This window comes from Rosa chinensis, chromosome 7 (assembly GCF_002994745.2).
Source record: "Rosa chinensis cultivar Old Blush chromosome 7, RchiOBHm-V2, whole genome shotgun sequence".
Lineage (NCBI taxonomy): Eukaryota > Viridiplantae > Streptophyta > Magnoliopsida > Rosales > Rosaceae > Rosa > Rosa chinensis.
Genome location: NC_037094.1, coordinates 36,888,670 through 36,960,758, shown reverse-complemented (window position 1 = coordinate 36,960,758; position 72,089 = coordinate 36,888,670). Strand labels below are relative to the sequence as shown.

General features: G+C 39.1%; 2 protein-coding genes, 2 long non-coding RNA genes and 1 pseudogene across 5 annotated transcripts in view; 3 read left to right on the top strand and 2 right to left on the bottom strand.

Annotated features, from left to right (window-relative positions):
* LOC112177863 overlaps positions 1-3,508 on the top strand; it is a 3,550-nt gene extending 42 nt beyond the window's left edge. Inside the window, exons 1-3 of one of the 2 annotated variants that reach the window (XR_005802570.1) lie at positions 1-436; positions 3,110-3,288; positions 3,410-3,508. The exon at positions 1-436 is cut by the window's left edge and continues 42 nt beyond it. This is a non-coding gene — a long non-coding RNA (uncharacterized LOC112177863). Of the gene's footprint in view, positions 437-2,754; positions 2,795-3,109; positions 3,289-3,409 lie in introns of those variants that run through there. The other variant, XR_005802569.1, reaches the window with a different exon arrangement.
* Positions 3,509-16,182: 12,674 nt separating this feature from the next.
* On the top strand, positions 16,183-19,304 carry LOC112177862 (ABC transporter I family member 10). Its single transcript, XM_024316105.1, has 5 exons — positions 16,183-16,327; positions 17,160-17,248; positions 17,700-17,837; positions 17,937-18,053; positions 19,053-19,304. The coding sequence occupies exons 1-5, from the start codon at positions 16,183-16,185 to the stop codon at positions 19,302-19,304; spliced, it is 741 nt and encodes a 246-aa protein (XP_024171873.1).
* Positions 19,305-31,813: 12,509 nt separating this feature from the next.
* Positions 31,814-58,734, top strand: LOC112177861 (annotated as a pseudogene).
* A 964-nt stretch (positions 58,735-59,698) lies between these two features.
* On the bottom strand, positions 59,699-64,950 carry LOC112179267 (tryptophan N-monooxygenase CYP79A68). The gene is made up of 3 exons (XM_024317633.2): positions 64,524-64,950; positions 63,827-64,419; positions 59,699-60,564 (listed from the first exon to the last, which is right to left on the bottom strand). Exons 1-3 carry the CDS (start codon positions 64,885-64,887, stop codon positions 59,935-59,937), a joined length of 1,587 nt encoding a protein of 528 aa, XP_024173401.2. The 5' UTR covers positions 64,888-64,950; the 3' UTR covers positions 59,699-59,934.
* A 4,076-nt stretch (positions 64,951-69,026) lies between these two features.
* On the bottom strand, positions 69,027-69,780 carry LOC112175239. The gene is made up of 2 exons (XR_005802648.1): positions 69,599-69,780; positions 69,027-69,437 (listed from the first exon to the last, which is right to left on the bottom strand). It is a non-coding gene; the product is annotated as an uncharacterized LOC112175239 (long non-coding RNA).
* Between the last annotated feature and the right edge of the window lie 2,309 nt (positions 69,781-72,089).

The following is a 72,089-nucleotide window of genomic DNA, read 5'->3' as shown; positions in this document are numbered from 1 at the left end:
CTTACCCGACCTCGTTCTCCCCAACCTGGTTCTACGACCGGAGCTCGTTCTCCTACCCGACCTCGTCCTCCCCGACGTCGTTCTACGACCTGAGCTCGTTCTCCGACCCGATCTCGTCCTTCAACGACCCGAGCCACCTTCAGCTCCTTCACCGACCCAGAACTGCCTCGATCGACCACGACCACGATCTCCTTCAGCGAGCTCCTCCGACCTCTTTGTACGACCTGAGCTCGTTCTCCGACCCGACCTCGTCCTTCAACGATCCGAGCCACCTTCAGCTCCTTCATCGACCCAGAACAGCCTCGATCGACCACGACCACGAACTCCTTCAGCGAGCTCATTCAATGACCTGACCACGAACTCATTCTCCCACCTGAGCTCGTCATTGTCCGACTTGAGCCGGCTTGAGGTAGTTCTCCGATCGCCACCATCGTAGGTCCGCTCTCTCTCTTCTCTTCACCACTAGTGCTGGTTTTCTGGCCGGTTTTGATCTAAAGTTTGGGTCTTTTTTGTTTAATTCTTATGCATTTCAGTTGGGTTTGTTTTTGAATGGCTTAAAGCTCTAAATGCTTTGAATGTTTTTGTTTTTGATCTTTTGAGTTGTTCATGTCGATTATATTTTATTTTTGAAACTTTTAGTTCTTAGTTTGGTCTCATGAATTTGGGTTTTGCTGTTGAAACTATGGTGCTTAGATTGCTTGGTTTGGTCTCATGAATTTGGCTTATCTGTTGAAACTATGGTGCTTAGATTGCTTGGTTTGGTCTCATGAATTTGGGTTTTCTGTTGAAACTATGGTGCTTAGATTCATTAATTTGGTCTCATGAATTTGGGTTCTGTTGGAACTATGGTTCTTAGATTAATCTCAGTTAATCAGTTTAATAGAGGAAGAGATTCAAGGATATAAGTTTAGCACCAAATCAAATATGCACAGACCCTTCTTAAGAATCTATGCTCAATTATCTCAGTTAAATTGTTATATGTATATATGCAGTACGTAGATCAAACTTTGAGAAACTTTTAAGAGAGATACATGTAAATGTGTCTGTGTGCCCATGGTTATATCATTATAGTTCGATGTTGTAATTCTGGTGGCGAAATCTTTTCTTTATCAACTATGTGATTATCTGTGTAATTCAGTACTTACTGTGCAATTGCATCGGTATTCTTTTATGAATGTCGTGTCTCAATAATTCAAACTTCACTACCTGAGTCTTGGGATTTTGCAGGAAGTGTAAATACAGTACTGCGTTTCTTTATATCATGTATATAGTTATTATTTTCTCTTTATGTTTTAAATATGTTAGTCTGAGAGTTCATCATGTATTATCAAGAGTTGCTTTTACAGTAGAAATAGACAGAGATGAATCCGCATGCATTGTCTATTTGTATTTCTAAAATTATTCTATATCACATCTATAGATGCCAGTCGGGAATGCATGATGTTGGTCCTTAATATTATCCTTCTCAGGGCAGAAGCTTTAATGATTCTGAACCTTATATTAACAACAAGCAAAGAAGAAAGGGCTCGGTTACCAGAAAACAACCTCGTGATGAAAATTTTTGCAGCAGACAAAGAGAAAGCCAGTTTGTGGTATGTTCTATCTATTCCTTAATAAACTCTTAGGCTCCTATCCTCCCATCCCAATGATACTTATGATTTTGGTATTCACCTGAAACAATTTGCAATGCCCATGAGACTACCAGGCAATTTCTGGTTCAAGTTATGAAGGGGCTTGATTTGGTTAAAGAGAAAATGGTTGCACTTCCGTATCTGCCAAGCCTTTCAGAATCTGTTTTCGTTTTTTAATCAGACTTGTAATGGTGTGAATGCAGGTGCGCAAGAGACCACGTAACAAAAAGGAATTGGCAAAGAATGAGGAAGACATAATAGACAAACTTTCCAACTCTGTAACAGTTCATGAGACTAAGCTCAAGGTAACTGCCACTTGATGGTAAACAACTTACTAGAGAAAAGATGTTTACTCTTTGCCAACGACTTGATGAAATAAATAGACAAGTATATTTGTTGCAACTAGAGCCGGCTGAATACAGATGATGCCTCCTTCTTTTACTTCTTCCTGCCATTGGGATGTAAAAAGTAAATAACAGTTTGTATATGCAAAATCAGAGGTATATTAAAAAACTTTCATACAACCTAGGTCCACTAGACATAAGACTGGTAAAATAAATATCATTACATACCCGTACTTGCTGATAGTCTGATAATGATGGTTGTGTAAATATTTGGTATCCTTAATTCATTTCTCTTTTTATTTTTATTTTTTATTTTTTGCAACCCTAGATCATTTTTGTTTCCCTTTCCCCTCTTTTCTCCTGTTTAGTCTGATGCTTAGCTCATGATTATGGAAAGAGGATTTTTGGTTAAGAGGATTTTTGTACTCATAATTCATATTTGGTTAAGATGATTTTTGTGTTTCTGAATTCATTCTCTATGTTCTGCAGGTTGACAACATATGTGGAGAAACATGAGTTTGTTTTTGATGCAGTGCTGAATGAGGAAGTGTCTAATGATGAGGTTTATACATATATATTTGCATACATATTGCAATTAAACTTGGAGTAGAAACAAGAATTTGAAATCATGTATAAACATTAGTGGTATTCAGAATATTGGTCTTTAATATGTTTAAGGTTACTTATCAATTGTTGTCATTCTGTACTAATATGTAGGCTTTGTGCTCAACTTGGATTCAATCTTACTAAGCTATCAGTCGGTTTGAATGAAAACTCGGATGCTTTCGCTTCTCTGCTGACGGAGAGTTCGCGTCTTGGGTCAGTTCTCAACCTCTATTTGCACGAGTTAGTATGGGAATTTGAGTTAGTTTGGATGTTGATTTTGAATTTTTGACAGAATATTATATGCAATTTTCATTTGGGATTTCTGTGTTTGTATAAAGATAGTGTCTTTGTACTTTTATTGGGTGATTAAAGTTCATATGATAAAGTGCATATATGTAAAAAAGTCTGTAAATTTACTTGTATGAAGCTCTGAATTATGATTATATGGTTGTTTGATGTATAAAAATTCAGTTGCTTGTGAAATATGGAATGAGAAATGATGGTGTTGTGCTCATTTGTTGTACATAGGTGGGTTTGCTTTGAAGAGAAAAATTGCAGGACAGTGATTGGAAGAAGAATTCAGTGTTCAGCACAAGCACCACCTCCAGCTTGGCTAGGAAGTGCTTTTCCGGAGCCAGGCCAGAGGACTTGAGATGGTCCAAAAGCCTAGTTCTGTTGTTGGATCTACTGGTTCCATTGGAACCCAGGTATGGCAGAGATCCCTTTCTTTCATTTAATATTTGTTTTGGGATTAAAGATAAAAATGTAAGTGGACAGATTATGGAAATTGCATTAGTTGGTTAAAATCACAATTTCCTGTTTCTACAGACATTGGACATTGTTGCAGAGAACCCGAAAAAATTCAGAGTTGTGGCCCTAGTAGCTGGCTCAAATGTGTATCTTCTTGTTGATCAGGTAATCCATCAGAAGGGCCAACCGGTGACCGTACTCATGTATCGACAGCAGTAATTATTTTACTACTAGCCCAAGTTCTTTAAGGACTCGATGTCAACTTCATCTGGAGGTTGGCAGCATCTTGTTTGAATTGCAATATTGAGAGGACAATTGGTATTAGTTGTTATTTGCCTTTCTAGTTCTTTGCTTCTATTTCACAATTTCCCTGGTTCATGTTGTATTTGCTTTTGTTATTAGGTGGTAGAAAAAGAGGGAGTGAAAAGAGTGACAAAACACTCGATCACTCATTAGAAAGGGTAGTTGATTTTATATGGCTTTGATGATTTCACCACCTTAGTGTCAAATGATCTCTTGGAGCTACAATGTGCACTTTCTTGTTTACTGGTGTGTGATGTATGAAACCTTGAAGAAACTACTGTACAATATACATCCGTTTTTGGTTGCTTGTCTTAGAAATTAAGCAAAATTGTTATATTATGTCACATTCATCAGATATTTGATCTCTTCAAATATTAGTGAAGTTGCATGTATATATCTTTTTGGCTGCTATACTTGGTCTATCATTGTCCCCTGTGAGTTTATCTATTTTATAGATTTTGATGTTTCATTTTCTTACTCATTTTACTGCCTTATGTTTTTCTTCTTAGTTGGAAGTTTTAAGTAAAGGTTAACATCAATTTGTTCTGTTTATGTGGGAGTTAAGATGTTCTTCTCTGTTGTCAATCAGGTGGTCTGCAGGAGTTTGATGCATCTAGGAATACTTTTGCTGTTATTCTGGTGGTTCAGTTCGATGCTGCATAACCGGTTGATAGAAACATTTCAAATTATTTGATAGAAACATTTCAAATTATTTGGTACTAGACATAAAGGTATTGCATTATTAATGTTGTTATCCTATTTTCTTTCTAGTATCAGTCACTTTTTAATTCCTTAGTTTCATGTTTGAATATGATTCTTATGAAGAAGTTAATTTTATAACCTTTGATGAATCAGGCATATCTCAATGCAATTCTTCTCATATACCTGTGTACTCACGAGGTCATGAAGCAAGCAGAAAATACTACAATGATTGCTCCGAGTAGGTAAAAAGCTCTGATAAGATTGTGAAACTGGTACAGCAGTACAGCTAGCTAGTTCATTTATTAACTTGTGTCTAGTGGAAATTCTTCCTTCATTAAGCATTTGGACTTGTCTGCAGATCCAGATTAGTAGATATGGGTCATTTTGAACTGATGTTCATGATTAGGTTTGTGTACATGAGACAATGGTGGATTAATTGCAATGAATGATTTTGGATGTGGATTTTATGGTTTCATACTTTTATGAATGGGCAATTTTAATTTTTAGAATGCATGCATACCAATTGTAACAGGGGACTACTAATATGTGTTATCTCAAATTGCAAGCTACAACAAAAGCACACCAAAATGTGTGGTTGCAGCTAAACAAAAACAACACAAAAATCAAATGGAAGTCTATTGTCTTTTTGGCATTGGGACGATAGAAAATTGTAGTCTAAAGGGCAAAACAACAACATAAGTTAGATGAAAGTATTGGCTAAAACGTATAATAACAACAAATAAGTGTGGTTGGAATCAATCACAGAAAATATAAAAGACCTTTCACACTACACTTAAGTGTCGTATGTATGTACCCTAGAACGACACTTAATTGTCCTCTGATGCTCTTTACGACCACATATAATTGTCGTTTAAAGTAAATTAGCACAACCTTTAAATGTTGTTGTATGAGAGAAGACACTACATACGAGTCTTCATATTTCTTATTTAAGGCCATTCAGACCACACAAATAAGTCTTGCAAATATGTTTCACACAATAGTATTTAAAAAATATTGTCGTTGTTTTGTTTATCAGACAATACAAAACTGTTGTTTGAATGCTTTTAAAGATACAGATCACAATGTTCCCAAAATGCAAAACTCATCAGACGACACAAGACTTTTATTTTTTTATGTCGTCTGAAAAATCAGACGATAGAACACTTCTGTCGTCTGATGCCCCCAAGAGACGACACCGTACTAGACGACACATTTTTGTTCGTTCAGACGACAGAACAGTTGTGTCGTCTGAAGGCTTTTTTGGCATAGTGACCCTATACTAGTCTTAAACCTTATGCCTTGTTAGGGCCATAAGTGCTCAAAACTAGATGCTTTATGTTTCGACAATCGATTGTAACACACTCTAACAACCATCACCACAAATAATAAGGTTGAAGAGAGGAATTGAAGATTGTTACTGAAAAAATGTTTTTTTTGCCCTCTTTTTTTCCCTGCTCAATTCAGGTCAGTTCCTTTGAAGCTTGAAGTGATCTCATGATTCAAGTGAAGGGAAGCAGATATTTGCTTCACAAGGTACACTCTCAGGGACTTAGTTGATCCACGATTTACGTTTCGTCTTTCGTTTGTTTCGAGAAATATATCGATCAATTTCGATTCTTTCTTTTCTATTGATTCTTTAAAGTCCTCATAGATTCCAATTGTCACACAGTTTCCACTTCTGTCAAAGTGTTTAAGGCTGCAGACTCTTTGCTTTGAATATGTAGAAACTTATAATCTAATTGCATGATTTTTTTATTGGAGTTGAGGCATTCAAGCACGACACAGAATTCTGCTATGGAATCAAAATCACCCTCAATGCCTTGCTGATCAATGCACAAATTAGCTTCGGGTCGGTTGTATGAAATGTGTTCAAAAAAATCTTTATGAAACTGAGAACTTCATTTGATTACTGTTAGTTATTAGTTCACTTAGAAAGAGAGCAATTGGTTATTGTTATATGACCATAATGTAGTTATACCAACTTGTTTCATTTAAATAAGTCTTTGTTATCTATGCTAATCATACTAATCAATCACTTCAAAACATACAAAATTTAGCAAGCATAAAGTAGAAATTCTAACCCGCGGCGCGCGGGTTCTCATTCCTAGTGTATATCCATATATGTTAACCCAGTTAAATATTAGCTTCCGTAAAATGTTTTTGATTGAGGTTTTTGGGACCCCTGTTTCCTAGCTTCTATTTGTGTAAGGATATTGGGCTATTATCCTTCAACACATAACTTTCCCAAGGTTGCTAGGAGAACATAAGTTGCATAAGACTAGGAAAGGGCTTCTCCAAGTTTCTCGGTGGCTCAAGGAATCAAAGAGGCGTGCAAGACTTGAAGAGAAAATCCGGGAGAATCATTCTCACTGATCTTGAGTTTAAGGTGGTATTCGTTCCATATCACTTTGCATTTAGAATTGATATGCATATTGGTTAAGTTGATTTGATATATACTTATCTGCAATAAAAGGTTTTTGAGATGCATATCAAATATAGATTGGATTTGCAAACAGTTAGGAAGTATTGATTGTTTATCAAAATCAGTTTTAAAAGCTTTCCTTACTTATCTTATTTGATACGAAAAAGTGATTTGATAGATTTGATTGAGGGGGAGTCTCTCTCCCCTATAAAAGGTTTTGAAACTGATTTCATTAGTAGAGTTTTTGAGCATCTAAAAGTTGTCTTGTGTTGTGCTGCATGTTCTCACAAATCATTTTCTGAAAACTCTCTCTGCTTGTTGGTTGTTTTCCCTTGCATACTATGTTCATTTGCATATGTTATTCTCAAGGTCAGTGAGACGTTGAGATCAAGGGAGATTGGAAGATTGGCTCACTGCTTAGATTGTGTGGAAATTGAGTTAGAAGTTAGATCTGTTGTAAATCAAGTTAGCTGTGTTGTTAAGCGAAAGTGATAGTTATGAACATCACTACTTGTATATTGTAAACTCATTTGATTTATAGTGGATTGATTTTCTCGTGTTGGCTACATTACAAGCCACGCAGTGAAGTTTCCTCAGTGGAGAGGTTTACACTGCGTTAGCAATATTTGTGTTGAATTGAAAGTGCATACTAAGTTTTTACAAAGCAGTTTTATTAATCAAATTGTTCTATCTGATAATTACAATTTGCTATCTAAAGAAGACGATGCAAATATATGATATCTCTAGGTTTGTGAGTGCTTCTCTCTACCTTATTATCAGGAGGGTTCCTGCTTGGTTCATGGTATGGTAAATACACTTGGGAGAATCCTAGAGGTGAAGGCATAAGACTTATGGGTTTTTTTTAGCAGTCATCTGGACATTGAATGAGTGAAAGTTGGAAAGAAAAGCATCTTTGAAATTTCGAAGGTTTTGGACTGGATATTAAGCTAAAAAATAAATTAATAAATTACTTAACTTTTTCTCGCCCATGAAATTTTTTTAAATCCATTAATTTCAAAGGCTGGTAGTTCTTTGTTTCTTTTTGAGAAGCATAAAGCATATCTGGTAGAAGGGAGCAGGCCAATGTATTGCGGGCATGGTTTTCATTGTACTCTGGATGGTCTGGATGGAGAGAAAAAGAAGGTATTTGAAGGTTTAGTGGATAGGGGTATAGGGTTCATTAGACCAGGTTTGGTTGTGGTCTTCCCCTTGGGCATCAGTTTCTGTAGTCTTGGGATATATCTTTTTAAGAAGCTTCTAAGATTGGGAGGCTGTTGTAGATTAATGCATGGGCAAGCTGTTTAGATGTAATTAGTTTTTGTTTGCTTTCATGAAGGCCCAGATAGTGTTCCATATGATGTATTTCAATTCTTTATTGCAATAAGAGTTCTCTTTTTTCTTCTAAAATAAAAAGGAACTTGTATGGAATATAACAGATTTATAAATCCTTTTTTGTAGAAGTAAAATGCAATTGGAATTGTCTACTCATTTCATTCATAACCCCTTTATATAGGGATAGGATTACAACGGAAATACCAATTACATTGATGATACTAAATGCTGATTGAGCTGTGATTTGTGATTGCTTGATTCCCTCTTCGTCTATTTCTTTGACGAAGGCACATAATGTGCTTTTCCTTTAACACTCCCCCTTGTGCCAAGTTAAAGACAAAATGGTGCATGAGTTGTTGCCTCACTAAAAACCTTGCCAAGTAACAATAAAAACCCTGTGGGACAAAAATAAAACTTGGTCGAAGGAAAAGAGCACAACGCACCTTCTACATTTGAGAATGATATGTGTGTGTTAGACTCCCCCTGACGTCTACACCTCCCCCTGATCATTACATTAATCAAGTGAGCTTGGAAAGTCTTCGCATTCCTATGCTTTTCACATGTTTCTCAAATGTGGCCTTAGGCAGTGATTTGGTGAACAAATCTGCCACATTCTCCTCAGACCTTACTTGATTCACTTGAATCTTGAGGAGGGTCTGTTGTTGCTGATTGTAGAACAACTTTGGCGATATGTGTTTTGTGTTATCACCCTTAATATAACCTAGCTTCATCTGTTCGATGCAAGCTGCATTGTGTTCATAAATGCAAGTAGGCTCTTCAGTGGTAGAACTCAAACCACTAATCCCTCGAATATGTGCAATGATAGTTCTTCACCATACACACTCACGATCCGCCTCATGTACAACGATAATCTCTGAGTGGTTTGAGGAGGTAGCCACAAGGGTTTGCTTGTTTGATCTCCAAGATATCACCGTGTTCCCATTGGTAAATACATAAGCAGTTTGGAAACTATCTTTATGTGGGTCAGAGACTTACCCAGTATCAGCAAAACCGACCAAAACGTCATTTGGCGTTTTAGTGTAGGGAGTGGCGCTTTCGCCATCAACACTTCCTTTAGGGATTGCAGTTCCATCTACGGTCCCTCTTGTCTCTCTGTAGGGAAAGAACAGGCCCAAGTCAATGGTTCCTTTTAGGTATCAAAGATGTTTTTGATACCATTCCAGTGACGCTGCGTTGGCACTGAGCTAAATCTAGCTAACAAGTTCACTGAGAATGCAATGTCTGGTCGAGTAAATTGGGCTAAGTACAATAATGCGCCTATTGCACTTAGATAGGGAATTTCAGCTCCCAACACTTGTTCGTCATCTTCCTTTGGACGAAATTGATCTTTCCTTGCATCCAAACTTCGACCGATCATGGGAGTGCTAGCAGGATATGCTTTGTCCATGTTATATCGCCTGACTTTTGGACATATGCAGACTGGTGGATTAATATTCCACAAACTCGATGTTCTAGTTTAAGGCCTAGATAGAATCGAGTTTTCCCAAGATCCTTCATCTCAAATTCAGATTTCAAGTAGCTCGCGGTTTCTCTTATTTCATCAAGAGTACCTGTTATGTTCATATCATCGACATATACTGCTACAATTGCAAATCCGGAACTTGTTTTCTTTATGAATACGCAGGGGCATAATTTATCGTTCTTATATCCCTTCCTAATCAAGTAGTCACTTAGACGGGTATACCACATCCGCCCGGATTGTTTTAATTCGTAAAGTGAGCGTTTCAACCTAATTCCAAACGCACTCTGTGGTTTAGAGTCACTTGATTTGGATAATGTAAGGCCATCAGGTACTTTCATATATATCTCTGAATCTGGATGCCCATAGAGATATGCAGTAACCACATCCATAAGCTGCATTTCCAGTCCTTCGGAAACTACTAAGCTAACATAGTAGCGGAACATTATAACGTCCATTACGGGAGAGTATGTCTCCTCGTAGTCAATTCCAGGGCGTTGTGAGAAACCTTGCGCCACAAGGCTAGCCTTGTACCTCAGGACTTCATTCTTCTCATTACGCTTTTTGACAAAGACTCATTTATGTCCTACAGGCTTTACACTTGGGGGGTTAGCACTACCTGACCAAATACCTGTCCCTTTGTCAGAGAATCTAATTCTACCTGGATTGGTTTATTTCATTTAGGTCAATTTGCTCTTTGTTGACATTTTTCAACAGAGCGTGGTTCGATATCATCGTGCTCTATGATTCCTTGAGCAACAGTATATATCATCAATGTGTATGGAAGATCTTTTTATCAACTCATACGCACTCTCGTAATCCTTTGACATTTCTTTGTTCTCTGGAATCATTTCAAACATCGGAGCGTCCTCCAGTATTGATTCATGGACATAACTATAATCAGAGACAATCTCATGAGAGGGATTCTATACATTGATGATTGGTTTGTGCCTTACTCACCCTCTTCTTCCTTGGGTGAGTGTCAATCGAACCAAGTGACCTCCCCCTCTTCCTTGGGGAGCCACGGCCTCAACCACACCTCCACTAAGTGCGGTTGCAGTGCCTCTATCTGCGGCACCGTGCCCCTTGTTGGGGACTTCTAACCTTGTAGGCACATTTGCAGCTGGTATATGTGATCTCGTCACTTTTGCGATATCAGTAAACGCATCAGGCATCGAATCTGCTACGTTCTGAAGATTGATTATTCTTTTCACTTCACTTTCACTTTGTGAAGTGCGGGGATCAAAATGAGACAGAGTGGGGACAAACCACGACAATTCCTGTCGTTCCCTTGGAAAATCCTTTTTCCTATCTCCCCCTAATGACGGGAAGACTGTCTCATCAAAGTGACAATCCGCAAATCTAGCGGTAGAGAGATCGCCTGTCAAGGTTTCCAAATAGAGGATAATTGTTGGGGATTCGTATCCAACATAAATACTTAATCGTCTCTGAGGATCCAATGTAGTGCACTGTGGGGGCGCAATAGGCACATATACTGCGCAACCAGATATGCGTAAGTGTGAAATGTTAGGCTCATGTCCAGTTACCAACTGGTACGCAGAAAATGGTTGGCTAGCAGTGGGTCTGAAACGAATAAGTAAAGATGCGTGCAATATTGCATAACCCCATGCAGATGTAGGCAGGTTGGTGTGCATAACCAATGCCCTAGCCACCATATGTAGCCTTTGGATGGTGGCTTCTACGAGACCATTTTGTGTATGCACATGGGGTATATGATGCTCTACATCGATCCAAATAGATATGCAATAATCATCAAATGCTTTTGATGTAAAATCTCCAGCATTATCAAGCCTTATAGACTTGATAGGGTGATCAGGGTGGTGAGCCCTTAAACGTATAATCTGTGCTAGGAGTATTGCAGCATTTCTTGTGGACAATAAAACGACATGTGACCAGATTGTCGAAGCATCCACCAGAACCATAAAGTACTTGAATGGTCCGTATTCTGGATGGATAGGTCCATAGACATCTCTTTGTATCCTTTGTAAGAATGGAATGTTTTGTTTTGTATCTTTAGCATAGGAAGGTCTCGATCCTATTTTTGCTAAAGAGCAGGCTTTGCAAAACGAGTGATGTGCCTTTGAAATAGTCAATGAGGCATAATGGGAGGGAGGTAGTGCTTCTGGTACTTCAGAAAGCAATGACTGCATTTGAGCAATCCTAGAACCGACACCTTGCAGTGTGGCGGATTTTTCTCCCATTTTTCACTCGAAAGAAGGGATGTCCGTGTGAGTTCTTGAAAAATACGGATCATCATGTCACGACCTCGGTGCCATAGGCGGTCATGCAAAAGCCTGTATGAGTCAGTGTCCCACATTTCATTGTTGGTGACAGTATAGGATTCAATGATCCGAATCGTAGTGAGGTACAGTCCACTAAATTGACTCATAAGTTTCTCTAAGATGTGTTTCCTTCCACAGTCATTAGATGTAATATCAAGGTATTCAGTTTCCATTCTCACAGTGTGTTTTTACATGATAACCGTTGGTACGAATATCTTTGAAACTTAACAAGGTTCGATTAGCTCTTGGTGCATATAGAGCGTCTGTGACTTGAAATGTTGTGCCATTAGGCAGCAAAAATTTGTGGCAGTTCTTTGCCCTTTTATTACTTGTAATGATCCAATCATCGTAGTCACAGAGTAATTATAGGCTATTGATTCAATGAATAATTGCATATTTCTTAATATTGTGTGGGTAGTCCCACTATCAATTAAGCACTCAAGTTCTCCTCCATTCATTCCTACAAATAAATGGGAGGTATTTAGAAAATATAACTCATATTCTTTAGAGTATTTCTATTTGCGTAGAATGGTATTCTTTTCATTCTAATAATTTTTCTCCAGATGTATTGCTTTACATCTTTATAGTGCTATGTCGAACCGTGTAAATATGTGTATAGTAAATAAATTTGAATAAATTCAGTGCTTCAGAATAAAATTCAAAATTTATTAATAAGCCAACGATAATCAAATCAAGGTCTTGTTCAGAAATCTTATTCATCAATCCATGATTGAAAATAAACTTTAAGACCAAACAATAGTCTAATTAAAAGTGAGGCATTATGCCTTCACAACTATCTTTGGAAAATAAAATGAATAAAGCAGATCAGTCAAGATTGAGAGCATCCATTGACTTATCAAGTTCCTCTTTGCCATTGAAGTCTACAATTGTAAGGTTGACGTTTAGGTCATGACCTTCTTCTTCCATGTAGTGAGCCTCTTGTTCTTTAGACTCTCTATACCTCTTGTAATTGGCTGCCACTCTGTTGTTTGCTTGGCAGTTCTTGTACCAATGCCCAATGAATCCACACCTATAGCATGGTTCATTGTCAACTCTTTCCTTTTTCATCTTGTTTCCATGATCCCCATGTCCCTTTCCACGTGGTGCATGGTTGCCACGTGGGTAGGGATCAGCACGTCTAAACCCCCTTGCATTGGAGTTATTTCCACCTTTCATTTTTCCATAATTAGCCTCGGGAATTTTCTTTGTCCCAATGGGCCTGGCATTGTTATTCAAGAGAATCTTATTTTGTCTCTCAGCCACTTGCAGTAGGCTTATCAACTTATTGAAGGTTGTGATTCTTTTATTGTCATAATCCAACTGATACTAGTTCGCTAGTATAAAAGATGAATTAGGAAAGGTGGTAAGAGTCTTGTAGATCATATCATCTTCTGTGATTTCCCTTCCACAGAAATTGAGACGTGCCTTTAAGCGCAACATGTCCTTGTTGAAGTCATTGACCTTTTTATAGTCAAGCAAGCGGATTTCATTCCACTGAATAGCTAGTTCTGGGAGTAAAGTGTCATGAATGTTCCCAAAACGTCCCTTAAGGGCATCCCACAGTTCTTTGGGTGTCTTTAACTGGAGGTATTCCCAGCGTAGGCTAGGATCAATATGTCGCCTCAGAAACATTAAGGCATCTGCTTTCACCTTATTAGATAGTTCATCATCTTTGGGGTCAGTAATGGTGGCAGTGTAGTCTTTTGCCACAAAGACAGTTTCCATATCGGAAACCCAACGATGGTACTCAAGTCCTTCTGAGTCCAAGATGTCAAACTCAGGTCGAGTTGGATCAGCCATCTACATAAAACAAGAGAGAAGATATAAATTACGCAGTCATAAAGACATCCACGTAAATTATTTTCCAACATATGAATTAGATTTCAAGACCAGGATTCGTAATGGTCACATTTTTTTTTTTCGATGCTATGTGAAAATACTTTATCACAGTAAGTGAGTATATAATGCGCATGAATTTTCATTATCATGGCCAAACGGTATTGATATGTTGCATTAAAAAAAATAATCATAGTACATTTAAATATAGCATATAAAAATAAACTACATGGCACGCTCAAATTTCACAAATATACAACAAATTATATACCACACATAATAATAGCAATAATATAACATGCGTAAAATAAAATATAAACAATAGCATAATTAAAGGCATGCTTAGGAATATAAGCGTAAATAAAATTCACAAAACATGCTCAGAATTGCATAAATAATATATAACAAAATATATATGGCATGTTCAAAATAAAGTATAAACTATAGCATAATTGAAACATGCTTAAACATAATTATTTAAAACATAAATAACAAGACATGCTGTAAGATGATTAATATTATCGAACAAAACATGCTTAATAACAAAATATAATAAAAGCATAAACAATAAAGTATAAAGCATGCTTTGTTAAAATCATAAAATAAAATGGGGCCGTGACCACTTACCCAATTTCAGCATTACCATTGCCCACTTACTCCACTAAGAGTTTTTTAACCCCCTTTACCCAATTCAATATTAAATGACAATTTAATCCTTCAATTTATTAAAAAATTACAGCTTCACTCTCTCTCCTCTATCTCTCTGCAGACCGATCTCTCTCTCTCTCTCTCTCTCCCCTCCCCCTCCACGTCTCTGTCTTTGTCTCTCTCTCTCATCTCTTTCCGGCGATCGAGGAACATCCCCATCGAGCAACTCACACTCACCATTCCGGTCACCGACGATGCTGAGGCTGAGTGACTATGCGAGAGTGAAATCGAAGACGACGAGGAGCTTTTCCCTTGGGGCTTTCCTTTCCCGGGCTTCCTTCGACGGAGGGCAATGTCAGAACTGGAGAATCCGGTAGCGAATATGACTCGCCGACGCCGCCGATGACTAGGTCCTCGTCAACGAACTTGCAAAGCGCGTCGCCGATTTGCTTGAGCGACTGGAAATAAGTTAGATGGGCTGCGTCCAAGGAGTAGCGGGTATCCGACGCCGTTTTGATGTCGTCTACTTTGGAGCCACCACAGTCCATATCATCAAACACGATTTTCTCGTTGATGTGGCTTTTTTTTTCATTCTGGTTTTTTTTTTTTTTTTTGGTATCCTGAGATTGCAATGTAACTGTGGGGTTTGTTTGATGGTCTACTGGGGGGCAGTAGACACATTATTGGCCCCCAGTAGACTATGATACGAGGGACAGGGATCACTATAGTGTGGTGTTTTGATAAGTTACCTGTTGTTTTCTGTGTATTAAAGTCAAATTATCTGTGAATCCTACAAAATGGTGCATTTTTGGTGGTCTATTGGGAGGCAGTAGAGACATTGGACTTTGTATTGAGGGGCAGTAATATGATTATTGGGAGCCAATAATATGATTATAAATTGATCAATTGTGCCTGTAGTGTATTCATTTTGGTTTTGAGAGTTCATACAATTCACTGGACGACAATAACACGATTATTGGAGGCAATAATATGATATTTGGGAGGCAATAATATGTTTTTTGGGGGGCAATAATATGATTACTGGGGGGCAATAATATGGTTACTGGGTATATTCTCCGGTCGCCGGATTCCTGTCTCCGGTCACCGGTCACCGGATTCCGGTCACCGGAGTCCGAGGCCAACCACTAGTCACCGGAGTCCGGTCACCGGAGTCGGCGGTCGGCCGCTGGTCACCGAAGTCCGGCAAGGTGGAGGATGATTTCTCCCTCTAAGTGAGAAAGAAGGAGAGGGCAAAAAAGTCCCAAAAATAAATAAAAAGAAATAAAAAAGAATTAATTGGGTAAAGGGGAAATAATCCCTTAGAGTGTTTTGGGTAAATGAGGTTTTTAAACTCTTGGTGGAGCAAGTGGGCAATTTTTAAGCTGAAATTGGGTAAATGATCATTTCCCCTAAAAAAATATAGAAAACATACTTGATTTCTATAAAACAATTTTAGCACACGCGCGTGTTGATGCAGGCGTGCGTAGCGATATTTTTGGACTTGAGAAAAACTGGGCTGCTTCCTTTTTTTTTTCAGCAGTGGGCCTTTTTTTTTTCCTGGGCTGCAGGCCTACTGTTTCTTTTTTCTTGTCTGGGCCGCAGGGGGCCTCTCTTTTTTCTTTTGTTTTCTCTGGCCGCAAGGCCTGTTTTTTTTTTTTTTTTTTTTTTTCAATTACCACTTTTTTCTTGGGCCGGGTTTTTTTTTTTTTCGCTTCTTCTTCTTGGTTTTTTTTTTTTTTTGGCGTCTTCTTCCTCAATCTGTTCTTTGTCTTTCTGCTTCTGGTTTGTTTCAGGCTCTGTCAGCCCGTGGGTGAGTACTGCAGCGATGGGTGTTGTGCAGGAAGGCTGTGGCTCGTGTGGGCTGTTGGGGATGGGGGACGAGTGGGCTGAAATTCTGGAAAATCTGGGCGGGTGTCGTCTGTCGGAGCACCAGGTCGTCTGGGACGAAGGGTTGATGGAAGAAGATGAAGGCCGGTGAAGGGGAAAGGACCGGTGCGGCAGTGCCGGTGGAGATGCTGTTGTGACTGGGCTGCTAGGCTGGAGGGAGCGCGTTGCAGCGACGATATCGGAGGCGTGCTGCTGCGATCGGTGTGGCTGCAAGGCTGGGATCTGCAGGTGGGCTGGCGAGAAGGAGGCAGGAAGAAGGATATGGACGAGGCCGGCTGTGGGGCTGCAGGAATCAGTGCTGCAGGGATCGGTGATGTAGACGCTGGGATGGGTTTTTCCGATCATTGGAGCTCCGGCTGGATGCTTCCGATGGCTTTTTTTTTTTTTTGATTGGTGCGGGGGAGAAAAAAAATGTCTAGGTTTTGGCTTTTTTTTTTTTTTTTTTTTCTTGGCTATTTGCTCTGAGCATGCTGATAACGTGTAGAAGTAAAATGCAATTGGAATTGTCTACTCATTTCATTCATAACCCCTTTATATAGGGATAGGATTACAACGGAAATACCAATTACATTGATGATACTAAATGCTGATTGAGCTGTGATTTGTGATTGCTTGATTCCCTCTTCGTCTGTTTCCTTGACGAAGGCACATAATGTGTTTTTCCTTTAACATTTTTGAAATTAAATGTTAAATTGAATACTAAAACGAATTTACTGTTTGTGTCACTACAATAGAGCTCCTCAAGGAACTACTTGTTCAAGTTTATATTGTCACCATCTTTCATGTAACAGGTAGGAACTACTTTTCTTTTAATGGTTACCCGGCCAACTTTAATTTAGGATCTCACATGTCCTTTCATTTGGTTTATTCGGTTGTTTTTTTTTTTTTTTTGTTCCTCTGATTCTTTCTTGGCAGAATTGGTTCGATGTGGTGGGGATGATGTTTCTATTGCTCACTGGAAATCTGATTGTCGGAACATCAATATCGCCATGGGTCCTTTTCTTGTAAGTAGCAAAGTATAGTGCAATGTACCTGTGCAATTGTTCTGATGTGTGTAGGGCAATATTAATTGTTCTAACTGCTCTAGATAAATAAGTATTGTATTTTTGGCTGTTAGGTGCCAAATATGCAATTTTGTTAAGCAATTGTTCTGTTAATTGCTAAGCACATTTTCTTGATATAAGTTCTGTTGATGATATAAGCTGATATATACAAAGTACTCAGTTAGTTAGTTGTTCTGTTTTTGATATATATAAGCACTTAGATGTTCTGCTTAAAACTTTAAATTGATATAAGTTTTGAAGTTGTGTAGTGCAAGCACAATATGTTCTAGTATTAGTGAGACAACAAAGAAATATGATAAATATAGCTCATTTATACGTAAGGCTTACGCCTCACGCCTCAAGGCGAACGCCTTACTAAGGCTCTCCTGAAAACGCTTTGGCTACTCCTCAGCCTTTTAAAACATTGGTAGTGCCTACAGTTGAAGCAGATGTGGCATTTGGTCTTGGTAAGTTCAACTTGACAAGTGATGAAGTCAAATCTAGAGTGTCAAAAGCTGCAAATGCTGTTAGCATGTCGAAGTACCTACAGGTAAATTAAGGACAACTATGACTCAAAAATTACTCAAACATATACAACAATTTTAGCAAGAAATTTTACAGGTTTTCCTTTTGTCACATTTGTCAAGAGGTCAGTCCAGACTCTGGTGGCCAGAAGCAAAGGGTTGCCATTGCTGGTGCTTCAGCTGAAGCATGCAAAGTTTTGTTATTGGATGAGCTGACAACATTTTTGGATGAAAGAGATCAGGTAGTTCCCTTCTCTTTTACGATTGGCGTGAAATGAGGGCTACAATTTTATCATGTTGTCTTATGTGTTAGATCAAAAGTGGACTCATCACAAGTTATCCTAGAGTAACTAGGAAACCATCAAATGCATTAAATCGGATACAACATGGATCTGGAAAAGAATCAACCTAGATATCTAATGTGATAGTGTATTTAGCATTGGATTAGGAATCCGTTATTTGGACTACAAGAAAGTCCTAAACTGTGATGCATTAGGAATCTAAGATACAAGTCTTGTTCTTCAAGGAAAATCTTTATGGGAGGATTCCTAGGACTTGAACTTGTATAAATAAGAGGTTAGGGTCCCTATTATCACCACCGTTCTACAAGCATTGTGTTCTGCCCATTCAGAAGCTATAGTTGGTGAATAGCAGAAGACTTCAACCTCGCCTTCATTCTTGTTTTTGCAACTGCAGCAATGGCTTCTACTTTGGACATCAATGGTATGTACTTGATCCTCTAAGGTTAATGAAGAACCTGTAATTGTGTGAGCTTGTTTGTAAATTAGTTTTACATTATGGACGCAATTGCAACATATTGAACTGCATTTAGAGGGAAAGTGGGTAACCATCAGTATACGGTAATACTTTGGCGTTTTTTTTTCCCCTTCCATTGATCCATTCTCACCGTTCTGTTGTGAATTCGTGATCATATGCGAACCCACATCTAAAAGGGTACACATAGGTAAATTCCATATGATGGTGCTGGAGCCCATAACCAGACAATAGGCTTTTGCAAGTCACTTGGGCACCTTCATATGGCCTTTTATTCTTTTAGTGAAGAATACGGCTTTATTAAATAAGAATCATGTCACTTCAGCAGTCATCTTGTTCCTATTTTTATATAGATGTTGACCTCCTGAAATATTTTCTTGACAATAAGTTGAGCATTTTCTAGACGATAGATACTCTCTATGCTTTGTGCTCTATAATTGTTACTGAGTTTTGGCTTTTATAACAAGGTTGGGGTGATTAAAGCTGTGAGGAGATCCTTGGATAGTTCTGGGGAAGTTACAGCGTTATGGGTCACTCATCGCCTGGAAGAACTTGAGTATGCAGATGGTGCTGTTTATATGGAAAATGGGAGAGCTGTGATGCATGGCGATGCAGCAAGCATTACGGATTTAATTAAAACCAAGCAAACAGCATATATCAAGGAAATCAATTCTGGACTGGTAGTGAGAGAGTACTTTTCTGTGTATAACTTCCATTGATTATTTAAGAATCTATCCTCAGAGTCTCAACAAATTTTCCAATTAAAATTATAAGAATTTTGGTGAAACAAAGCATTTAGGTTTCCTCGATCAAACTTGTGATTGGATTGATAATGGTCGAAAAAATTCACTGGAAGCAGTCTTCAGGGGATTTTTGTGACCTTCCGAGGCCTCCTTGAGCCTAGGGATGGCAAAAATCCCCAGAGGGGCGGAGCTCCATTGGATACCCGCCCCTGATGGGGGGAGAATTCGGGGACAAATGGGGAATGGGGATGGGGATCCCCAATCCCCGCTATCTAAGATTGGGGATGGGGCGGGGATGGTATTGTGATCCCCATCCCCAAACCCGCCCCAATAATATATACATATATTTAACTATATATTTTTTAATTTATTTTTTATAATATAAATCATAAATATATACATTTACTACTTTACTTTAATGGCTACATTTTTACTTTAATGGTGTTTTGACTTTTGCACTCAATGAATTATGATTTATGAATTTAATCATGTTTTAAATTTATTGGTTGTAGATTTTGATTTTAAAAAAGGCAATATGAGAAAAAAAATATTTTATTTATTAAATTCTTATTGGGGATTTGGGGCGGGTTTGGAGGTTTAGTCCCCAGTGGGGATGGGGATGGGGAATCCCCAATATAATTTTATTGGGGATTGGGGCGGGGATGGGGGTAGAGAATGACCCCGGGGATGGGGATGGTATTGTGATCCCCATCCCCAACCCGCCCCATTGCCATCCCTACTTGAGCCTCCTTTGAAGCCTTAGAAGGCTAGAAGTCTAGAACCACACCACCAACTTGTGGTGGAGGCCGAGGGGACCTAGGTTGCGCAACAGCCTAAGGTTATTGCAGTCTTGACGCTGAAAAAACTGTTTTTCCTTATTCTCTCTCAAGTATAGAAATAAATATGCAAAGATATAATATAGGAAAAGAACAATCTATCTACTTATCTGTCTATCTAGACGAATTTTGATGCAGAACGGATGGCAGCCCGATTCGAAGAGCAGTTTGATCGTGCAAAAGGAGGAAAACGAAAAGTTACTAGTAGCCACGACATAGCTCGGTGTCCGATTGGAGCGCGCCATAGCTTTCCGGAAAGGGAATCGCGCTAGGAACAAAACTCGTCGCTATGCCACGACGTGTGGGCTTTTTCGGGCTTTCGGGGTCGTTTAGGGCCTCAAAACTGCAATTTACTGTTTTTTCAAAATTTTAGTTTCCTAGTTTTTTTTTTGGTTTATTTTATTTTACCCGTGGGATTTAGGGTTTCATTGTTAGTCGCCCTAGGGTTTCTTTTCTCATATATAAGCAACGTTAAACGGCTGCAGAATTATCTTTTATCATATTATCAATCAAATTGAGATTTATCTCTTTTATCTCCGGTGGACTCCAGAAACTTTGTTATAGGTTTATTGCTTGTAAACCTTAGGTCATCTTTCCGGCTGCGTCAAATTTAAACAATACAACTCTATTGTACTAGAACTCCAGTGGATAGCAATATTCCCTCTGTTGTCAATAAGGTCAACAAATTGTTAACAGATCATTGGTTTACAAATTGCTCCTTAAGATTGCTAGATAAAGAAAATCAACTCGTTCACATTGCTATAATCAGATTATCTTTTAGAGCTCTTTGATCTGATACATGGATGAAATTGGTTCCATTACAAACATGTCTACTTACAGTCTAGAATTGTATTCGAAGTGCAGAGCACAGATTTGGAGTCTGTGAGATGATGTTTGAGATGCCAGTCCATGCAGCTTTGTTTTGATCTTTTGGCAAAATTTACTGAGGATAAATGCAAAACTTCAGCTTCAGTTTTCGGTTTCCAGTCTCTGTTCAAATTCAGTGATAAAGAAGACCAAACAGAGCCTAACACAAGTAACAAATATGCAGACTCACTAGTTATATGGAAAATAGTGAAAAGATTCTGATCAATCATCTTTTCCTTGTGGTGACCGGAGAGGGGGGGTCCTACAGCGCCGCGACCCCGAGCCAATGAAAAACCGACATGTCACGAATAATATCCCGATAACTCATCAACCCGAAATTGCAAGGCCTTTTGGGTTTAGATTGTTGGTTTACAAAACACTTTCTTGGACAAATCATTCTAGCAACCGAACAACCCATTTTCAAAAGCGGAATTTGAAATGGGCTAAGAGTTTTGGGCTTGCAATAGGAGCCCAATTCGGAAAATGACGAATCACTAAGTAAATACAAGTATGAGAGATGCGCCCCAGGGTTGCGGGTCTCCCGAGATTTTGTAAATAAACGAGTGGAAAACAAATAAAAGTAAATAAATAAGAGACTTCAAAGTCCGGTAAAGGACTAAGATCTTAATTTAATAAAGTCAAAGAAAAATACACCAAGCCGGACCAAGTGCCTCCCCTGCACGCTCCCCGACCACACGCTCGAAACCTGCACACTGTTGTAGGGGTGAGCTTTCGTCCTCGCATGCCCAATAGGGGCCGACCCAACCATGCTTGGTTTGAAAGATAATATACTTGAAAATATTTACTACATAATATTATGCACGTTTATCGAAAATACTTTAAAAAGAGGCAACCACAAACATTTATTCACTTTTATAAAACATATGCAACATGCTTCACACAACTTAGAGCTCCGAGATACTTACCTGCCAGCTAAACTCAAACAAATCGGTGACCGACTTGGTTCGTCATCCTTCGAGAACCGGCCAACTACTCTGTAGTCCTTGTAACTACAAGTAGCGAAAGTGTCCATTTCCTGGCCCTGAGTCTCCTATGACTGGTTCACTGTCTATACTCACTCTTCCTCGACAAACATAGGAGCACGGCCCCCTCCGGAGGTTCACGGTTATCGACACCGTGGGATCCCTAGGGATCTACGCGTCTAGGTCCCATTCACTTTCAGGTCACAAGTACAAACATACGATGGGTACAGTATCTCAACATGCAAGTCTAGCCTCGGTTTTCGTAATAAGCAATTATCAGTTATGGAAACACGGATATCACGAGGCATCGACTAATGAACAGCCAAAAGCATACTTGCAGGCAACATATTATTATGCTAGAGCATTCCACGTATAGAAAAGCCTCTAACAAGGAAGGGACAACTCACCCTACCTAGAATTGGAGTGCTCGCCCAAACTTAACTTTATTTCCGACTTTCGATACTTCTTCCAATTTCATATGCACACGCTCGAGTCCCTTAACAAAAATTGTATCCGATAAGTAATCAATTTATAACTCACTTTAAAATTCACCAAATAACCCATTAACGATAATTATTAGAAACCATTCCTGAACAATTCACTTAGAATGGTAAGCTCATTCGGGATATGGTGATCATACTTCTTTCAATAATATAGTTCGGGTTAAGTATTTGATGCTTGGCTAACATTCTTGTTTTAAGCAACAAATACAGTTACCATTCCCAAATGACCTCGCTTCTTTTGGTCATTCCGGGATATGATAAGTTTAGGATAATTTGAATTGTACCTTTCAAATTTGGATGAATCAATTTAACTTAACCCATTTTCACTTTCTTTAACAATAACCGACTTATGTATACTCACAACTTGACTAACCAAGGCAATAGTTGTATCTCACAAAAATAGCCATTCTCTTTCCACCTTGCATTTACAACAAATTCAGAATTATAGCATATTCATCCCTCTCTACTTTATATTTCGTCTTCTTTATTAAAAGAAACCAAATCACAAACATTCAGCATCTTCCTTAATCACAACTTTACCATAGTCAACATACCAAATGTTTAAATCACTATTTCACCATTTAAGTCTTTCACATTCATGAGACTACAAACAACTTTCTGCCGATGTTTACAACTTCAACCACCAAAATAACTCCAAACACCCATTTACAACTATTAGAAACAGAACACCATCAATTTCACAAATCAATTTCTCTTCCAGACTCGAAGCCAATTCATCATTGCAGCAATCCAGCTCCAACAATTGTTTTGGACACCTAACAGATATGACAAAATCAACAGTCCAACTCTTAACCAAATTCATTCCAAAACCGAGTTCTTGAATCCTTACCTTTCCTCAATACAAATGGAACTGACCCAGCACTTCTCTTCTCCGAAAGCTTACAATTTTGCAGACCTCATTTCCTCCAAAATCTCCAGAACACATATTCCATAATCCTCACAGATTTCAAATTATAGCAAACTACAAAGACCCCCCTAGTAGAAGTCCAAAACACAAATAACTCCTCCACTTTTGATTTTATACATCTAAGGACAAAAGTTTACACTTAAGGACATTTTGTCTTTAGTAAGTCTTTTACTTTCCTTAATAGTTATCTCTTCCTTGGGTAAAAATAAAATTGACGGAACGTAGTGGGCCCATGCTTTTGAATTTGTTTGTTTAACCATATTGCAGGTATAAATCCATCCTCTATACTCGAAGGTAAACGGTTATTTTCACCATTCATAATTTCGATTGTTGATAGACTTGAGTTGATTGCTATTTGCAAAATTACTACTAAGGAACTGCAAAAGGAGAGAGAGAAATTGAGAAAATTAAAAACCTATAGAGATAATCTTAGTAGAGATTCTCCCGATTACTGGGATATTATCTATAGACTACAGACTAGAATATATAGAATAGAAGAGGAGATAGATAATCTCTTAGAAGTTCTGGAAGAGGAACAAAAACCTCTTGATTATTTGAGCATTGGTTAGATCCGCACATCACTGGTATCAGAGCTTGTAAAATAGCTCAAGGAGAACCCCTCCTTAATGGGGACAATGTCAGAATTGTTATTAGAAAAAATAAATTCTCTATTAAAATCTTCTGATGAGAAATATCAGAAGTTGTTACTAGAAATATCTAGATGTCAAACTCATCTAGAAAAATTACCTGCTATAATCCACCAATTAGAAAGATTGGAAAACAAACTGGATTATATCAAAGAACTTCCAAAAGTGGAAGAAGAAAAGCTGACAGTTGTCAGTAGAAAAGTCAATGAACAGCAAAAAACGCTGGATATCATGAAAAATATACTGAAGGACAAGAAAGTGCCTACAGTAAAAAAGAAAACTAATGGATTCAAACCGTTAGAAAAACCAGACACAAATCGTATTCCAAATATGATTTTTCTGGAACCATCTACTAGTCAGACTAGTATCCGGTATGAAAATCCGGAAAATAGAGAAATGAAGATGTTAAGCATCTTTGGGAAAAAGAAGGGAGTACAGCTCCTAAATGCTGAAGAATTCGAATTCAACGAAATCGAACAAGAGGTAAAAAATTCCTCAATCCCAAAGTTAGATTTTAAACAAATCTACAAAAGGGGAAAGTTTGATTTAATGGATAGCCATTATTTTAAACTTCTGGAAATTACAACTCCAGCTACAGCAGGAGGAGAGACTGATCTTCTATTAATCACTCCTTCAGAAGTTGCTAGAGCTCAAGCAAAAAAATATCAATTTATGCATATTGGAGCAGTCCAAGTAGGCATAAATCTGCTTGCACGTGAAGGCATAAACTGTTCGGTCCTATGTGTCCTACAGGACAACAGGTTAACAAACTTCCAAGCTAGTCTGTTGGGAACACTCGAAGCATCCTTATGCGACCAAGTAGCATATTTCAACTGCTTCCCCAACTTCACCACCAGCTTGAAAGATGCAGCTCATTGTCTCAGACTGAGAGTCAAGACAGATGGTATATCCATGAAAGAAGATATGCAAGAACTTGCTATAGTATATAGAATATACTATAAATTGATGAGTACTACAGTGGCCCCTAAGACAAGGATAACAAATATCCCAGGTCTTACTACTGGATTCCTCACCAATCAGAAGAACCATTCACAACAAATCCACAAAGTTACTTGGAATGAAGTAACTTTTCCGCTTGAATGGAAATTATCCGGTCCAAAAAAGCAGCCGGAAAGAGCAAAAGCAAAGATCTACGAGAGTAGAAAGACTGGAGAAATTAGTCTTAATTTTGACAATCACAGAAGAAGTGATGTCAGTCCTGAGAATCTCAGGATAAACAAGAACAATCTTCTAAGAAGAAGCTACAGCACTAGAGAAGCTAGTGTCAGTGGTATAAAACCCACTATTGAAGAGCCAATTTCTGAAGAAGAATTGGAAGCTGATCTGAACAGACCAGTCCATATGTTCAGAACTAAGAAGCTCTATGATCTTTATGAAGAAGCTGGGAATTGCGAAAATCCTGAACAATTAGAAAAACTAATCGAAGAAATGAAAGAATACAAATTCAGAAAGACAAGAAAAGTCTTTCCTTATCAAGATATTGAAATGGAAGAAGGAGAAAGCTCCAGAACTTTCATTAGCAGAGAAAAAAAAGAAATAAAACTCCCATTTCAGAAAGCCCCCACGGGTAAAAAAGGAGAAAGAAATTCTCAAAGATTTGTCCCAGAGGACAATCTGCCTAGAGTTCCGATCACGAACTATGGCATATGGTTAAATCTAGACAAGAGTCTAGACAAAAGAAAAACCATTGACCAATGGGTAGACAGCCTGATGATGGCTTCTGCACTCACCCTTGGCAAATTTGAAGCACCAGATCTGCAGGTGTACTATGAAACTACTCTCACTGGAGTAGCAAAAAAGTACTACCTATCTTTCAAAGAAACTGCCAGAGGAAAAGACTGGCTGGAAGAAATCAAAAATTCAAAATCTCCGTATGATTTTGCAGTACCACTGTATGATCAGTTCTGTGGAGATCTTTCAAATCTAAGTGAAAAAGCCAAAGAAACGGCAAAATCGAATATCTATGCTCTTAAAATCTGTGACATGAGATATTTCGAAGAATACTTGAATGAGTTTCAAGAGTACTACTGTACAATTGGTGAACTAGAAAATACTGATCTAGTTAATCTGTTGCACAGAAAACTCCCTGAACCATGGAGAACAGCTGTGAGAGAAAGCATAGCTGAAAAACCAATTGAAAGATTTTCAGTTGGAGGGATTGCCGACAGAATCCGGCAATTACTGAAAGAGCAATGCAAAGCCAATCTTAGAGCTAAGATGGCCAAGAAACAACTCAAAGGAGTTGAAAATTTCTGTTATGGAATATTAGATATGCCCACAAACTGGGGATGCCATGACTCCAAATTCCACAGAAAGAAGAAAAAGGAAAAATATTACTCTAAAAAATTTAAAAAGAGTAATCAGAAGAAGAATTGGAAATTCAAGAGAAGTTCCAATTACAAAAAGCAACAGGATGAAGATCCTAAAAAGAAATTCTTCAAAAAGAAGAATACTCATCAGCATAAACAGCCTAGCAAGAAAGCTTGCAGATGTTGGTTGTGTAAAGCTGAAGGACACTATGCAAATGAATGTCCGGAAAAGGGTAAAAGATCTACTAAGGCTCTCATTGAAGAATATGAGCAAATAGTAGAGGTAGCAAACATGAAAGGCTACGAAATAGCCTATTCTGATGATGAAGATGACGACAGGTCAGTCTACTCTGCCTGGTCTGGAGAAGAAGAAAGTTCATCAGAAGAGTCTGAGATTGATTCTGAAGTAGAGTACTTCGAATCTAGACAACTGAATGTTTTGAGAATAAAAAACTGGGAAGAAAGCAAGACAGAATCCTTCATGTCTTCTTATCAGGTGAACCCTGGTACATTCGTTTGTGACTACTGCTTATGTCACGAAAAGAATGGTCTCCCAATGTTTTGTGAAGAGTCTAAGAAGACTTATCACAAAGAATGCTTCATAGCTGAAGCGAGAAGAAAAACCAAGAATGGTCTTGTCAGCCAATTGGTTAAGCAAGAATATGAAGAGTATTTTGCCGAGCAAAAGGCAAAAGAAATTGAAACTCTTTTCCAGGAAACCATGGAACCATCTTCCTCGAAAAAGGAAGAAATCGTCGATAAAGAAAAAGTCGATGAAGATATTGAACTAGTTGAAATACCAGAAAATGTAGAACTGGTGAAACCACCAGAAACGGTACATCTCTTAGAAAGACAAGAGGCTACTGACACATGGGATCTACTTGGCCAACCTTCTGGCAAGTATGATTATAAAGTCAGATATGATCCTCCGTCCTGGCTCAGTGATCCAGACATCAAAGAGATAATTCCTACAAACTGGGATGATAGTGAAGATAAATCACCCATGCAGGAAAATGTTTCAGAAGAATGTAAACCATTCATTCCAAAAGAGCAAGCTCAAGAAAATGAGCCTCACCAATCGAAAGTCGTCTCTACAAGTAGATACAGCAACTACATAGAGATCGGACTCAAATTCCCTGATCACAGGAAATATCATCTACATGCCTTTGTAGATAATGGATCAGGTTTTACTGTTGCAAAGAGATTTGCAATTCCAGATGAACTCTGGAAAGAAGATAAGAAAAAGTCTGCTACTGGTGTTACATTTGATGGAAGCCATCTCACCATGAAGAAAGTAGCAAAAAATGTTCATATCACCATTGGTGGAGGAACATTTATCATCCAGAATGTTTGGCAGTCAGAAGGCCAAGGATCTGATTTCCTGTTAGGAAATGATTTTATTCTCCAACAAAGATTTATTCAGGATGAAGAAGCGATAGGCTTCAGGAAAGGAGGACGGGTGTTCTGGGCAGACCGACTCACACATGCATTCAGTGTGGTAGGTCCCGGTTTTACTACTCACTATCAGAGATCGCAACAGAATAGTGGTGATCTTACCCCCTACAAACCCAAATTCGAGCCCATACTCCAAATCAAACAACAAGAAGAATTGCTTGTTGAAGAATCTTCAGAAGAAGAAGAAGAAGAAGCTAGTGAAGATGAAGAAGCTAGTTTCATCCATGAACACAACCTCAAGCACTTTCAGAATAAGCTTGAGTCTCAGCAAATTCCCACTCTTGAAAAAATCAAGAAACTACTCGAGCAGAATGTGGATACAAATCCTCAAAAGTTTTGGGAAAAAGACCCAGTGGTCTGTGAACTGAAATTGCATGACATGAATGCTATCTGCCATGTCAAAGCCATTCCTCATTACAAAGAGGAAGATCAAAAAGAATTCAGAAAAGATATTGAAGATCTCCTGAACAAGAGATTGATTCAACCTTCCACTAGCCCTCATCATGCTCCAGCATTCTACGTGAGAAATCATGCAGAAACTCTAAGAGGAAAGGCTAGAATGGTGATTGACTACAGAGATGTCAACAAGAAGACTGTCAAAGATGGTTATCAAATTGCTCAAGTAAGAGTACTGATCAACCAGCTCAGAGGAGCCAAAGTCTTTTCGAAATTCGATGCAAAGTCGGGTTTCTGGCAAGTCAAGATGCATCCTGAGAGCATACCTCTCACTGCATTTGGAACACCACAAGGCCATTATGAATGGTTAGTAATGCCTTTTGGTCTAAAGCAAGCTCCCTCAATCTTCCAAAGAAAGATGGACAACATCTTCAAGCATGTGGCAGAGTTTTGCGTCGTCTACATAGATGACATCCTAGTCTTCTCCAAAAACAAAGAAGAACACATGAAACACCTCCATGAGGTAGTAAAGCTGATAGTTCAGCATGGAATCATCCTAGGTGAAAAGAAAATCTTCTTTATCCTTGATGAAGTTGATTTCCTAGGGATAAACATCAAAAATGGAGTAATAAAACTCCAACCTCATATTCTTGAAAAGATCTGGAAGTTCCCAGACAAAATTCCTGATGCTAAGAGTCTAGAGAGATTCCTTGGTGTCATAAATTATGGGAGAGATTTCATCCCTAAAATCTCAGGGTTAACAGCGATGTTATCTCCTAAGACAAGTTCCAAAAGAAAATGGAACTTCACCGAAGATGATGAAAAGATTGTGAAGCAGATAAAAAATCTCTGCAAAAACCTCCCTCCTCTCCAACAACCAGAAGAGAATGATGAAATTATCCTCCAGACAGATGCGAGCGATAATTACTGGTCCGGTGTTGTTCTGGCAAGAGCGCCTGGAACTAACATTGAAAAGATCTGCAAATTTTGTAGTGGCAAGTTCAGCCCTGCAGAACTGAATTATCCCACAGGGGAAAAAGAAATTTTGGCTGTCAAGAAAACGATTTTAAATTCACCAGCTTTTCTTGGAAAAACCTTTACTGTCCGCACCGATTGTGCCAGAGTAAAGAATTTCAAAAATTTTAAACTTGATAAAGCTGCTGATAGAGGAAGATTAGCAAACTGGCAATTATTTCTTAACCAATATGATTATAATGTTGAATTAATTGCAGGAAACAAGAATTATCTTCCAGACGCATTGACCAGGGAAATGGCAATGTTTAGCCAAAGAGAAGACGACGAAGGTCGTAATCCCAGAAGCAGAAGGACTGGGAAAGAACATGAGCATCAAGAAGATCCTATGGAAACCAAAGAAAAAGTTCTTAAAAGGTTTCTGCTAAGTCCTAAAGGACTAGCCTCAACTGATCAATCCCAGGGTAAAGGATTGGCTAGCCCGTCTCAAACGGCAGACGGTAAAGGCTCATCAAGACCGTTGACGGCTGCTGCTTTGCCAAAAAGCAGACCAACTCCAACTGGAGTCATAAATGTTTTTAATTATGAATTAAGAACTTTTGACACTCCTGTGTTCAGAACTGGCAGGAGACTAGCTTATCACCAGAAGGCAATCTTAGATAATCTCTTATTTGCTTTCCAAGAAAGAAGCAGTGGTCTAATGTTCCCAGCACTCTTTGCACTAGCTGAAGAACTATATGAGAACGCCAGACCACAATTTGAAGAAAGTCATATACAGCAGAGTGCTGTAAGAAAAGAAAAAATTCTCTTCCTTGAAAGTCCAGAAAGTGCTAGAGTTCCTGTCATGGCACTTAATGAATCAGACTGGCATGAATTCCACAGTCTGATAGGAAGACATAATCCAGAAGACCTAGTTCCTCCAACTCTCTTTATTGTTTCAGGTCCTTATGTTGGAAGATACCTGGTTAATGTTCAGAGTGAACATCCTCAAGAACACAAGCTCTGGCTTGTTGAAAATGGTTTTGTCCATAATCTGTGGACTAAAACAAATGATGATCTAAAAGGTTTGCCGCCTATCATTGTTAATACAGTCAAAAATGTAAGAAAAAATGACTGTATGCTTAGACTGAAGTTCAGATCCACTCCTCCAGAATGGATCCAGAAGGCAAACGGTGAAGTTGAATATATTCCTCCTTATCATTATGTAAGAATTATTCAAAGGAAATATCTTCAACCAGCCTGTGTAGGGTACAATGGCCAACCAAACTCAAGCATCCCTTGGATGAAAGCCATGACTCTAGAATATATCAAAAAGATCATCTCTGAGGATACCTACAATACCTTCCTGGCAGCAGGAGAGAAAATTATCATCACTGCTTACGATCATCCTGACGTAGTCAGCAGTGACTTGTTTCTATCTCTTACCAGAAAAGAGATAGATTCGACACTGGCATGCTTACGATGGGTGGAAAAACTTGAAACTGACAACCACTACAAGATGTATGTTGATACAGATGTCGAAGACAATGCAACAACAGTAAAGATGGCCCAGGCAGATAACGACTCGTTTGTCCTTGGTCACAATTCAGAAACCGACGAGAACATGTGAAGCAGCAGGTGTAGAAAACACCGAAAGTCCTTTTGGATTTTTCCTAAAAGTGACTTTTGCTTTTCAAAAAGCAGGTGAAAAACATTTCACCTAAAGGAATCTGCTTTTTCCCCGGTCGACCTCCACCAGCAGGAGCACTAAGGAAAGCAGGAAATCACGGAGTCGTTCTGTACATTTTGTTGTTTTGAATTGTAATTTGGGTTCCGCTCCCTATATAAGGAGCTTTAGCTTCTCTTAGAAGGCATTCGAAAAGAAAGGCATTAGTTCTATATTCGAAAATCTCTAAGATCAGCATATCTCAGTAGCAGTAGCAGTCCGTCTGTGGACACAGTGTGCTTTCTATTACAAGTAAGTGTTTGTAAATCAATTATGAGTAGCTAAAACAGCTTCTAGCTGTTTGCCCAAGAGTGAGGCTCTGGGTTCTGTATCTGTATTTATGTTTGAATAAATAAATTCAGTTTGTGCCCAGTACTCTGTCACAAAAATATTTTACTATTTTTGCATCTATGTTTTGGTAGCAGTAGCAGTCAGTAAGCAGTAGCAGTCTTTCTATAAAAACTGACCCCTATCATACTAAGGCAGCAGTGATTCCGCCCTGGTAGTAGCCGCTTAGACAGGAAGTCGTTAGGTGAAATTGTGGCATGTTGAAAGCTAGTCCTTAGGCTGATACTGTGTTAGTTTGGAAAAGAAATAGGCTGATACTGTGTACTGTAGCTGATACTATGTAAAAAGCAAAGAAGGTAAAAGGAGAATAGTGTCTGTCCTTAATTGTATAGTGGAAAAGGTTGTGGACTTAGTTGTCAAAAAATATGTTGTCTGGTAGTGCTTTGTAGTTAACCCTTCAAATTAAGCAATCGAGTTAGGGTTCTCAATCTAGATCAAAGTAGAAGCCTCAAGAAGAAGAAGGGATAGAATCCAGCTTACCAAACGAAGAGAATAATCTGGTGGCGCTCACGGTGATGCTAGGTTGGCTCACGCGCCGGCGGTGGCGCGTGCGGTGGTTCTGGCCAAAGATAGAAGTCGGAGCCATGGGGTTTTGGTCAATGGAGAGGTGCTGATTCCAATTATGGTAGTGGCTTAGCTCAATTCGGACTGCAGGTTAGAGAACGAAGGCATGCAGTGCTTCGAGTTCCGGCGAGCGGCGCTTTCCGGCGTAGGAGTTTTTGAGGCTATGGTTTGGGTTTTGCTCTATAGGGCTTGCTGAGTCTGACAGTGGTGTCGATGTGGCGAGGGGATGGTCGGAAACCGGCGAGGCTCGAGGAGCAGTGGCGTTGCAGTCATGGGTTGTCGAGTGTGGAGGCTGCCGGCGATGCATGTCGGTGGTGAGGCTCGGGCTTGGGTCGGATTTGGGTGTCGGATCGATTGGTGGTGGCGGTGACAAGAGCCGGTGGTCGGGCGCTGTGTTTCCGGCGATGGCAGAGGGAGGACGAGAAAGAGATGGGTCGGGGAAAGAGAGAAGAGAGGTGCGGCCGAGAGGGGAAGAGAGAGTTTTGAGATTTTGGGGTTTTTCTAACCCATTTATTCATAGCCCATGTGAAACGTCCATCTTGCCCTTGCGACAAATTATGAAACTCTTCTACTTAATTGCTTTCGGTTTTGGGCTCGTAAATTTTCTTTTATTCGCTTTTCGTCGGAAACTTCCTAAGTTATTTCTCGACTCCATCTTAGGCCCAAAACTCGATCTCATAAAAATCAAAAACTTTGTTACAACTCAATTTATCATCTTCGAAAATTCAACAAACAGTCACCTCACTAAACTTTTGTAACCTTCTGGGCTCAAAACGAAGGACTCTGGCCCAAACTTAAATTAGAAGGCCCAAATCAAAGTCTCGACACCGAATTGATCTCCAAGGTCAATTTCTTCACTTAAATCACCTGGCGAAAAATCTTATTGGCGAAAAAAAAATACCTTAAAAAATCAAACAAAATTTTATGGGGCTCACATTCCTAATGTCATTAAGTACTGTGGTATTCAAGAGCTGAACATTAGTTTTTAGTTTGCATTTAAATTTGGGAAAAAAATGCAAACAGTACCCGACCTTTAGCTCATTAGTAACTTTAGTACCTAAAAAAAAAAAAAAAATCACTTTGGTACCTGAAGTTCGGACCCCGACCCAACATTAGTACCTAAAACATTGTTGGCCGTTACGACGTTAGCCAAGTAGCAAAATTTGAGGGGTATTCTCGTCCCTTCACTCAATCTTTCTTCCGCTCTTTCTTTGTCTTCTTCTTCTTCCCAACTCTTCTTGTTTCTCTCATCTCTTCTTCTTCCTCAAGCTCAGATTTCCAATCCATCGATGCTAAGCTCTCATCTACAACAGTGATTTCCAAAAGATTAATTGCGGGAAACGAAACTATCCCAAAATGAAAGGCACCTAGAAACAAAACCAGAACAAAAAGAATCAAAATTGTTGTGGGTGATCACCAAATTTTCTTTGTTTTTGTTCTACATCTATGGCTGATCACCAAAATTGAAAATTAAAAATAAATGTCCAAACTCGGAGACAATCACCAATTTCTCAATCTGCAATTGGTCTCTTGTTAATCCATACCCTCTTTGTCTTCTATTTCCCCCAGTTTAAACCAAAAGCTCATCACCAGATCAATCCAGCCACCCACACCATACCAATCAAATCTCGCCGTAAACCCCGCTCAAACTTCACCGTAATTTGAAGTCAAAGCTTCAAAACAAACTGTCTCCTCCTCCTCTAGCTTTGAGATCACAACCCAAAAGAGCGAAGTAACTGACAAGTTGCAGAGCTTTAGAAATGGGCTCCAATGGTGTAATCCCTTGTGCCCCAGATGGAAGTGCCTTTCAAAATTTGCAGATGAAGGACCAGCAGCGCTTTGGGGTCTCTAGCATCATCGGGTAGAGCGGCCAGGTGCTAGACTCCACGTTCATTCGTGTTTTAATTCATTGGATCTGGCGGCGGCGATGATGGTGGTGTGGAGGTGGAGGGGCTGGGTGGTGGCAGCAGAGAAAGACATGGCTCCTCTCTCTATCTGTTTTTGGTTTTCAAGGAGAGGTGGAATTTGGAGGTTGGAAGAAGAGTATGAGAGGAGAAGAGAAGGTGGAAGAGAAAGGAGGAAGGAATGGAGATGTTGTGCTGGTAATTTGAGAGGATGAAGATCTGGGATTGATCCCAGACGTGATCTGATTTGCTTTTCTCTCTCTTTGGTTGTTTGATCTTTGTTGGTTTGGTGAAGAGTTCAAGATTTTGTGTCGAAACCCATGTTTCTCTAAGTACCTAGCTGAGTTTTTCAGTATTTATCTGGTTACTGTAGAATAAAGCTTAAAGCTTTTTCGTTTTTGTTCTTTGAGTTAACATTAAAGCTTAAAACTTTATGATCTATTGTTTTGTGGGTATATTTGCATGACCCAGATTGTTGTTTGATTGGTGTTTGGTGAAAAGAGTTTAGATGGTGCTTTGTTTATATGACAGAGTTGGGTTTTGTTTGCAGCCGAATGCTTCGTGTGCCATGGCTGCGGCTGAGCACAGCAAGAACACTTTTATGGAACTGCAGAGGAAGAAGGTTCACCACTAAGTGATATTTAGGGTGGATTCACCAAGAAGATGAAGATTTGGGATTGATCCCAGACGTGAGACATCAATGTTTTTTAATTTTTAATCATAAACTTAATACTAATTTAAAATTATAAAAATTATAAAAAAAAATGGAAACTGAATTTACCCATGTACCCTTTAATATATGTCAATCTACTAATGCCGTAACGGCCAACAGTATTTTAGGTACTAATGTTGGGTCGGAGTCCGAACTTCAGGTACCAAAGTGATATTTTTTTTTTGTTAGGTACTAAAGTTACTAATGGGCCAAAGTCGGATACTGTTTACATTTTTTTCCCTTTAAATTTCAAATGTGCTTTTCTTTGGAAGAAAGAAAGAATTAAAATAGACAATGAAACTATATGAAAGATGAATGATATTTCTTTGTTCTCCAAAAAAGAGAATTGTTGATGAACAAATACATAGGTATGGACTAGAATTGGATCCAAATTGAGTGTAATGCCCAAAAGTTTAACACAAGAAAGCATCTGCACATATAAAGATATTCTTTTATGAAGTTTCCAACACTTGCAACTGTAACTCTTTCACCTCAGCTTTTAGTGCAAGTTAATTAAAAGATCGATCTAAACCATCTGTTGTGGAGAATCAGTAGCAAGAGGAAGTTAATTAAAAGATGTAAACCTCCTAATCAAATTCTGAACATAAGTAAAGCAGTCAAATAGACATGAATCCAACACCAGAGTCCCAAAAATGGAATGAAATTCCACAATAAGAAGCAGCCCCTTAACAGGAGAAGACATCAGTTCATTACCAAGAAATGGAAGAGGAAGGTGAACCCAGATTACCAAAATGTCAGCAGCAACCTCTATTGTAACCAAAAAATGTCATAGCTAAAGTATGACATTTCCAGGGTCCCATCTCGTTGAAGCATGCTAGCAGCAGCCGCCGCCATTCATCCTTGGTACCCTATCCTCCTTCCCTTAATGTTGAATGTACTATTACATGAAAACAATGATTTATATGCTATGCATGCCATACATCAACCTGCATAGCACAATCAAAGATCACAAAATTACATATCACCAGATTACTTGATACTTTGCATACTTTGAAAAATTTTAAAACAGCCTATGTTTTTCTATTATTCTCATTGCTACTTCAAGTGCCATTATGACTACTAAAGCTACCTGTGTAACTCCCAATTTGTTTTTCTGTTATTCTCATTGCTTCTTCATACCAAATGTTCCTCCAGGAGTATAGATCATCCTGCTAAAATTTCAGGGCTTAGTTCACCATGGTTTTGCAGTTTCTGTCTTCTAATGAAGAAAGTTGCACCGATCTTTTGAAGGCCTTTCATTCCGAACTAACTCTTGCACTCTTTATAAGATATGATCCTTAGGATGTCTAGAATATATCTGTAAATTTTCAACTCATTTGAAGTTCATTTAGCTAGGCTGCCTCCCCTCCTTCCTTGTCTAACTCGGTTTCTCCTTGTCGGAGCAGGAAAATATACTGAGGTTGACGTTTTAGTGTATTTCCATGCTTCTTCATCATTTCGTAGCATGATAAGAAAAACATAACAAATATATATAAATAACCACAAAAGTTAAGCAAAAGTAAAAGATTAAGGGAATAATTACTAGGTAATTATGGACCTGACAAAAGACTTTGACACTAAGCTATTCTGTGCAATATAAATAGGGGGAGAGCTGTAGACATTTTCTTCATCATCAAAACCCAAAATCAATTCATAAATACCTCCCCTTTACTCTCTAAATTTCGGCCCTCTTCATTGTTCAAGCATTGAAGCCATGAAGCATCTCCACCTCATTGCTGTAGTCCTCATCAACATCCTTCATCCTTTTTAGGATCATTTTGCTTCCTTGAAGTTCTTCAAAAGTGTAACCATGACCTTCTATCTTTTTCTTTTGGTTTCTTTGCCTTGTAACATTAAAAAAATTATACTAGCATTCTAGATTCTTGTTTTAAATGGATTTTTTGAATCTTATTTATGCTTTGGCAACATATTATCTAGGCCTCAGCGATATCTTCCCTAAGCTTCAATAATATCTCATCTATGCTTCAGTAGTATATTCTCTACACATCATCGATATCTTCTCTATGTTTTAGTAGTATCTCCTCTATGCTTCAGCTGTATCTTATCTATGCCTCCATGTTGTATTCTCCACGCTTCAATGACATATTCCTAATGATTCAATGACATATCCCTAATGCTTCAACGATACACTTGTAATGCTTCAACGATACACTCGAAATGCTTCAACGATACACTTCCAATGCTTCAATAACACATTCCCAATGCTTCAATGATACACTCGCCATGCAATAACATACTCCCAATGCTTCCCAATACTTCAACGATATACTCGCAATGTTGTAATGACAGGCTCTCAATGCTTCAACGATGCAGTCGCCATGTTGTAATGACATACACCCAATGCTCGCCACGCTTAAGCGATATCTTATCTGTGCTTCAGCAGTATATTATCCAAGCCTTGGCAATCTCTTCTCTATGCTTCAATAGTATCTTATCTATGCTCTAGCAGTAATTTACCTATACTTCAGTGGTACTCCCTTATGTTTCAGCTGTATGTTATCTATCTTTTAGCAGTAATTATCTATGCTTCAGCGTCATCTATGAATCAGCGATATATCCTTCATGCTTCACCGACATGTTCTCCACGCTTCAGCGGTATCTTCTCTAGACCTTAGCGATATATTATCCATGCTTCAGCGATACACTATCCATACTTCAGCGATGTTATATACATGCTCCGCAATATGTTATTCATGCTTCAGCGGCATCTCACCCATGTCTCAGGCGACCTACATCAGTTATATCTCAACGCGGCGTACTCACCATGTTTCGAATGACACACTCGTCATGCCTCAACTGCACACTCATCATGCCTCAGCGACATATTCAACGTACTCGCCATGACTTAGCGCCATATACTCGCCCATACTTTAGCTTCACGCTTATACCCTAGCAGGCACTCTCTTAACTCCTGGCTCGTGCCCTAGCGGCACTCAGGACTATACTCTTACAACCCTGCCCCTCTGGAACTCTACCAATTCTCCAATGATCGCAATGTGTTCTCCAACGATCTCAATGTATTCTCCAATGATCGCAATGTGTTCTCCAACGATCTCAATGTATTCTCCAATGATCGCAATGTGTTCTCCAATAATCGCCATGTATTCTCGAATGACCGCCACGTATTCTCCAATAATCGCCATGTATTCACCCACGATCGTGGTGTATTCTGTCACTGCCTTTGGCAGTTTTCAATGAAATTGGCTCGATATCGCCATTTTGTATCTCGCTAAAGGCATGGGCATGCTGTATAGAAACTCCAAACTATTACCTAACGCATAACCAAACCGCAATGGCTCAAATCAATAATATCGCTAATGGCTGGTTGTGCTGATATAACACTATAAGTGCTATCACTCGCAAACCCTTGTATTGCCAATGCGATTAATGTGCAATGCTTAAATGCGATCACAATGTGAAATGTTTAAATGTGATCACAATGTGAAATGCTTAAATGCCCTCACAATGCAATGCTTAAATACGATCACAACGTGAAATGTTTAAATGCGATCATAATTTGAAATGCTTAAATGTGATCACAATGCAATGCTTAAATGCGATCACAATGAAATGGCTAAATGCGATCAAAGTAAAATGGCTAAATGCAATCAAAGTAAAATAGTTAAATGCGATCAAGCCGAAATGCCTAAATGAAAGGCGATCAATGAAATGCGTCAGGGCGAAATGCCTAAATGAAAGGCGATCAATGAACGTCGATCAAGGCGAAATGCCTATATGAAGGTGATCAATGAAAGGCAGTCAAGGCGAAATGTCTAAATGAAAGGTGATCAAGGCGAAATGCCTAACTGAAATGGCTAAATGCGATCCAGTTGAAATGGCTAAATGCAATGCGATCAAGTTGAAATACCTAAACACAATCAAGCTGAAATGGCTCAATGTGATCAAGATGAAATAGCCAACGCTGAACACCGCTGCAAGCACAGTTATGGTGATGTAGCCTAGCACTGTTCTAAAAAACATCCAATATCACTGATGTGGCCAAAATAGGCACTCAATTTAAAACCCTGTTGTCATTCGTTAGTATATAAGCAAGTAGGGATCGTTCTAACCGGGGATTGAGGGTACTCCTGCAAAGATGGGTCAATTTAAATTAGTAATTATTAAAACAAGTATTAACAAGTATTTATATACAAATTTATAAAAGAAACATTTATCTACAAATTTACAAAAGAAACATTTATCTACAAATTTACACAAGAAACAACCATAAAAAGGGGGGATTCAACTTTTGGTTTCTAAGTTCCTACGAAATAAAACAAAAAGATAAATATATACATGTGATCAACTTCTTCACACTCAAATCAGAATTTCCAAACCATATCAACATGCAATGAATTATTTCAATCTAAACAACCTAAAATCGTGCCAACACTAAATATCATAAATGAGTTCGAAGTACAAGTCTGAAGAGATCGAGTACCACTTTAATTCTTCTTTAATCTCCTAAGTTAGGAAAAGTCCATAACTTAAAATATTTCATATAAAACATCACTTTAATACTGAAGAGCATCCGTCAACATTAAATATGAATCATTAAGTGCAATTAGAATTCTGAATTCAAACATGTATGCATCTATAAGAAATTACAAACGCACAAACATGTAGCATAAAATCTCGACCATTGTACATAGCCTTTACCACCTTAATTTATGCCCTAAAACGATTAGGTGAATCAGAACACAAATTTGGCTTTATAAACATGCAGATTAACATAGGTATTCAACCAAAATCATATGCTTAAAGATATAAAAGGATGGCACAAAATCAGATTATAAAGATATCATAAACAACTCAAGAACATAAAGAAATGAATCTGAAAATTACTAACATAAACTTATTCTTAACAAAAATCCAACTCCAATAATAAAGCTCATAATCAAAATCTGAAATTCAAAACTAAAGAGTATGAAAACATAAATAAGGGTCATGGATTACACTTTTTGATCTTCAAGGAAGCTTGGAGAACGTCAAGAGAACACACAGCTTGGCCTTCAAGAACACGAACAGCCTTGGAGAAGTCCTAAACCTCTTCACGACAAGAGACTTTTTTTGAATATTTGGAGAGGGTTTTGGAGAGAAGACAGCTAGGCTAATGAACTGAATTTTGTATGAAGAAGTGATGATTTTGGGGTAGAGAATGGCTGCTATTTATAGTGGAATTCTCGTCTCTTGTGATGCAATTATAGCCAATCATCTAGAGGTGATTTCTCCTCCAAATTTGCTTGATTTTCTCATGACAAAGTCTTGATTTTTCGGATCTCTTTTCCCCTTAATGACTCATTGTATATTCCTTGAATAGTGACCAGATACATCCCTTATTCTTCTCCTTTGAATTGCACTAATTTCTTCTTCCAATTGTGCACATAATGAACTCCTACAATCAAGAAAAATTAGAATTTAATTAGTGTTATAATCAATAGGAAATAAGATAATTAAGATAATTAGAATAAATATTGAATATAACACTCCATTTTATCTCCTTGAATTCTTCCTGATTTATGCAAGTTTTCTTTTCTTTTAAGTTTTACTTGATTTCATCAGTCAAGAGTTATTAATATGATGGACTCCTAATTCTCTCATTAAAACAAGAAAATAAGCAATAGGAAAGTTCAAATGAAGAAAGTTTCCTAAAACAAAATAGGAAATATTTCCTATTTTGAAAGAGGAAAGTTTCTAAAATGACTTGTCCTTATTTTACGCTCATTTCTGCTCTTTTTCGCTTATTTTCTCCATTTCAGTCCTTGAAGTACCTAAAAACATAAACTATGTTATAATTATTAATTTTAAGAGAATAACTTAGCCAAATGAGGAAAAATACATATTAAAAACGTCACACTTTGTGCTCTTATCAATCACCACATGCATAATTACGACACGCTCTCCTTTATATGATATCGTCATGGGTTGTCTCTCAATTATCTGATATCAGCATGAGTTATCTTCCTCTAATACTCGATATCGCCATGTTTTATGTATCTATTACACGATATCGCCATACTTTATCTCTACTATACAATATCACTATGTTTTACCTCTCTATTACACGATATGGCCATGAGTTGTCCCTCCAACACGCGATATCGCCATATGTCATCTCTCCATTATATGATATCAACATGAGTTATCTTTCTCCCACACGCGGTATCGCTATATTTTCTCTATTATACGATATCGCCATGTTTTATTTCCCCATTACATGATACGATATCGCCATGGTTTCTCTCCATTATACAGTATCGGCATGTCTCATCTTTCTCCATTATATGATTGCATGCCACTACATGCAAAACAAAAGGTTGTGCCAAGCTTAACAATAGCGATATCGCCACGTACATTCTAGCGACTATCAGCTACATTCATTACAGCCATTATCAGCTTCACGCCAAAATTATTACTATTGCCATATTAAAAAATGGGCTGACATAGAGCCAAGGCTATCATTGCAGACACCAAGTTTATCGAGTACACCTTATATCGAGCATACCTGATGCAGAATGCTAGCAGACCCTGGTCTAAACCCTCTGACCTCGGTCTCGAGGGACTGGGGGACTAGTCACCCTAAGGAAGAAACTCTTGCCAACTGTCCAATGAAGGCCTACGCCGTTTCTACTTAGAAAACAAAATCACCACCCCAGTCAAGACTCCTCTTAATTGGGGACTTAGGGGACTGGGGGTAATGGTCGTACGGAAGTCACGTGCCGAAAATGCTCGCCTTGCACTTCCAATATTTCTACCATGACAAACTCCCCACCCAAGAGAACTCTTTACTGGGGACTTGGGGGACTTGTTGGTATATATACCGCCTAGGCACAAATATCGGAAGCACAAGGCTCACTAGCTACTTAAAATGATATCGATAATGCCCATACATGATGCCGATACCATACACTAGTGGTATCGGGTAGGCCACACCTAGTCCCACATTGGAAACAAAGGGGTGACAAGCCCATCCCCAAACTATAAATACATGTCTCTCCACTCATTCAAGGTAAGCCACCACTCTCCATTTACTCCTACTTAGTCTACATTCTTACATGTATCTGACTTAGGCATCGGAGGGTCGAAGGCCGGCTAGCCCGGTCTTTGCTCTGACCTCTGTTCATGGCTGGTAGGTACGGATCTCGGAGGTGGAAGCTCTCACGACCAACCCGTTTCTACCACAGAAACAATTGGACTCAACAAACTCATGTGCAACGAAAAGTGTGAATACATATCAATCATGATGGAGTTTTTATCCCACGTCTCATATACACTAGTGCATTTTTAGAGAGCTCTATATTCTCAGAAATAGGTTCTGACGTTGAGGCGTCCTCCAACAATTACCATAATCCGGAACATTCTCATGAGATGGATTTTGAGTGTCGATGATCAAAGGATTGAGTAATGCCAAAGTATCATTCGAACCCACGGGCCTCCCACATATCCTATCTGGAGCCATAGCTTGTAACGCCAGAGTACCACTCTCTATGGTGTTGGTGCCATGCTTACCTCCATGTAGGATAACGTTACATCCTCTCATAGGGACGTCCATCCTTGTAGGCATATGTATAGCAGATATGTGTGATCTTGTCACTTTAGCAGGGATCGAGATGAGATATAGTGGGGACAGACTACGATAATTTCTGTCGTTCCTGTTGAACACCTGTGTTCCTATATCCCTCTAACGACGGGAAGACTGTCTCATCAAAGAGACAATCTGCAAATCTAGCGGTAAAGAGATTGGCTGGCAAGGGTATTAAGTGGTAGGCGATTGTTGGAGTCTCAAATCCAATGTATTCGCCCATTCATCTATTAGGACCTATCATGGTGTGCTGTGGCGGTGCAATTGGTATATAAATGGATCACTCAAATATGCGTAAATACGAGATACTTGTACCCCATTCACTAGCTGTAACACAGAGAGAGATTGAGTTGCGGTGGGTCATAGACGAATTTGCATAGCTGTATGCGATATTGCATTACCCTAAGCGGATATAGATAGATTGGTGCGCATTACCAATGTTCGAGCAACCATCATAGTCATTTCCGCGAGACCATTTAGGTGTGTACATAGGAATATGATGTCCAACTTCAGTCCCAGTGATATGCAATAATCATCGAAAGTCTTCGATGCAAACTCTCTAGCATTGTCAAGTCCAAGTGACTGAATGAGATTATCCGGGGAGTGAGTCCGTCGTCATATGACATGTGCTAAGAGTGTAGTATAAGTAGCTTGACAAGTGGACAATGGAACAACATATGACCAGCGTGTTTGCGTGTCAACCAACATTATGAAATATTTAAACTTCCGCAAGTTGGTTGAATCAGTCCACAGAATCCCTACGGATTTTACGTAAGAACAGAATGAGTATTCTCGTATCCTTTGCATAGGACTGTCTCGGTCCTAATTTCCCTAAGAAACAGGCTTTGTAGAATGAGCGAGGGGCCATAGAAGCAACTAATGATGATTTTGGTTGGGCCAGAGCGTCTGATACTCTATTGGAAGCAATGTTGGTGATTGCAGCATCACTTGGGGCTAGGGCTGGTGACCACGGCGGCGCTCACATTTAGTCTAGGAATCAACCTTTGATTCTTGCTTTGTTGGCTCGAAAGAATGGATATCCGTGTGAAGTCTTTATTAGGCGGATCATCATATCATGACTACGATAACCTATTCTATTGTTGTAATACCCCGAAAATTCGTTATTAATTCCTAAATGTTTCCTGGAATTAATAAAGTGTTTGTTTGTACGAATTCGTGGTTTGAGGGTGGAGTGGAATTATTTTCAGACGGATAATTATTAGAAATGCACGTTTTAGGGGGGTTACGAAGTTTGACTTTTTATACGTTTGGATTCTTTGGAAACTTCCTTACGAAAGTAGTAGAGCGTGTCGATACGAGTTCATGGACATGTGGAACGCGGAAATCGGAGTTCGTATGAGAAAATTATGAGTGAGAAATTTGGGGAAATTTCTATAAATATAAGAAAATTCTGGATTTTTTCATAAATCCCAAAAGTTCCGAAAATCTCATTTTCTCCCCTAGATTTCTCTCTGTTCTCTCTCCTCCGCGCGACCCGACCCGAGACGAAACCCAGTTCCCTACCCGATTCGTTCTCCCTCCTCCGGCCACCTCCGATGACGGGACAAGGCAAGGAACGTTCAGACCAGCATCGTGAGCCGCCTTGTAATGGTGGTTTGCATCATGGTTTGCCGGAAACAGCAGATCGGAGTCGAGGAAGAATTCACGATCGGGACCCGGTCAGAAATCCACTTTTCCGGCGACATCTCGGCAGATCCTTCTCGGTTTTGGAATATTCTCTTCCTCATGATCATCCCCATATAGGCCTTGCATCACGATTTGGTGTATGGAACGAAAGATCAAGGTTTGAAGCTTTCGACGGTTCTAGTTGGATCTGGAAACGTGATCGGACGCTCGACATTAATCCAACTTCCAAGCCTGATTTAGGACGATCTAGACCGAATCTCACTTAGCTCCAGGTATGAAAGTGGCTCATCACTTCATTTTGAACAAGTTTGTAGTTTACGACTTTTGCATCGGAGGTGGTTGACTCGGCGTTGACCGCCGCAGTTGACCGCCTGCTGACCCGTCGCTTGTGGCGGCGCGTCAGACCATATTTTTGGGTCCTGTTTTCAGTTTATGCATCTACGCATCCATACGATCGTTTTGATATATTATATGGTTATTTTGGAGAAAGTTGAAGCATGCTAGGGTTTTGGTTTTACGCGTTATCTTCGGTTCACAATCCGCGAGTATTCGACTGTCCGAGTGACTTGTAGTTTTGGTATATTGATCGTATAAGTATTCTGGAGACCTCGGGTGGTCTTGGATGAAGTTTCGCTTCGATTGGCGTCATTTTCGGATTCTTAGTGTGTTTCGGGAGTTTTGGAATTAAATAGTTTTTGTTAATTCGTGTACTGAATCGGGGTTGTACTTGCTTTAGGTGATTGGCAGTACGTCCAGTAATTTATCTTGGCTGTTAGAGAAGACGCAGCTGGAGTTAGAGGTGAGTAAATCTCACGTGGTTCATTTACGAACGGAATTATTTATTACTCGGAATTACTTGTTTAATTGTTAAATCATTTTCGAAACAAATTATTTGTTTTAAAATATATGAACTTGATCGACAACGGTTCATGAGTAAGTTAAAACAATGTTTTGATATAAAATGATTTTTGAGAGGAATAATTTATAAAACTATAGTTGATATTAGTGGTCATTCCTGCATGAATGACTACGTGTGTATATATATATATATATATATATTTACATGGAATATACATATTGGATGGTGTGACATTGGAAAAGTTGTGTTTGAGAGTGTGATTAAATATATTGTAATACCAACGTGGCGACCAAAGTGGCGATAGTTTATACAGTAGTACCAAAGTGGCGATAATTGATGTGTTGATTGTTATGAAGAGGATATGAATTAATGTTGAGTGATTGAGGTTTGAGATTGTTGATGGGTGATCACCTACTTTAGTCAAAGTCGATGGGTGAACATCGACTATCGACTTTAGTTTGGAGTTGGTGGGCGATAATTGACTTTAGTGTGGGTTGTTTGACTTCTTCATTGATTTTCCTTTCCCTTCTAATTGTTGAATCTTAAGTAATCTCCTGAACTAAGTTATATGCAGGGATTACTGCCTATGAATTGTTTGTTTTAATGTAATCTCCTGAACTAAATTATATGCAGGGATTTATATGATTTCTATTGTTGTTTTTAATGTGATCTCCTGAACTATGTTTCCATGCAGGGATTACTGATTTTACTTAATTCAATTGCAAGTGCGGTTGTGGTTTGAGACTTGTAGTGAGTTGTGAATGAGTTCTGAGGTCATCGTTTTGACAAATGCTTTATGTTGAGGGGAAGTGAGTGTGATTTGTCGTTGAGATGATATGATATGATATGATATGAACTTGATGTTGGTTGTGTTTTGTGAAATTAAATAATGTTGCTTTAATTCATCTCATGAGTTGAGAAATTATAAGCATGTGTGACGTGAGTCATTTTATTTGAGTTTACTCATACGGGCTTAAAAAGCTTACTGTGTTTGTTTTGTTCAATCCCGGTGCACTATTCTATGGTGTAGGGGTTTTTGTGCAGGTTAGAATATCGATTAGTCATCGTCGGAGCTGAGGTGTACGTTGGGTAGCGTGGACGTCGAATGGTACTCTTAGTTTTAAGTCTTCCGCTGTGTAGTGAGTTGTGGTGGGTGTGATTACTTATTAAATTGTCATTCAATTTGATTTGTAAACTATCTGTAATGTAATATGTGACTCTAAAGAGCGAGTCGGTATTGACATTGTGAGCTCAGTTGTTTTGTTGCTTAATTTATATGAAAAATTTTCTATATGTTTTTCTTGTGCTTGTTAAGTTATCGTGTTTCAGATTTGAATTGAATTATTGAAAATTCGGGGCGTGACAATTGTGACAAAACCAATATGTGTCTAAATCTAAGAGATCTTGTCTCATAACTTTATTGAATTTAATAGCTCGAATAGTGGTGACAGAAAGTCTACTAGAGAGACACATAAATTTCTCTAAGATGCGTTTTTATTCACAATCATTAGAGGTAGTGTAAAGGAATTTATTTTTTCGTTCTCTTTATGCTTTTTCGCATGGAATCCGTTGGCTCAAATAGCTCAATAGGGTTCGATTTGCCCTAAGAGCGTAGTGACAGTAATCAAGGTGCCATTTGGTAAGAGGAATTTTGGTCATTCCACGTCCTTGAACTAGAGGTGGCAAACGGGCTGGCCCGGCCCATTTTAAGCCGGCCTAGTCGTGCTTCGTGTTGGCCCATTTACTTAAACATTAAGCCTGGTCCGGCCCATGGCCCGAGCCCGTATCGTTCCGGGTCAATAAACGGGCCGTGCTCATGCCTACCCATTATAAAGCACGATTTTAAAATCTTAATTTGAATAAATAAAAAATAATTTTATTTAACTATTTAGAAAATTTAAATAAATTAAGTTCTACAATGTTTTTCTCAATCTTAGCTTTTTAAGATTAGTTTTCTAATAATTTTTTATATAACACTACAAGAAAGAAATTGAGAGGAATTTGCTGTGTATTCTCATTGATAATAGGGGCCTCTTTATATAGAGGATTACAATGCATAGAATCTCAATCATACAAGGAAAGTAATTCTACATTGAATAGGATTCTAGATCCTTCTAATTAAATCCTATTACCACTAGGTCAAGTAACCTAGAGTTTGGGCTAAACACAAATTAGGTTTTCCTTGAACACTCCCCCTTGTGTTGCCCAAACGCGGTGCTTCTCTCGTTGCCTCGTTAAAAACCTTGCCGAGTAACAAAAACCTAGTGGGACAAAAATAACCTCGGTCGAAGGGGAAAAAGAGCACAACACACCCTTCATGATTCGAGACCATACGTGTAGACATCTCCCCCTGATGTCTGCATCTCCCCCTGATGATAACGGTCATGGGAGATCGGATAACTTCTGTAAATGATGCTACCAACACGTTTCTCGAAAGTGGAATCTAGGCAATGACTTAGTGAGCAAGTCTGCCATATTGTCCTCAGATTGAATCTAGTTCAAATTGATCTTGAGGAGATTCTGTTGTTGCTGATTATGCTTAGTGTTGTCGCTTTTGATGTAGCCTTGCCTCATTTGTTCAAAACAAGTAGCATTATCCTAAATGCTCGTAGGCTCATCTGTGGTAGAATTCAAACCACAATTGTTCGAACATGCGTAATTATGGATCCAATCCATATACATTCACGAACCACTTCGTGAAGAGCAATGATCTCTGCATTGTTCGAAGATATAGCGACTAGGGTCTATTATGTAGACCTCCAAGGTGTCATGGTCTTTTCCCATGGTGAACACTTAACCGGATTGGGAATGACCATTGTGTGGGTCAGAGAGATACCCAACATCAGCAAAACCTTCCAAAACACATGTCGTTTTGGGATGGGGATAGAGAATGCAGGCCAGCGTTGGCGGCGTTTCTGGTGTGTGATGGGTCCGAATCCATCATCTCTCTATAGGGATAGAACAAGCCCATATCATACATACATCTCAAGTATCAAAAGATATTTTTTACACCAATCCAATGGCGTCGCGTTGGCGCAGAGCTATATCTAGCTAACAAGTTCACAACATATGAGATGTCTGGTCTTGTGCATTGAGATAAGTACAATAATGCGCCTATTGTACTAAGTAAGGCACTTCTGCCTCTAGCACATCTTCGTCATCATTCTTTCGACGAAGAGGATCATTCTCAGGATCAAGACTATGGACGATCATGGGGGTGCTTGAAGGCTTGACCTTGTCAAAATGCCTAAGCATCTATCGACACGATGCTCAAGTTCTAAACCAAGACATAATCGTGTTCTCCCAAAATCCTTCATCTCAAAATCGGATTTCAAGTGTTCAGTGGTTTCCCTTAACTCTTTAAGGGCTTCTAATGAAGATCATGTCCAACATGAACCGCGATAGAATCCAAAACTTGTCATAGAAACACGTGGGCATATCCCTTCCCAATCAAGTAGTCACTTTAGTGAGCGTTTCAACCTCTTTGTAAACGCGCTCCATGGTCTAGAGCTACTTGACTTGGGTAAATGAAGTTCACCATGAACCTTCATGTATATTCCGTATCTAGATCCCTATAGAGATACGTAGTGACCACATTTGTAAGCTACATGTTTAGTTATTCGGAAACTACCAAACTGACAAGGTAGTGGAGTGCAGTGACATCCATTACGAGAGAATATGTTTCATCGTAGTCAATTCCAGGGCGTTTTGTGAGAAGCCTTGCGCCATAAGGCGAGATTACCATCTCTTTTTCTCACTACGCTTTCTAACGAAGACCTATTAGTCAACAGGTTTTATATTAGGAGGTGTTGACATCTCTAGCTCGAAAACCTTCCTCTTCGTTAGAGAATCCATCTCAACCTGGATCGCATCTTTCCATTTAGGCCAAATTTCTCTACGTTGGCATTCATTCATCAACGGAGCGTGGTTCGATATCATCGGACTCAACAAACTCATGCGCATGCGCAACTACATCATCATTATGATGGAGTTTCTATCTCACGTCTCATGTACACTAGTGTAAGTTTCATAGAGCTCTATATTCTCAGGAATAGGTTTTGACGTTGAGGCGTCCCCCAACGATAACCATAACCCGGATGATCAAAGGATTGGAATGTGCCAAAGTATCCTTCGAACCCACGGGCCTCCCACGCATCCTAGCTGGGGACATGGCCTGTAACGCCAGAGTGCCACTCTCTTTGGCGTTGGCTCCATACCCACCTCCGTGTGCGGTGGCGCTATGTCCTCTCGTAGGGACGTCCTTCCTTGCAGGTTTGTTTGCAGCATATTTGTGTGATCTCGTCACTTTAACAGAGATCGAGATGAGACATAGTGGGGACAGGCCACGACAATTCCTGTCGTTTCTGTTGAACATTTGTGTTCTTATCTCCCCGAACGACGGGAAGACTGTCTCATCAAAGTGACAACCCGCTAATCCAGCGGTAAAGAGATCGCCTTGCAAGGGCATTAAGTGGTGGACGATTGTTGGAGTCTCAAATCCAACGTAGTTGCCCATTCGTCTGTAAGGACCCATCATAGAGCACTGTGGCGGCGCAATTGGCACAAAAATGGCTCACTCAAATGTGCGTAAGTACAAAAGACGTGTACCCAGTCACTAGCTGTAACACAGAGGTACATTGAGTGGCATTAGGTCGTAGACGAATTAGCATAGCTGCATGCGATATTGCATCACCCCAAGCGGATGTAAGAAGATTGGTGCGCATTACCAATGTTCGGGCTACCATCGTAGTCATTTCCATGAGACCAATTGGGTGTGTACATGGGAAAGTGATGTCCAACATCAAGCCCATTGCAATATCCATCGAAAGTCTTTCGATGTAAACTCTCTAGCATAGTCAAATCCAATTGACTAAATAGGATGATTCGGGGAGTGAGCCCGTTGTTGTATGATATGTGCTAAGAGTGTAGCATCAGCAGCATTACAAGTGGCCAAAAGCACAACACGTGACCAGTGTGTTTGCGTGTTAACCAACATCATGAGATATTTAAACGTCCGCAAGTTGGTTGAACTAGTCCACAGAATCCCTACGGATTTTATGTAAGAACAGAATGAGTATTTTCATATCCTTTGCATAGGACGGTCTCAGTCCTAATTTCCCGAAGGAACAGGCTTTGTAAAATGAGCGAGGGGCCTTAGAAGCAACTAATGAGGATTTTAGTTGGGCCTGAGCGTCTGTAGCGCTATTAGAAGAAAAATGTGTGACTACATCTCCCATCATGGCATTGGAGCCATGGAAATTAGCATGTATGGCGCATGGCCACAAGAAGGAACAACCATGGCGTTATGCTCATGGTTGGCGCCTTTTATGGCGTCATCAGATTCTTGCTTCGTTTTGCTCAAAATGATGGATGTCCGAGTGAAGTCTTTAGTAGACGGATCATCATATCATGACCAGGATGACCTATCCTGTCGTGACAAAGCCAATATGTGTCTAAATCCAAGAGATCTTCTCTCGTAACTTTATTGGATTAATAGCTCGAATAGTTACATAGAGTCCACTTGAGAGACACATAAACTTCTCTAAGATGCGCCTTTATTCGCAATCATTAGAGGTAATGCAAAGGAACTCATTTCCGTTCTCTACATGCATTTTCGCACGGAATGCGTTGGCTATTCATAGGGTACGATTTGCCCTAAGAGCGTAGAGAGTTTATGTGACAACTGTAATCAAGGTGCCATTTGGCAAGTGGAACTTGGGCTATTCCATGTCCTTGAATTAATATTGATGGCCCAGTCATCGTAGTCACAAAATACTATGCTCAAAATCAAAATTGAGTCATAATGAAAAGAACTCGAAATTTTATTCATAAGCCAACGGAGTACATCATTGTTTCTATGATCAAAGAAAATCTAATCCAATAAAAAGTAATATGGCAATCGCCTACATCTCTTGGAAAATAAAAAAACTTAATCAAAATCGCCAGTTTCTGGGTCTTGATCCTTGTAGTCTTCCACCCTTAGATCTAGATCGCCATCTTGATCTTCTTGTGCCATGTAATTTGCTTCCCTTGCTTCACGATACGTCTTGTATGCGTTTGCAACATTCTGGGGTGCTGTACATGCTTTGGCCCAATGTTCAGTTGATCCACATCGAAAACAAACATCATTATGGTCAGGCTCCCTTTATCGAGGCGCCATTGGGGCGCAATTTGGACGACCTATCCTCTTGGTGGCGTTACCACCATGGTCGGAGGCTCTGCCTCTCTCTCTTCACACGTTGACCTCTACGGTTCCGTGCACGCCTCTCTTGGCGATTTCCTTCCTCTTTAGGGCGAACATATGGACCAGAGTGTCCAGAATTGTCCCTATCCTTAGGGTTTCGCTCCTTGCGTCCTCCATTGGGGGCGCGACTATAGTTAGACTCCGGAATAGGCTTAGTTCCCACGGGTCTAGCATTATAGTTCTTCACAAGAATATTGTCGTGCTTTGCAGCTACGTTCATGGCGCCAATGAGCTTATGAAACCTTGTGATACGTCCTGCATTTACATCAATCTGATAATTCTTTGAAATCATCAGTGCAGAGACGAGGAAGGTAGAGAGAGTCTTCTCGATCAACATCGTATTAGTTATGGCTTGGCCACAAACTCCATCAGAGACTTGATACGAAGAGCTTCCGAGTTATAATCAAGCACAGACTTGAAATCACAAAAGCGGAGGCTATGCCATCGCATTTCTAAATCAGGAAGCAGGGAGTCACGAACGTTGCCAAATCGCTGCTCAAGTTCTACCCATAGCTTTCTTGGGTCTTCCTCATTGAGGTATTCATTTTGGAGCGCGTCATTCATGTGCCTTGTCATGAGAATTATGGCTTTAGCTTGTTTTGCTTCGAAAGCAGTAGCTGGCTCAATGGAGAGCACGTTCTGACCAGGCTCTTGGATGGCTCCCAGAAGTCCATTAGCCTTAAGATGTTGGCGCACATCTCGGACCGACCTATGGTATCCTGCGCCAGTTGTTTCTAGTGGAACGAAGTTCAACTTGTTCAGGTTACTCATCCTGAAAAACAACACAAGATTAGGGTTAGTTTCGGAGCGAAAAGGCTACCACGAAAAACTATTAAATTTATGAGCGTAGTCGCTTCCAAGAAATTAGGGATTTTCTGAGCGTAGTCGCTTCCAAGAAAATCCGTTCCAAGAGGGGTTTTGGATTAGATCGAAACAACGATGTATTTGGTCGATCGTTTTCTTCTCAACAAACTTTAAGTTTGGAGGACTCTACAAGCTCTAAGCTTGGAGTGAGCACGAACCCCCACAGTTCGGCTTTTGGTCTCCCCTATAAAGAAGAAAAGGGGGGTAGAAGAAGGGATGTTGGAAGTCCCCGAGCAAAGAAGAAGAAATTGAAATAAAACTTCCAAAACGGGAACTTTTAGAAAAGTTTACCTTAAAAAATGGTTGGAAAAGTCGTCGCCGGAAAGTTACTGTAGCTGACAGGAAAAGTCGCCGGAAAAAGTTGCAGGAAAACTGCAGAAAAATGGCCGAAAAAATGGCTCGAAAAGTGGCCGGAAGTTCGCCGAAAAATGGCCGGAAGTTGGCAGGAAAAGTTGCCGGCGGTCGTTGATCGGAGGGTTGAACGGCGTTGACTGTGGTTGACCGGATTGTTGACGTGGCACTGGTGCTGACGTGGCTCGCTGACGTGGCTGCTGACTGGAGGCTGACGTGGATGCTTGCGTGGCAGATGACGTCAGGGTTTTTTTTTTATGCTGCTGGGCTTCAGGTTGTTGGGCCAAGGACTTTGGCTTCTGGGGCTTGGGCTGATTGCAGCTGGGCCTAGGGTTGACCGGAGTTGGGTTCGGTTGACTGAAGCGCAGATAGAAGATGCAGGCGGCGGTTCAGCGGCTCAGTTGGTTCCGGCGGCCGGTTCGAGTCGTTCTAGACCGGTTCCGGTGGTGATTTTTCGGGTACGGTGATCTGAGGTCCGGTTGCAGCTGGTGGTGGAGTTTGGTAACTGTGGGCAGGGGGGAAGGCTTCGAACCGGGCAGAGAGAGTAACTGTATTTCCGGGGGCCGGTTCGTATATTTTCCGGCCGGTTCTGGGGACAGCGCCGCCGGTTCTAGACTCCTGGAGGTGAGAGCTTCAAGGTGGGCGGCGGAGGTTTCTGGGATTTGAAGGCTACGAATTTTGAGTTTCAGGGTTAGGGATCGTGCTGATAACGTGTTTTAGGGAATCAGAAATTGAGAGGAATTTGCTGTGTATTCTCATTGATAATAGGGGACTCTTTATATAGAGGATTACAATGCATAGAATCTCAATCATACAAGGAAAGTAATTCTACATTGAATAGGATTCTAGATCCTTCTAATTAAATCCTATTACCACTAGGTCAAGTAACCTAGAGTTTGGGCTAAACACAAATTAGGTTTTCCTTGAACAGATATAATGTTTTATTTCACTATTTTGACAACATAAAAGAAATAGCATTGGTAGAATTGTCATGAGATTTTAAATAAAGAGGTCTAATTTTCAAATTTCATCATTGTGGTTTTTTAATTTTTTTTAAAACAATATGAAATTTTATGTATGAAACGGGCCGGCCCACAATATGTCTTGCTCAGGCCGTGCCGGGTCCATTATGGGTTCGGGCCGGGCCGGGCCAATGGGCTAATATTCCTAGGCCCAACCCGACCCGTTATTCTAACGTGCTCGGGTCGTGCCAAGCCACGAACGAGCTTGGGCCGTGCCAGGCCTGTGCTGTGCTCATGCTTAGCAGCCCATTTGCCACCTCTACCTTGAACTAATCTTGATGGCCCAACCATTGTAGTCACAAAGGAATATGCTTAGAATTAAATGGAGTCATAATGAACAGAACTCGAAAATTTATTCATAAGCCAACGGTGTAAATCATTGTTTCTTTGACCAAAAGAAATTCTAATCCGAATACTAGCTAATGCAAAACAAAGGTAGTAGTTTAACTTTTTTCGGTAACTCCAAAATGAATATGAAGTTTAACTTTTTTCAGTAACTCCAAAATGAATATGACCAGGTGAGTTGAGAGATGTCGGTGGAGCAAAGCTCGCTTAAATACAACTTATCTCAAAACCTTCCTAGACATCATACTCACTTTAGATGAGTCTAGTTGAAGAAAAACTAAACCACTGGCATTTAGTACAAAATATATGGCAATTGTCTATTATATCTTGGAAAATAAAGACTTTATTCAAAATCACCAGTCTCTTGATCTTGGCCAAAAATGACAATAATTATGTATGGAAGTACACCGCACTCTAATCACAATAAAACAACGGGTGTGGCACAGACCTATTATGTCGTTTAGAAGTTGGCAGGTCAACAGTCGGCGTCCTCACTACTCATTCACCTTGCTTGCACAATTGCACCATCCACCTCTTCTCTTTTTTTCGGATAAAGTATTTGGGGGGGGGGGGGGGAGGCAGGTCCCTCGGCTCAGGAACATTATGATCGTTCGTTGCCCCGATTACCCGAAGCAGGCCTTGGCAGGAGCCCAACTAACATCTGGGCCCCTTGCTGGTTATAATTGGGAGCTAGTAGACAGACCACGCAATGTCCCAAAGCCCACACTACCACACTAAAGTTTTCAAGTGGTAGGACCCGCAAGCATCCGCAATCAAGCCTACGAGATGACTTAGACACCCATGATCGAAGTTGGCACGTTTCACCAGCGTTCAAATGGGTCCTGCAAGACCTCGGCACTCAGCAACCTACCAACAAGGGATAAACCATCCACCTCTTCTCTAGCTATCTGTAAAAACAATAAACTTGTCTACCGAAACAAATAATCCACATTTTGATCCTCTCCTCCAATTAGCCATCCTTCAACTACGAAACCGGAACCTACACGTCCCCCAGGCCTCCGGTCCATTTCCCCGAAGACCCTAACCTCTCTCTTACCTCATTTCTCTTCCAAACCTCCTCCTCTTCCCCTCACAGCCTCGCCCTTGCCGATGTCAACACCGAGAAACCCTAACCTTACTCCAGCTCAAATCCCTAGTCTGCCTGCTCGTGCAAGTCCTAATCCGACTAAACATCATGAAGAACGACGTCGTCCTCATCCTCTCCCCCAACTCCATCCACTTCCCCGTCTGCTTCTTCACCGTCATTGCCATCAGAGTCGTTGCCACCAGTTGTAATCCTATTTACACCGTCTACGAGCTCTCAAACCAAATCAAAGACTGCGACCCTAAGCTCATCATCACCGTCCCGGAACTCTGGCACAAAATGGAGAGCTTCAATGTTCCAACCAAGTACGTCTCCAATTTGATCAGAATATCAGACACTATTTCCGATTTACTGGCGGTTAGTGTCACACAGAGTGACGTGGCCGCACTGTTGTACTCGTCAGGTACGACCAGGAAAAGCAAGGGAGTGATTCTAACTCATCGGAACTTCATTACGGCGTCGTTGATGGTGACGGCGGACCAGGACAGTTACGGGGAGTCGAAACACGTGTTTTTGTGTTTTGTTCCCATGTTCAACATAATGGGGCTGTCGGTGATTTTGTACTCGCAGCTCAGGCGAGGCAACGTAGTCGTTTCGATGGCCAAGTTTGATATTAACAAGGCATTGAAGGCGATGGAGGAGTACAGGGTCACTCAATTGTTTGTCGTTCCGCCGGTGATGATTGCGCTGGCGAAGCAGAGTGTGGTTAACAAGTACGACTTGTCGTCGGTGAAGTTAATCGGGTCTGGTGTGGCACCGCTTGGAAAAGAGTTGATGGAGGAGACGGCCAAGAATATTCCTCAGGCTGCGATTATTCAGGTAGTTTTTTTTTTTTTTTTGACAAGAAGAATGGATTTCATTCATAGCAAACACAGGCAAGAATGGCCTAGTACATAGATCCCAACAAGGGGATAAGTGCCATTATACTTGAGACAATTCCGCTCCTTTTGCAGGAGCCTAGCAGAATAACATAATTCTAAACTAGAATAATAGCATACAAAGTTTCTCGGTGCCAATGGGCTCAATTGCGGTACACCAAAGAACTTTGAACCTAGATGTTTAGAATCACCGATCATTCTGTAGGCAAAGTACCAAAACTATGATCCTGAAATACATAGGGAATTATTGAAAGTAAACAAAGCTACTAACATAGAGTTGGGCTTAGGCCAAAACCCTAGCCCAAAATAGCCAAGATCCAAGATCTCCAAACGGAAGGCCCACTCAAAGGCCCAGCAGGCCGAGCTTGCTCCAGCCCGCCATCCATCTCCAATCTTGAGACCCCCGTGCAGTTCCAACAAAGCTTCACATGAGGCCGCTCCGCTGTGATCCCCGCCGCCACGAAACATACCCACCGCAGAACGTGCCGCCTCTACCTCCCTCACACCGAAGCCACCTCAATCCAGTACCCCGCCAACCCAGGCCACTGCAGATCTTGAGTCTCAAATCCCTGCAACCGTCGTCCGTCGAAGAAGCCCAAAACCGAGTACCACCAAAACCACAGACGCAAAGCCACCAGAACCCGAGATGCAAACCAGAGACCGAAATTGGAACCCACCTGCAAAAAACTTTCGAGCAACCCCCGCCCAGAGTTCGATCGTATAGTGCAATCCCCGTCCGGCAGAGGCGTTGGCGAGGCCCAAAGGCCAGCCTAGAGCCACCACCGGACGAAGAAAGTGATCGTGCAAAAAGCCGCCGGCTGTGCTTAGGGTTTTTGTCAGAACTATTCTTTTTGCCTACTGTATTCTCTTTTATTATTTAGGTAGTTTTAGTTTCTTCTTTAACATCATTTAATTACTAATCAACTAGGTATTTATGTTGATATGAAAATTAAAGAGCAAAACAAAAACCGAGTTTGGTTGTCCATGTTCCATGAATGAAGGAGTTGTCATACTTTGAATGGAATGAATCCAGGCTCCATCATTGTCCTGCATGCATGTGATTCATGTCGTCGATGTCTAATTAAATAACTGGATGCTTTGGTCTGACATGTCAATATTTAGTTGGATAAATATAGACCATAAGTTGAGGCCACCAACTATGAACTACTAAAAGGGTGTCACGTTTTGAAGTTCTGAAAGAATTTGTTTGGTCTAAGAAATTAAGCATTTTTTAATTCAGGAGGATCAAGCATTTATTTTCTTTAAGATCGAACTGAAACCAGAGGCTATGTAAGGAAGCATACAATTGAAGCCATGTTACTAATCAAATGATCGGTGTAGTTATTACATCAGTTATTATGAGTGACTCTTAATTGGCACATAATCCTCATGTGATAAATGTTAATGTAATTTAGCTACAGAATTAATGATGTATGATTGAATTTGTGCATAAAGATACATGTGGTATTGTTGCAGGGATATGGTATGACGGAAACTTGTGGAGTAATTTAACTAGAGAATCCGATAGAAGGATCTCGATATTCCGGTTCAACCGACATTCTTGCTCCTGGAATGGAATCTCGGATAGTTAGTGCAGATACCCTCAAGGCTCTTCCACCTAATCAATTGGGAGAAATATGGGTTAGAGGGCCAAATATAATGCAAGGTTGACCTATATAATCTTGTATATGTTTTCTTTGAAATTGATCAGTTATTAATTAGTTCAATCATCGATTTCTTCGCTTGTGAAATTGACATATATTAGAATGGTTCATGCATGATGCATTTATAGATTGATTTCAGGTTATTATAATAATTCGGAAGCAACGAAGTTGTGGAGAGGATTGTATGCACCGTCAGTGCAAGCTGACGGTTATTTTAATCTCTAAATAACAGCCACTCATCTAATCTACTCCTTTATATATTTTAATATCAAAAAAATTACATTCATTCATATTGCAAGTACCCATGCACTGACAGTGCATGGAATACACTCCCACGAAGTTGACCGTATATACATAAACAAGGTTGGGTACACGTACGCTGGGGATCTTGGATATTTTGATGAAGAGGGGAGATTGTATGTTGTGGATCGACTCAAAGAGCTCATCAAGTGTTATGGTTATCAGGTAACTTATTATTGCACTCGTTTTGCTAAAGTCTAGGTAAATTTTAATTTCCTTAAAGCAGTAACGATCGAGCCTTATATTTAGATTTATATATTAATCAAGGAAGGTATTTCATTGAACAACAGAATAAGGAGGACATGCATGTTTTTGCATCCTTTTCATTCAGACGCTAGTACTAATCCTCAAAAATTGATCTAAAATCTGTATATGTTATATAACCTTGCTTTTTTTGCTATACATACGTGGGTGTATTTCAATATGTATTATATATATACTCCCTGCTCTTCCTTGATAACAAAATGCATGATTCTTTATTTAGTTTTTTTTTTTCCTTATATATGATATGGAATTGATTAAGACTGGTTCACTATATATAAATTAAGGTTACTCCAACAGAACTTGAAGGGTTGTTACTTACTCACCCTGAAATATTGGATGCAGTTGTAATCCCGTAAGTAGGCATATTTTTACTTGAATTATTTGTATATTCACTGTTATTTCTGTTGCTTTACTTTGCTTGAAAATTCTACAATGTGTTAACGTACGTATGACATGCATACAATTGCCTTAAAAGTGGTAAAATGAGTTCTCAAAATAGTAATATTAGTCCTTAAAGTGGTAACATGAGTCCTTAAAGTAGTAAATTTTCTTAGTTACTACATGGGTCCTCAAAATAGTAATACTAGTTCTCAAAGTGGTAACATGAGTCCTTAAAGTGGTAAATTTTCTTAGTTTACCATATGAGTCCTCAAAATAGTAATACTAGTCTTCAAAGTGGTAACATGAGTCTTTAAAGTGGTAAAAATAGTTGATGTATGAGAAATGTTAACATACCATAGCTTTACCCTACTTTGCTATACAATCTTCTGTACCTTTTGAACATTGATTTCTTGTTGCAGATATCCGGATGCTAAAGCCGGTGAGGTTCCAACTGCTTATGTTGTTCGTGAACCCAATAGCTTGCTAACTGAACAAGACATTCTAAAATTTGTGGAGAAGCTAGTAAAGCAAGGCTCAAAGCGCTCTTCCTTCCTTGCTTTCTTAGTTACGTTATCAATAGTGAGTTTTGATAGGTTGCTTTACTGACATCTACAGGTTGCACCGTTCAAAAGACTGTGGAGCATAACTTTTGTAACCAGTGTTCCTAAGTCGGCTTCCGGAAAGATTTTGAGAAGGGAGCTTATCCAGAAAGTCCGGTCAAACATATGAGTGTAGTGTGTCTTTACTCCTTACCGATGTATTTTTGTTCACCACTTAATAATATGAGCGTATGATATCATAGGACTCATCCAGTTTGACTTTTCTTTTTTGTCTGGCTCCTAGTTTGACTAAGTATCAAATTCTAATTAAAAAAAATTAATAAGGAAAAGAAACAAATAGATGTTTGAGTATGGAATTCGTCTATGGTACATTAATGTACTGATATAAACTAGTTCGATACAGACATATACTAGCTCGATACAGAGATAGACTTATTTTAGATTAAGTCAAGCTAGTCTACTTATGCATGGAGGTCCGTCTATCTCTATATCAAATCTAGTCTACTTTATGTATTGGTACATTAATATACCGGAGAATTTTTCTTGAGCATGAAAATTACAAAGTTAATTAATGAAGTTGTAAAACATGGTTATAATTATCTTGAACCACCTTAATAACATTTTTTTTTCACATGAAACCAGAAGCTAAGAGATGCAAAGAACCTCCTTAACTTGTAAAATAAATAAGAATGAATATTTATTGAAAAAAGAAGAAGAAAAGAATGAATATTACAAGAGAAGAGGGACAATGTCATACCTCCCAAACAAGTACAAATCCAAACGAACTCCAATCGCCGAAAATGAAATTTTGGCAGACCAAATCAGTCTCTATTACAAAGAGCTTGGCAACAAACTTAATATTACTTGACTGTAATCATTTTCCAACTCTACAAATATATACCTCCTTCAATTAAGATTAGTATTTAGCGTGACTGCAAAAAAATAAAAAAATAAAAAAATAAAAAAATAAAAAAATAAAAAAATAAAAAAATAAAAAATGAAATAGCACCCTAAGGGAGAAGAAAAATTATAGATCTGTGATTAGTACTGCAGCGCGCTCAAACATAGTTTGAGACTCCAAAGGCAAACAAAACAAACGTAGACATTAGTTGTAGAAAGCATAAGGCCGGATATTATTTGTCTATATAAGCAAGCTTACCTCAACCCCATACATACATGCAAAATGTTCGAAGCTAGCCTCTGGCATGGCCAGAGATATCTGAGCTACTTCATCATAGCATGCAAAATGATGGAATAGCTAGCTTCCTAGCTAGTACGTACTGCTTGATCATAGTGATCATATTCTTAATAGGGCTAGCTTTATTTATGAACTAGCCAAGGGTTTTATATGCGGTTTACTCTGGAACAGTTAAATCAGGTACATAGCAGCAGGCAAGCGAGGTTTAGCATGTGCATACAAAGGATTGAGCTTGAAAAGGGTTTGAGCCTCAGTGAGGTCAATCTTAACCACCTTAGGTGGCATGCTCCATGTAAACCCTTGAAGAATCCTAGCAAGGAGCATCACAGTTATAGTAGTCCCAAGCGTACCACCCATGCAACCTCTCCTTCCAGTAGTAAATGAAATGAACCTCAGATCACGTTCTTCCAACTCCACTTGTTGACTGGCATCTCCATTTAGATGACGCTCAGGATCGAATCTCAACGGGTTTTCCCAGACTTTGGGGTTGCGTCCGAGGCCTAAACGACTTAGAAGAACACTACTGCCCTTTGGGATGAAGTAGCCTGCTACTATAGCATCAGCAGTGGAAAAATGGGGAAGATTGAATGGTGCAACTGGATGCAGCCTGAGCGATTCTCTTGCACAAGCCTTTATGTAAGGGAGATACGGGATATGAGATTCTTGAACAAGCATGTCGATTCCCACTATCCTATTTAGTTCCTCTTGTGCTTTTGTAAGCATCTCAGGTTGGTTCAGCATTTCTGATAGAGCCCACTCTGCTATATTGGAGGGATTATCCACCGTGGCAAGCTGTAGTTCCTGTTCAGAAAATATATACATATATAGTTATATATGTCCATATGAATTATTTCTATTTCATGTAATTTAAAACTCTTAACCCACCCCACCCTTACATATGTCAGTGAAAATCAAACCCATGATCTTTACGATGTTGGAATTATAACTTACCAATAGGTCATAGCTCACCGAGTCAATTTATGTTACAACTACAAAAGAGTTCTTGTTAAAGGTAAATAAGGTTCTCATTAGAGCAAAATAGGTTCATGTTTGAGTAATTATGTCATAAAAGTAATAATTGCACATATTTCGTATCCATATCAAATGACACGTAATTGTACACAATTTTTTACACTCCTTCTGAGCCCTTAAATTTTAAAACATTCATCGATTTAGATTAAATGTGAGAAGGACATGGCATTATAATTATTCTCTAACAAAAATAAATAAATAAAAGTGGATTAAACCTTTTTTATTTTTATAAAGAGTAATTTACAAAAGTAAATAATACTGAAATAAATAATACAGTTAAAGAAACAGAACATGCAACACCAATTACCCTAAAAGAAAAGGAAAAAACCATGGTGTTCATCTACGTTTAGTAATTTTCATACCCTGCCCTGAAATCAGTTTAAACTCATTCCTCCTAATTATTAAACCCTTTATTGAATTTTTTCCAATCTTGTATGTTTTTTTTTTTTAATTAAGGGAAGTAGTATATTCATCACAAGCCAGAATAGGTCGTTACATATCCTTCCGCTGTCATTTAAGGACATAGACAGACAAGAAGACAGTAGTAGTACCCACAAGTGGTATATACAAATAGACCTACTCATTATACAGTCAAATACGTAGAGGTTGCGGAGACCCTCCTTTGGTACTACTCCAGAGGCGCTAGAGATATATAGAGTACACAACGGTGCTTAGTTTCCTAAATACAAGAAATTTATTGTAATTAGACAAAACCAAAAACATAGGGATGGGCCTAGGGCAAACACCCAAGCCCACCATAGAAACCCAAAAGGCAGCCCAGAGAGGAGTGACCCAACCAAGTCCCATCAAGGTAGCCTTGACTTGACCCAGCAACCACCGTTGTACCAGAAGCCTCTGATGCACTTCCGCTCGCCGCCTTGACGTCATCCGGACCACACCGCCCCAATGAACATCGTCCAGACCACGCCACCATGACCCATACCGCTCCTAACACTGGATTACTCGATCCAACAACTCACCGCCCCTGCCTCCTTCGAAAGCGCAAGTCGGCGCTGTCAAAACGAGTTCCTCCAATTCCGGGCAACACGGCTACCGGAATATAGAGACGACCACCATAATCGCTACCAAGAACAAACCCTACAAAAACCTTGATCTAGCCACTCCATCCCAAGAGCTACATAGGTAATCATTTAAATCCCGCCCAACAGCAAAGCTATGAGGCTTCGGCGAGGCCAAAAGGCCAGCTTAGGCCAGGGCTGCCGTCGGACGAGCATGCTCACAGAGTCTTGAAGCCGCCTCCTTAGGGTTTTCTCAGAGAGAGAAACGTCCCAATCTTGTATGTTTGATTTTACCTATTTCTTTTTTAACCTATATCTAGACTCTTACATGTTGAGTATGATTATAATATCTCCTTCAATTGAGATTAAACCATGGTCACTATGTTTCCCTTATTGAATTAGTCCTCAAATATTTGGTCTATAATATTCAAATGTACCTGATATTCATTGTCTATGATAGACTAAAATCACAAGATATCCAATTTTGTTGTACGTGAAATAGAAGAAATCAGTTTCCCAATTGCTAAACAAATATCTCATTCTAATCTTTGTTGATGCTTCCCATAATCCTCCCTCAACTTGTACGGGATTGGAAATTTGGTATTTTTGTCCCTTGTTGTGTTCTTCTTTGTTTGGTGTTAAGGGAGTTCTCAACATACGTAAAAAAAGTGCACATGGGGCGATTCTCAGATCATCATGAATCTCAACTCCAATATTTAGAGTTTGGGGATGGAGCTTAGGGACGGAGATATGGTGTTCGTTGTTCTTGTTGTTCTATCCTTAATTCTTTTTCTTTTTTATTGTGCTCTATTTGTTTACTTCCAGTATATATTCTTTACGTTTGTATTTTACTTTTCTTCAGAAAAGAAAATTTTATTTATTTTGTTTGAAAAATAAATTATTATTATTTTGTTTATTTATGTCAGGCCATTCTCACATTTAATCTAGAACATTGAATGTTTTAAAATTGAAGGGCTCACAAAGAGTGTAAAAAAATGTGTACAATTTTGTGTCCCTTGATCCGGATTCATTATAATATTGTACAATTTTTTGGTTTGAAAAATTCTACACTATGTTATCATATGAAATACATGCCTTTCAAAAAAAAAAAAAAATTGAAATACATGCAATTGCCACGTTTAGGACTTGATTACTCAAACAAGAACCTATTTTAGTTTACCCAAGCTACAATCTTATTTGTCTTAATAAGGACTTTTTCCTATTTACGACATGAGTGGTGAAGTGGTAGCTAGTCCGATTCTATAAACTTTTTTATGTCTACCTATATGAAAAATGAAAGAACTTTTGTGAATCGGTTCAAAATAAAAATTGAAAATAATAATAATAATAATTAAACTATGAGTCCTCAAAGTGGTAAATATTACATGAAAAATGACATGTATGAGAAATGTTAACATGCCAAAACCTAAACCCTAAAGAATTAGTTTCACCTTTTTTAAGGAAAAAATTGGCAAATGAAATTTTATATTGAATGATTCATTGAATTGAGAATATACAATCATAAATGTCACCACTTAACTAACTTATAATATTTTTAAATCGATACTCCTTATGGCCTGATAATCTATACTAGCAACGTGCCCGCGTTTCTCGCGGGTGATATTGTGATGTTAATGGAAAATAGATCAACTAAAAAGAATAGTGGTTATTTATTTTTTAGACACAGAATAATGGTGGCTTGGCTATTTTTTTCAATTTACACTTTTATTTATTTATATTTTTTTAATTTGATAATTATGTTATTAAAGGTTATTATAGGCACTTCAAAATTTGGTGAAGCCCTTTGACACCAAAAGAGGGCCTCTGATTATAGTGGTAGAGCCAGATCAAAAAAAAATAATTTATAGTAGTAGAGATTTATTTATATTTTATTAATTTAATTTGATAATTATGTTATTGAAGGGTATTACAGGCAATTCAAAATTTGGTGAAGCCCTTTGACACCAAAAAGAGGGCCTCCAATTATAATAGTAGAGATAAGAATTTCTTACGATGATTTGTGCTTTGATTTCTTCAGCTGATAATAAAGGCTGCCCATCTGCACCTTTTAGAGAGACGAAAACATCGAGAAGGCAATTCTCCTCTACAGGCTCCTTGATCCTATTTTCCTTATTAGAGCACCTCCACTTTCGTACTCTCTCATCTATAATAGGGTCTTGATACTGCTTGATAATTTTCAAAGCATCCCTTACCTTTTTCTCATGCCCACCTATGTCAAAAGGTCTCAGCCATGGAAGGTAATCGGATACACAGAATGCATACGTATGCAAGAGTATTGTGAAAAGCGCAGAGACGTGTCTTTCTTCTTCAAGTCCTGGCCCTCCATCCTCTCTTCCATTGCCAAAGTACCTCGTGTTGAAGATCATCCTTCTTATCACACTCGTTGAGTAATGTTGGGTTGCATTTCTCACATTCACCACCGAACCATTCTCGTTGTTCGAGCATTGACTGTAGAGAAACTTCACAAGATTGTCCGCTTCATTGTTTCTCTTATCGACTAGCCACTGGAGTCTGGACTGATTCAACACGTCGGTAGCCAAAACTCTTCTCATTTTCTTCCACTGCTCTCCCAAAGGTACAACAACTGTCGGGTAAGGAGTCACGAGTAGTAAAGATTGGTATTAAACATACGTACACATGCAAGATAGACCATATTTAATTTATATTGAAACTTTAGTCTATATATACCTGTTGTCAAGTACCCACTACTAAAGTGGTGAGTAGCCATGGTAATGGGTCGTGATGCGAAAACTGCGTCGTGCTTTTTCAAGAATTCTCTGGCAATTTCAGGTGATTTGACTGCGATCACATGAACTTTTCCTAGTCGTACACAAACAATATCAGTGTTGAGATGTTTCAGAAGGTCATGTATCCATCTGTATGCTGGTCTGTTCCTCCACATCTCTAGTACACATCCGATGATCGGCCATGGGCTGGGTCCTAGAGGGAGAGGTGGTACTGGTGGGAGTACTACTCGTTTCATTTTTTGGATAAGAAAGCCTAAAAAGATGGATGAGGAAAAGAAAAGTAATACTGCAATAACAAGAATCATGATGAGTTTAGTGGTGACTGGTGCTATGATTTGCAGAGAGGCATAAAGAAGAAGAACGAGAGGCTTTTATTAGATGTGTCCGAAATGAATTGCATAAGGGATAAGACACACATTATATAGTGATTTCCTACTGCCCATAGAAGCGCTTCCGCACAAAAGCAACAATTTTGGAGTTTACCAAACAACCTCACTGTTCTCTAGAAGCACTTTTGAATCAAAAGCAGATTTCAAAAGCAATACCAAACTGGGCCTAAGTTGTATAACCAACTATGATAGGACATATCCTTGAGTCCTAACAGTATGGCCAAATAGTCAACTATTTTCTATCAACTGATGGGTTTAACTCACTTGAATCAGATCAGGCTATTTGAACTTTAGCCATAATAATTTGACTAGATTAGATTGTTTTGTTTTCTTTTTATTACTAAAAGAGCATCTTTTTTTTTTTTTTTTTTTTTATGGAAATAGGTCAGCCCTTTCATTAAAATTCAGCAAGCAGTACAAAAATGAAATACCCCTATGGGGTCGACAGAAAGAATTGTTCCTTAGAACCTCATGAAACCCTATTCTAGAAGAATAACATCCCAAAAAATCCCGAGTACACCCACCTTTTAGGAAATTCACGCACCATTATTCTAACAAAAACCTAGAAACCTCGAAGCCTACTTAAAAATGTTCCAACTAAGGCATCTTTAGCAGACTCTATTTTTGCTCCTTAGCTATTTTAGAGAGCATGTTTAATTTTTATTAATTTTAGCAGCTGCATCAGACTCTCCATTTTATCTTTTAGTTATCTCGCTCTTAAATATAGAGAGCGAGATGAGGTTCTCTATTAATTTTGTTAATATAAAACATTCATTTTAAGTCATTCTTTGTAATTTATAAATATATTTAAACTATATTTTATTCATTCAATAAATAATATAAATTTAAATATAGTTAAAATAGGGAGAACTGATACAGACGTATTTCTAAAGTGACTAGCCAAAATGAATTTTTAGCTAATTTGGCTTAAATTTGACTAAAAAATGGCTAGCATTGCTAAAGATGCTCTAAATCATATGATATTATTGATTGATGATAGTTGTCGGACCAAAAAGAAGAAATTAATGAGCAATTCATTAATTATAGGCCCAATTTTTATAAGAAATATTAGGTAAAAACACATTCATTATTTATTTTCAATTTACACCCAAAGTTGCCATGTATAATAGATAATATAACATTTTCTTAGTTCACGCTGCAAACATTTGAATTAATAAAAAAGGTAGTGCTATTCACACACCATTTTTCTCTATTCACACACCCCTCTATTTATCTATTACTTTGAATCAAATTTTTTTCACAAAATACCCTAACTACCCTCCTTTGCAATTTTTTTATTTTTTATTTTTTTTATTTGGCAAGTAAATTATCCCCAAATCCTAAACTCTTATTTTCCCGCAGAAACAGAGGACTTCAAAATACTTTTTCTTGAGGGGGTAGGGCTCAACAAGTTTTTTTTTTTTTGAAAGGAAGGGTTTGTGTTTTCTATTGAGGTTGATTAGTTTTTATGCTTCTAGTTGCTTTTGCTTATTAGTTTTTATTTTTATGAAGCAACGTTGTGGATTGGTATATTGGTTTTTGTTATTTTCTGCCAAATTATTTGGATAAGTCATGCTCTAATAATATACACAATTGAAGTATTTGTGCTGTAAACTTAACTTTGCGAGATGATTTTTCATCATTCTGAGATTAGAATGTGGAGAGCGAAACCATATCTACTACTGAAAATTAGTGTTACTTGGAAGATCTTCGTAACATAATCATAATATCTTGGTAGCAAAAAAATTGTGATTTATTGTATAATGATGTTTAATTCATGATTGAATTGCTCAATAGAAAAAAGAAAAAAGGAAAAAGAAAAAAGAAAAAAGAAAAAAGAAAAAGAAACATAATTGCAAGAGAGGGTAGTTAGGATAATTTGTAAATAACAATTGGATTAAAGAAAATAGAGGGGGTGTGTGAATAGCACCACCTAATGAAAAACAATATTACCAAAGTAAAATATGACTAATAAGTACACTAGTTTTCTAAAATCCAAATTTGTAAGGAAAACAAAATTTATAACCAATTAATTAAAAACAAAGATTGCTTAATTTCTCATTGGTGTGTTAGCTTTATTGCTTCTTTTGAATAGATAACCAATTAATCACGGATTCAAATTTGCTCACCACTTTTATTTTGTGGTGATATCATCACCCTATTAAAACTTGTCATGTCATATAGAATTAATTGAATACTTAAAATATAATTTTTTAATAAAACATCATGATAAACTATAATTATGTTTTATGACACGTGACAATTTTGTATTGAGTGGTGGTATTACCACCAAAGTATTGATGGTGAGCAAATTTGAATCCATTAATCATATAGTTATGAGGTATTTAAAACTTTATACCTTTTGTCAATGTATTAAAAAAAAACTCATAGCATAAAAGAACCTACCTACCATATAGCTATAGACATTGCTAATGCCGTACCTCTGGAGTGGGTAAGCAATGAAATTCATACCTTAAAAAAAAAAGTCATACCTACTACGTACTTCTTCTCTTTTTTTCAATCGTCACCTAAGTCAGGTGTTTTCACTACAACAGAAAACCTCATTTACGAGGAACTTGTTCCTCGTTGAAAACCCATGTAACGCCCCAAGCTGCACCTCGCCAGCTTGAGCACGTTACAGTGCCGTGAGACTCTAAAACATAAACCAAATGCTCGATTTACATTCTAGAGAACCGCAAGGCATTTTTGTTGATAAACTTTTCGTAAAACGAACAGCGGAGATTTTGAAATACTTTTGAGGTGAAAGCTTTTTGAAATTACAAATTCACTTTGTTCGTCTAGAACTTGTCATTTTCGAATGGTCGAGGACTAATAGACTTAACCACACAATGAACACTCAACAACAAGTTTCAGAATGGCGTGGATCAAGAAATAAAGATCAAGAGTACATCAGAAACTCGTTTACCGTCCGGAAAGGTTATCAAATTCCGCGCACCCAGCTCCGTCCGCTACAATCCCATTACCAGTGCACAGTACCTGCACATACACTGTTGTAGGGGTGAGCTTTCGTCCTCGCTGCTCTAAGGGACCTACTCCGGCTAAGTTTGAAAATCAACTAAAACTTTGTAACAATTTGGATTTGGGCCCAGTGTGAAAACAAAGCGAATATATATATAAGAACGACAAACTTAAAATATCATTAATCTTAAAACCCGATGCATGATTAGAAAACTACGTGCGATTTACCTGATGGCCTGGTTCCGTAGAACCAACATCTGACCTTACCAGTCACAGAGCGCCAAACTTAACACACTAGCTACACACACGGAACCGAGTCGTCATTGCGATTGCGCACCGTCCGACCGGTGTAGCTAACCTTCCGGAGGTTTAGGGGTGGCTAATCCCCAAGGAAGTCATCGACCACCTTTCCGCTCTCACACACCGCCATCAACAATCTTATACGCACGTTAACTTAAAAAACATTTCAAATTTGAACTACAGTATACTTTCATCATGCATCAAATAGAATCAAACATGGAAAACCATTAGCCAATAGAGAGTCCCGAGTCCCCTACCTGGATTCCGATGCTTTCTCTCACGTACTCCGAGAGTCGCGAACCTTCCGTTCCTCGGGTATTTGGAGTCCTAAGTTCCGACATTTCGATAGTTAATAGTCTATTGAACATATATTTAAATCTTGACGATTAATAAATCGTCCAACCAACTTTTCCTAGTTTGACTAGGAGTTGACCAGTTTGACCAACCGTAATAGGTTCGATAATTAACCCAAATTACCGAACGTTTTACTTGAAATCACGATATCGACCAATTACGACTATGTCGAAGTAAATCAAGCAACGACTTAATTTCAAACATATTAGGGGTACCCTAAATTTGCTAAGGCCACCCACTATATAACTTGATCTTTTTCACTTTGTCAGAACCAATTCATCTAGACGCATGCTTGCATATTTATGCTTTGTCATTTTCCACCAGAATAAGAAACATACTACAACATCCATCACCAAAATCAATTAACAACTACAATCTTAGCAAACATGGACAAAACAGCAAGCTCACAACATAGCCTTCAATTTCTTCTGACTAACTACCAATTTACTCTTCTCAAACACAACATCACAGCATGCATGCTACAAGGCAGCCCAGTTTCCAGAAGTGTAAATTCTCAGACCTTCAACAGAACCCAACTCACCTTGTGATCAACTAGATCGAAAAGGAACCTCGAATTGCAGGTCTGCTTTCCAATGAAGAACACAGCAAGCCGAACCTAACCTAACCAACAAACCCAGTTCGTTAACTTCCGATTTTCTCCAAGTACAAAACTTTGATTCAAGGTTGAGATTATACCTTTGTAATCGGAAATCTACGTCAATCGAGCCAAACTCAGTCCCCAGAACCCCACTGCCGAGACGGAAATGGTCATGAACTGATGATTTTCACACCAGAAATTCGATAGACTTCTCGATTGGAGACTAGGAGTGCAGCTGAGCAAGAGATGGAGCCCAAGAATGCCCGAAAAGCCACCGGTGTCAAAGAACACGGCAAGGCCGAGAGCAACCCAGAAGCAAAATCGTCAAAAGTTGATTAAATCTAAAAAATGATCATATTGGGATGTAGAGCATGACGAGGAGGTTTGGTTTCATACCACAAGCGGCTCTGTCGGTGGCTCGAGTCGCCGGAGTTTGCAGAAATCACCGGAGCAGACCCAAGGCTTTCCGTCGTCGAATCCCCGCTTCTAGTCGCTGCATGTAAGATCTGGAACCACAGGGACGTAGACGACACGGAGGCGAAGGGAATGGTGGGTGTGCGCCGTCGTGGGGTGGCCGAATGGTGGTGCGACGGCCGGGTTTCTTCTCGGGTTGCAGTGGCGTCGGGGTCGGAGAGCTCTGGTTCTCTCCCTCTCTCTCTCGATCATTCTTGGTCTTCCAACTGATCAAAGGCCTATATAGATTTGTCCATTAATCAATGGATGGCCATGATCAAGCGGTGGGGAAAATGGATGGCTAAGATTGCTCAACCAAAATTGTAATCAAGGGCCAGGGTGAAGCGGTGATAGATCAACGGCCACGATTGCACCGCAGAAAATCCTATTTCTTTAATTTATTTTCTAAGATCTACAACTTCGAAAAATCGATATAAATGGCTCGGGTATCCGGAAAATTCCCCGAAAATTTCCACAAACTCGTTGTGACATGTACTTTATTATCCAACTCCTAAATTGAGGATTTTACTTTATGAAAATTTCTGAAAATTTCCTCGAGCATCTTGACCTTTATCGAGATCGTTGAATAGTTTCGCATACGATCTCCGTTAAACTTGATACATTTTTCCGAGGCTCACAACCGACATTTCGTCGCTGTAGTATTTTTGCGAGGAAATTGTTTTTCGTCTTCAATTTGTCGGAGAATGCTCGTCAAGAAAAGCTTCAGCCACGAAAAAATAATTTCCTCGCCAAACCCTTTTAGAGATGAAATTAATTTGTCTCGCTGTTATTCTTTAGCGACATTGTTTTTCCTGACCCAAACTCATATTTTTCTCATTAAAAAAGTTCGAGGATTAGAAAATAGTCATTAAATATATTTTTCGACAAACTAAATGTAATACCCCGGAAATTTGTTATTAATTCCTAAATGTTTCTTGGAATTAATAAAGTGTTTGTTTGTACGAGTTCGTGGTTCGAGGGTAGAGTGGAATTATTTTCGGACGGATAATTATTCGAAATGCACGTTTTAGGGGGGTTACGAAGTTGAATTTTTATACGTAAGGATTTTGTGGAAACTTCCTTCACGAAAGTTGTAGAGTGCGTCGATACGAGTTCGTGGACATGTGGAAAGCTAAAATCGGAGTTCGTATGAAGAAGTTATGAAGGATTGAAAATTTGGGAATTTTCTATAAATATGAGAAAAATCTGGATTATTTCATAAATCCCAAATTTTCCCTTTTTTATGTTTTCCTCCCAGAACTCTCTCTGTTCTCTCTCCTCCGCGCGACCCGACCCGAGGCGATACCTGGTTCCCGACCCGACTCGATCTTCTCCGTCCGACGCCCACCGGTGACTCCACCACAGGTGTTGGACTCAGACTAGCATCGCCGTTCGCTATCTGGTGCTCACCATCGACAACAATAGCCGGAAGTAGCGGATCGGAATGCCCAAAGTTGGAGCTTTCAGGATCCGACCGGTTCTTCCATATTCTAGTGTCATCTGGGCCGATCTATCTCGGCTTGGAATCTACTCTTCCTCCTGATCATCCTCATATAAGCCTTGCATCACGATTTGGGGTGTAGAGAGCTAGATCAAGGTTTGACTTGTTTTGACGGTCCACAACGAGTCTTGGATCTGATCAGAGGGCCGAGATTAATCCAACTTCCAAGTTTGATCTAGGACAATCTAGACCGAATCTCGCTTAGCTCCAGGTATGAAAGTTGATCACCTCTTCATTTTGAACAAGTTTGCGGTTGACGACGTTTGCATCGGAGGTGGTTGAAACGTCGTTGACCGCCGCCGTTGACCATCTGCTAACCCGCCGCTTGTGGTGGCGAGTGGCAGGGCGTCCGGCCTTACTTTTTTGTATTCTGTTTTCATATTATTCATCTATGCATCGATACGGCCGTTTTGATATATTATAAGGTCAGTTTGGAGAAAGTTGATGCATGCTAGGGTTTCGATTTTATGAGTTATCTTCGGTTTGCAATCCGCGAGGATCCCAACGTTGGATCTTTGTATAATTTTGATAGGATGATCCCAAGGGCGATCCGTGAGAATCCGACCGTTGGATCGTCGTTTAAGTGTGTTATGAATCAATTGCTAAGTTAGGATCGTATTTGTTTAGGTGATTGACGGTTTGGTTGGGCGGACGGTTGTGATTGTGATTTTGGGCTGTATTGAAGACGCAGCTGGATTTGAGGTGAGTAAATCTCACGGTGTTTCGTTTGATAATTAGTTATGCTTTATTTTAGTAGATTTAATTGTTAGTATGCAAAATCATATTTATCAAAATAAATTATTTGTTTTAAAATATATGAACTTGATCGACAACGGTTCATGGGTCAGTTAAAACAATGTTTTGATATAAAATGAATTTCGAGAAGTATAATTTATAAAACTATAGTTGGTATTAGTGGTCATTCCTGCGTGA

Bases quoted from the DNA above. Each gene is read 5' to 3' on its own strand.
- LOC112177862 (XM_024316105.1), top strand. From the start codon at position 16,183: ATGGGTGTTGTGCAGGAAGGCTGTGGCTCGTGTGGGCTGTTGGGGATG. The intron at 16,328-17,159 runs GCCGGTGAAGGG...CTTTCTTGGCAG, and splicing joins GTTGATGGAAGAAGATGAAG to AATTGGTTCGATGTGGTGGG. The intron at 18,054-19,052 runs GTAGTTCCCTTC...TTTTATAACAAG, and splicing joins TTTTGGATGAAAGAGATCAG to GTTGGGGTGATTAAAGCTGT.
- LOC112179267 (XM_024317633.2), bottom strand. From the start codon at position 64,887: ATGATTCTTGTTATTGCAGTATTACTTTTCTTTTCCTCATCCATCTTT. The intron at 64,420-64,523 runs GTATATATAGAC...CTTACCCGACAG, and splicing joins TAGTGGGTACTTGACAACAG to TTGTTGTACCTTTGGGAGAG. The intron at 60,565-63,826 runs GTAAGAAATTCT...TTTTCTGAACAG, and splicing joins AAATCAAAGCACAAATCATC to GAACTACAGCTTGCCACGGT.